This window comes from Pelobates fuscus, chromosome 10 (assembly GCF_036172605.1).
Source record: "Pelobates fuscus isolate aPelFus1 chromosome 10, aPelFus1.pri, whole genome shotgun sequence".
NCBI classification, from domain to species: Eukaryota; Metazoa; Chordata; class Amphibia; order Anura; family Pelobatidae; genus Pelobates; species Pelobates fuscus.
Genome location: NC_086326.1, coordinates 87,043,162 through 87,115,250, shown reverse-complemented (window position 1 = coordinate 87,115,250; position 72,089 = coordinate 87,043,162). Strand labels below are relative to the sequence as shown.

Genomic DNA, 72,089 nt, shown 5'->3' with positions numbered 1-72,089 from the left:
CTAAATTCTGAGAATCTGCTGCTTTGAGCAAAAATAATGCAGAAATTTACTGAAATGCTGTAGACATTGACTTTTTAAGGGAAGTTATTATGTTTATTTTATTTTTTTATTTGATTGAGTTTAGACGCAGTCAGAGCAGAAAAGTTATTAAAATCTTATCATTTGCTTTGGTAGACAGAGCCTGGAATTTCAGGCACATTTCTATTGAATTCTGCCAGACTGAACACAATTTTAATAGAATATATTATAAGACGCTCTATGGCCCTTGGGTTGTCATGGGGACTGTAAAGATATTAGAATTACTATGCTATGTTTCATTGCACCATCTACTGTAGGCTCTCTGAACTAGCACTCCTCAATGGAGAAAAGGTTCCCAAAACAGATCTTTGGCTTTTAAGTCTGTGCATGAGGTAAAGGAAATATAGCCAAATAATGTAGTCTATATCGTATTGTATGCATCATATTAAAGGGACACTGTAGTCACCTGAACTACAGCTTAATGTAGTTGTTCTGGTGAGTATAGTCACTCTTTGCGGGCTTTTTAGTGTAAACACTGCCTTTTCAGATGGCCACAAGAGGTGCTTCCTGGGTCTGCATTGAGATGCTGAACTTTTGATTCAATGCATCTCTGTTGAGGAGATGATGAGTGGCCAGGGTGGCATTTGGCTGAGATCATCAAAATTGACAATCTTATCAATTCTGATGATGTCAGCCAAGGAGGAGGACCACTGCCGGCAGACTCGCGTTACACTGGAATAAAGGTGAGTTTTATTACCTTTTAAGGGGGATGGAGGGGGAGAAGCAGCAACCTAAATTGTGGTTTTAACACTATAGGGTCAGGAATGCAAATTTGTGTTCCTGACCCTATTGTGTCTATAGTGTTCCTTTAATTAAATATGGAAATACTGAAGATGCTATGCGCCTTCACATCGTCAATTAAAGGAACAACTTTTTTTTTTTTTTTGCAATTCAAATGAAAACCTTCAAAACAGCAGACTATGTCAGACTCCACAATTGGTGAAATAACTTGTCAGGTGTCTCTGCACTATTGGAGCTCTGCTAATCCCCAGGCAGGAGGTATATACATGTGGCTATCCTGTAATTGTTTAAATACAATACGGATACAATTAATTGAGGTAGTTTTACCTGTGACTGAAATACACACTTTATTCCACCTTTTCCTACCGTTATTCTTTTACAATTTTGAGTGTTTTAAGAGAAACTAAGTTTACATTTTAGACTTCCCTAATAACTATTTCTTATGGCAACCTTTCAACTAACTCACCCCCTCCCACCAAATAAGTAACGGTTGAAATGAAACTACTGAATAGAATTTTGAATAATCACCTATAACTTTTGTCATGAGATGCTCTGTTTTTTAAAAAATCTATACTATAATATATAATAATATTACATCACAGTTCTGTCCAGAGAAGACAGCTAGGACAAACATACACATGAAATAGAAATATTCTTTGTTACCCTATTCCCCCTTACCCTTTTGTTTTTTTTGCTTGACAAAGACCCAATTCTGGGTCAAAACGTTGCAGTGTTCTTTGAGTTCTAATAAATGTGCCGAAAAGCTATTGGAGTGCCTGGACTTTTCTCTTTTATTGGCATTACATCTGTAATAATAACTGGTCTCTGAATAACCATTGCAGTTATCTTTCATTAGGTCAAATCGCACATCCATATTTTTGAGGGGGATATTGTAAGTATATTGGCCAAGTGGAGAGGGCATGACCCAAGTGTGAGAAAATGGATATGCAGAGTGGAATGTTACCAGCTTAATGTTGTCATAAATAATTCAATCACTTGTGCAAGGAATTTCTATTAAGTAATGATCAATAAACATAAAAAAAAATATCCATTGGTTCAATGAAACAAGAAATGTCTACCAGGAAGCGTATAATAATTGCATTATTCATATAGTTATATGCTTGCAGTATATGCAGTGTAATACATTGAATTGAATGTATTAATCTACTTTCAGGACTGCATTACTGAACAATAGCTTCAGGGGAAGTCAGAGGTCAATAGAATCTGATGTAATAAATACCCAAACAAATTAAAATCTGAATTATTAATGATCAATCATTTTCATGATTTCGTTTTTCTTTAAGTAAGTTTCTTATGCTGAGAGTGTACATTGGGCTAATAACTAGTACGATAGATCTTGCTCAATTGCATTGGACGACTAACAAATGATATCAAGGCAATGCTGTCTTCAATTTTATCTAGCATGTTCTGGTGAATCTAGATTATATGATAGCCTTCCTGAGCTTTAGAGCTTTGCATGTTTGCGGGGGTGTACTAAAACGGTTGACTGCTAACCACAGGGTGGTGCCAGGGCACTCCCAGCACCATAACTACTATAGCTGTCTGTAATAGTTATCTTATTAAGGTATTTTTCCAATAATAAGTATTGTCCCTCAAAAAGCAGGGCACTTTGGGTGTCTACTTCAAAAATGTGCTAGCTCTGGTTTTAGAAGAACTGATAGAATTGTACTTTAGCAGAACTTAATCCATGCAAGTATCATTATTGTAGATTGAATTTAGTTTTTAAAATGCATGGGTATATAAGAAATATCTGAACTGTAAATGGAAAATTCAGTAGAGCTATTTATAAGTCTTGTGCCTCACAGCTTCTTACTTTGTTGCTATAAGGTCTATTTTTCTTCTTATACTTGCAGCAGTCAGTCGAGTGAAAGCATTTAGTGAGACATTAATATTGCTTTAATGGATATTTTGAAATTGTGTCCCGGAGTCCTACAGAATAGTTTGCCCCAAAGCTCATCCTCTAATCAATCATTTCCAAGACCCGCTTATGGTCCAGATTTAAAGAGGAAAAGAGAAAAGCTTGAGATTTTGAGTGCAATTTGCAAGTTTGGCGAAGGAGGGAGAATAAAAAGAACAGAGATTACCGGGAGGGTGGGTGAAGACAAGGATGTAAGACAGATCAATATGAAAGAACAAATTGTAATCTTTGAAGAGCTGACAGCACAATACTGAAGATTCTGTCTCTCTGCAACGACTTTTAATCTTGCCACTGACAAAACGAATTAAATAAAAAATACATTGCTTAACCCTTTTATTTCTCATATTAAAACAGAGGTTTTAGTTGACACTCTATAGCAGATGTAGGCAACCTTTTAGCAGCACTATGCCAAAATAGGATTGTGATGTCCCGTAGCGTGCCGGTATTATTTTTGTAAATTGAGGTGTGTATGTTGCCGTATTCTGCTTGTGTTATTTATACTGCAGTTGCTTTGTATCGTTGTATTTGTGCGTATATGAGCTATTATGTTTTATATGTTCATGAGTAGTGGTATCATGTATAATACCTATGAATGTGGGCTGTGTATGGGAGCTGCTTGTGGAATTGTGTGTCTGGATGGATATGTTACATTGTGTGTTTGGTAGTATGTGTATGTGTGGGACTGTTTGGAGTATTGTATGTGAAAGGCCTCATGTGGGGTTGTGTGCATGTATGTGAATTGTTAGTGGAGTTAAGTTTGTGGGGATTGTGTGTGTATGTGTATGTTTCTTTGTGGGCTGTTCGTATTATTTGTATGAGGGGAAGGTTATTCTGCATTTCTGTGTATATCTAGTAGTGTGGGTGGCTTCCCTGGTTCCACTGGGGACCAGGCTGGCCAGGTACAGGTCAAGAACAGGCGCTGCAACAGCAGCTGTAGGCTGCTCTACTACCGTGTGGATCCCCATTCACAAGTGCTGGGAGGAAGTGATCTGAGATCACTTTCTCTACGTTCTGCAATGCATACATTGAGGATTGTCCTTCACCACCTTTTTCTATTGGCAGATATCTGAAATTTCACTGGGACTCCTGATAGGCCAGAGCCTGTTTGGCTCTAGCAGCCTTGAGTGCGGTGCAAAAACACCTTGAGTGCCGTGCATGGCACATGTGCCATAGGTTGCCTAACCCTGCTCTATAGTAATAAGGTGATTTTGTTAATGCAGGTATCTCCAACACTCCTGCTCATCTCAGTGGGAATTCTTGGAAGAGATTGTCGCATAGTGTCAGTATATAAAGCCTTACAGAACGTCAGGAGAAATTGGTGAAATTATGGATTAGTGATTTCTTTGACAATTAGTACGACCTCAAGATATTAGCAACCAAGCCAGCTATTTGATAACACCATTGCAAGCTGTAGTTGTTCGTCGCTTCTAGTTTAATGTGGTCAACTTTTAACAGTTTCAAAGACCTTAAATGGTGGGGAGGGGGTCATCTCACTGTACACGAATCAGGATAACCAATATATTTAAGGAAAATTAGCCTCTTAATGAGAACTCTTAAATCTAACGCTACACAAAGAGATGAATGCACACGATACATTCTAAGATTATATATCTAATCTATTTGACTGACTATATACTACTCTGTCTATCTACCTATTGTTTCTGGTTAGCAGGCATTAAATGAATGTATTTAGTTTTTTTATTTTATTTTCAGTAATCATATACATTTGAAGTGTTTCCTATCCCCTTGATCAGGCATAGACAACCTTCGGCACTCCAGATATTTTGGTCTACACCTCCTATGATGCTTTGCCAGCATTATGGGTGTAAGAGCATTACGGGAGTGCCGAAGGTTGCCTACCCCTGCCCTAGATCATTATGTACCTTGTAAAAAAAAAAATAGAATGAAGGTCATTTTAAGGACATCTGATAAAGTACACATCCATTACAAATATCCTGTAAAATGTCATTGATGTCTTTCTTCCTATCTACTGAAGCCAACTAAGATATGCTGTTGCATTATTATGAGGTTGTCTGAGGATTATCTCTGTAGAACTAGGAATTCTCTTTTCCAGAGGCAAGATGAATGGGAATGTGCAAATTGAATGTTACATGCTTTTGTTTCTTCGCAAGAAATGCTTGTACATATATATAACTGCATAACCCAAAGACAAATGTCTCTTATTTTTATGTATTTCAGTATTATATTGTGATTGTTCTTCCTCTGATATCATTTGTTACTACTACCACAAAGCCTTTTTCAAAAGACCAGTCAGTGCAAGTGGTTTCATACATTTGTTGTAATTGCATAGCAGCACATCATGCAAGTTACAGTATGTATGCTCATGCTAAATAGGACGATTTTATGCTTGTATGATATATTTGTAATGGAAGTTAAATGATGTGTTTTAGAAAAGTGCCATCAACAATAAATGACGACAAGCTATTGGAAATGTAATAGGGGATAGAAGATATTAATCATTCCAACATCTATGTTTTGCTAGCAGAATGTCTTGCAGGAATGACTGCAAATGTTGAACACAAATGGTCTACTTCACGTGGGAGCCCATATCTAGCATTATCTCTAGTGGACATGTTGTACTCTGAACATAAAATGAAACATATGTATATAAAGGAACATTATAGTCACCAAAACAACTTTTGCGTAAATAAGCAATTTTGGTATATAGGTCATACCCCTGCAGTCTCACTGCTTAATTCTCTGCCATTTAGGATCTAAATCACTTTGTTTAGGCACACCTGCATTGTGTTCCTATAACTCCTAAAAGGCAGTAAACTGAGCAGTGAGACTTCAAAGGTATGGTCTATACACCAAAACTGTTTCATTAAGCTAAAGTTGTTTTGGTGATTGTAGTGCATGCTTAAAACAATGAATAAAATAATAATGATAATAATAATAATAATAATATGGCATATAATATTAAATGTGCATTGTTTTCAACAGAACATATTGATCACTTTGTCACTTGTTCCATGATATCATTTACATTTTTATGCATATATGAAAACATAACTACGGTGCTTGTGTCAAATAACCATCCCCCTTGCTCACAAGTGACCAATAACCAGCCTCTTCAGAATTATATAAAATTGTTAAGGATATTGTGCTACACACTGCTCACATGCACAGAATGTACATTTGGGTACCTTCTTTCAGCACTCTAACCAAATATGTTAACTTTTTCCATGAGTCCAGCTAAGATAGATAATCCAAGTGATCCTCAGACATAAGGTTCCATATAGAATATCTTGTACTCCAATATAATGTATAAAGGGCTTAAATTCCATGCTACTAGGTAAGATTTAAAGATACTTGCCAATACAAGTGTGTAGAATCCATGGCACACTCACCAGGCTTACATTTATACTTACAGTGATGCATTTTCACTTGCCAATGGCTAGTGTCAAGTGGTAATTTTGAGCTCTGAACATTATTATTATTATTGACCTTTATATAGTGAAAACTTATTCCGCAGCACTACAATAAAATGTTCTATATCAAAGTAATATGAAAGTAATAAAGTCAAAAAACTGTTGTAAAATACAATTATTATCAAAAAGAGTCCTGAAGTTATATCAAAGTAATATACTTACTGTTGAAGTGAGACGCAGTGCAGATGACAGCAATTTTATTATACCAAATATAAAATGGACGAGCGATCGACAAAGAGAAGTACACAGAGAAAGAAAGGGAATAAAATTAGAATTGTGAATCCAATTTAACAGAAAATCCAAATAATTTGTAAAAAGAAAAGAAATAGCTGTTGGAGATCAGTGATTCTGAAAATTAGCTTATTTTTATCCTCAGGAATTGGTTATGAGAGAAGGAATTTTACTAAGTCACATAGATAAATTAGTCTGCAGGGTTTAAAGGCAAAGCTAAATGCATTTGCATTATTTAAAGAAGATTTTCTCTGGAGATGTCAGTTTTCGTTTAGCTTCCATGGTTTAAGTCAAATAATTACCATATCCATTTTATTTAACTTAGAAGCAACTGTTATCTTTCACCAATTGTGCCCTCATTTATTTTTTTTATTGATATTAGTGGTAAAAATATGCTTTGATTAAAAAGATAGAAACATTTAATTTGCTTTTTGTTACAAAAATGCAAAACCTACACCCCTGGCGGCCATTTTAAGGTTAAGCAAGTGTAATATGGAAAACTAGATACATCAGTAGATAAGTCATTTCAAGGATAACAGTAACAGGAACCATAAAGTATCCTAACACAAGAATAGGATTTTGGGTTCCAGTGTCAAAGAAGGATCATGGAACTCTAAAAGAAAATATGGAAAAGCATATAAAAAATAAAAAGGGGAATGGAAGATTTTACTTACAAAGAAGGCTATAAAAACATTTAGATTTGCATTACTGGGAAAAATATGCAATGCTAGATTAAACCAAGATATTTATAAGGAATAATAATTAACTTTAGTCACTAGTGTATTATATATACATATTTATCTGTACAGGATAATTTAACCCCTTAAGAACAGAGGCGATTGTCCAATATCTGATCCACAACAAAACCTAGAATTTGCGCTGTGTTTCATCTGCCATAATCTAATGGGTTCTCTTTGAGGGCCAAAAACATATTATATATTGTTTTTAAAGGACAGATTTTCTGCTAATATCCTATATGTATACCTAACATAACATTAAGTATTAATAAAATGTTAAAAATGTGGAAAAGATAAAAAAATAAATCATATTTCTTTACATTTTGCTTATAATCATTGTTATTCATCAAGCGGAACTAAAGAAAAGATTAATGTATCAGTTCTGATTGTTTAATAGCTAGTATCAAAATGAATTTTTGGTAGTCAATGTTAACCATAAACAACCCACTCCAACTCTATACTAACCCTATGCTTACAGTAACTCTAACCATATACCTATCTTAACCCTACACTATCCCCAACCCTAAACCAACATTAACCCTTACCCAGGATTCATACTTACCCTAACACTATGCCTAATGCCAAACCTAGCCCTAACACTACGCTAAAAGAGTGGTCTCTGACTGCAATCTAGTGGTCGTCTTCAGCATGACAGGGAGATTGCCCTGTAATGCTGCTGCCCAACATGCTGTGATCGGTGTTGGGCAGCTGGCAAAACCCAGCACCAATCATAATTGGCAGAGGGGCATGCAAGCAGACCATGTCATGGTCTTTTCTGACCCTAGGGATCTCCTGTATATTGTCAAGCCTGGAATTACTGCGACTGAGTAAGATCACACTCAACCACAATGATTTAAAAGGATTTAAAGGGCTGTATACAGAGCAAATTTTGAGCTCCCCATACAGCCTATCAATTAGTCAGGTGAGTCTCAGATATTGATTGATATCTTGGTCTTCCTTGTGCGAGCACAGATATAACCCTGCTCACATCATGTTGCAGCCGTGGGAATTAAAATCCCCATTTAAAGAGCTGTGATACCACAGACATATATACACACACACACACACACACTCAATTGCCACTGCTACACACAAACACTACAACACGCACACACAAACTCTACTACACACAGGTGCACACACATACATTATGGTTTAAAACACACCCATTTACATACACATACATTGGTATACACACACAAACACATACATTTTAACTGATGTTATGAGAACTCACAGATATCTTTCACAAATTAACACTTAAGTTAAACTTATCTCACATTAGCTAATCAATACATTTTTAATAGGATGTGTGTGATATAGGAAACTATTGGACATCTCTCACTTTCTAAGCTATCCTTCAAAACACTAAAGGAAAATAGGGAACGTTTGTTGTGTACAAGGAAGCCCTGAAGACTTTCAAACTGCTTGTTTAGCAATGTTTCGTTTCTGGTACACAGGTAGAATATAAAAGATAGATTCATGTCTGAAAACTAAAATGACTTCCTTTCGCAGAACTAGGCAAGAAAATATAAAACAATGGAAACCTAATAAATGTGGTTGCTATTTCCATAAATATAGCATTTTACCATTCTAGTCTAGAGAGAGAGAGAGAGAGAGTGTGTGTGTGCGTGCGCGCACACATACCAAAAGAGTTCTGGTGGAGAAAAAAGTGTGGAGAAAAACACCTTCCACCAGAATCCCTTGCAGTAGTAAGGGCACTGTTAAAGTGAGATTTCTGTGGGAAAAGCAAGTCTTGTATGTACGTAGTGGGGAATCGCGATGCAGCCTAGAACAAAATCTAACCCCATTAACCCCCCAGTAACGACAGACCACTTAGTATGGATGAAACAGGCCACAGCATTTATTATCACAACAAATTACTGCATAACACATCCATAACTTTGTTTATTAAATCTCTTCTTTTCTGTAACCAAAACATTAGACATAAATAAGCATAAATTAACATATATACATATATAACTCCACCCATAGTGTTATACAGTGACCCAACCGTCCTTGCCAATAAAAACATGGAGTGGTTCCTAATCACCACTCCCTCTCACCTCCCCCCTCGTCATAAAAAATCCTTCCAATGCCTGCCATCAGCCGACCTTATCCACGCTCGATGGGCACGAGACCTCAGGCAACCTAAAGTTTAACCTTTGGAGCAGGGGAGGTTTGAGACCTTAAAAACTTGTTCATCTCATTCCATATACTTAAACGTAACCTCAAACTCAATTGGCAAGGACATACCCCCGGCTAGCTGCGACAAAATATACTATAGGGTGGACGGGAGGGAAGCTGTTTGCTGGCCCGAATCCCAAGTGGCACTGAGGTAAGACCTCCCCCACACTGTCTTACACAGAACATAATCACACCCACAGACTCTTCCCAACCAATCCCATGCATCTATCCCCACACTCCTACATGTGCCCTTGTCCGCTTAGCTGCGCTATCTCCCCAGGGCCTTATGGCTTGACTGGTGTGTGTATTTGTTTTTACCAATGTATTAACTATATATATGTATATATATTTAACAGTGAATTTGTGTACCTAGGCCAGGGCCGCCATCAGGGGGTGACAACCATAACAGTTGTCACGGGCCCGGCGGCCCTGGGGGGCCCGGGCCCCACGTGTGGGGGCCATCGGGTGGCCCACACACTTAGGGCCACCCGATGAGCCCCCTCCTTCAGGGGCCCGGTCAGCGCTGTGGCCGTTGTATAGCGCGACCGGGCCCCTTTAAAAAAAAAAAGAGCAGCCGCAGCAAGTGCTGCTGGGAGGAAGTAGTCACTTCCTCCCAGCTCACTCCGCGCGGGAGGAGCGCGCGCGCGGCAATGAGGGAGAGCCAGCCGACTACTCCCATCAGCCCCAGCCACCCTCCTGCAAAGAAAAGGTAAGAGACAGGAGGGTGGCTGGAAAATGAGCTGTGTGTGTGCATGTGTGTCTGTATGTATGTGTGTGTCTGTATGCATGCCTGTCTGTCTGTGTATGTATGCATGTATGTCTATGTATGTATGTCTGTATGCATGTATGTCTATGTATGTATGTATGTATGTCTGTCTGTATGCATGTATGTGTATGTCTGTCTGTCTGTATGCATGTATGTCTGTATGTGTATGTCTGTATGCATGTATGTCTATGTATGTCTGTCTGGATGCATGCATGTCTGTCTGTCTGTCTATCTGGATGCATGCATGTCTGTCTGTATGTATATGTCTGTCTGTCTGGATGCATGCATGTCTGTCTGTATGTATATGTCTGTCTGTCTGGATGCATGCATGTCTGTATGTCTATGTCTGTCTGTATGCATGTATGTCTGTGTGTCTGGATGCATGCATGTGTATGTATGTCTGTCTGTGTATGTATGTCTGTCTGCATGCATGTATGTCTGTCCGTATGTCTATGTATGTATGTATGTATGTATGCATGCATGTTTGTGTGTATGTCTATATATGTATGTCTGTATACATGTATGTCTGTATGTATGTGTATGTATGTATGTATGTATGTCTGGATGCATGTCTGTGTGTATGTCTATGTCTGTCTGACTGCATGCATGTCTGTCTGTCTATGTATGTTTGTGTATGTCTGTCTGTATGTATGTATATGTATGTATATATGTATGTCTGTATGTATGTCTGCATATCATTATGAACGTAGGTCTGTGTGTATGTGTGTATGGATGTCTGTATGCATGTATGTCTGTCAGTATATATGCATGTATGTCAGTCTGTATGTATGTATGTATGTCTGTATGCCATTATGAATGTATGTCTGTGTATGTCTGTATGCCATTATGAATGTATGTGTGTATGGATGTCAGTGTCTGTATGTATGAATATGTGTGTGTGTGTGTATGTATGTTGGTGTCTGTATGTATGTATGTGTCTTTATGTCCTCTTGCATGTGTGTCTGTATGTATGTTAGTATGTGTCTGTCTGTCACTATGTATGCCTGTGTGTATGTCTCAGTATGTGTGTGTCAGTATGTATGCCTGTATGCGTGTATGTCTGTTTCAGTATGTGTGTCTGTTAGTATGTATCTGTGTCCTTTTGTATCAGTGTGTGCGTTTGTGTCTGTGTGTGGACTCAGTGGGCGGTATTTGGAGGCGGGCCCCAGGGGGCCCAGACCCTGAACTGAGTTAGGGGCCCCAACATTTCTGGTGGTGGCCCTGACCTAGGCGTACTAATGCATGGCCTAACGCAAATCTTTTCTGTTTGGAATGTAACTATATGGTTAAATATATAAACCAACAATTTTCTACTTATGTGTTTAGCAGGTTATCACAAAAGAAAAAAAAAATTACGGAGCGAGAAAGAAAGTTGATCCACTGATTTTTTTTCTTTTCTTTCCCACTCAGTTATTTTGGGATAGATATTGCAGTTTTCGTCTGATTTCACCACAATAGGTTCTTTAGTAAATACACCCTTCACCTAGAGCCCTGTGCAGCCGTACAGTGTAAATCCCTAAGAGTTTGTGCAAATCCCTTCCCTTCCAAATAGTACCATTGTTTACTCAAGGTCGGTGATAGATGCACAATAAAATGTTTCCTCTGGAGACAGCAGAACTTTAAAATTGCTCTGGTGAATGGATGTAATGCACTGCAAAGCGTGTTTTCTTTATTTTTCCCTCGCAATCTCTTACATCTACTGTAGCCAACACTGAACAAACATAATAAATCCCAGAATCCCTAGAGGCAACAATACTTTTGTTCCTGAACAATGCATCAGGCCTCCTTCTCTAGGCCATTAACATATTTGTGCCTTTATTTCTCGCAAAAAGGACAATATGTATGGCTAATTTACTGTCCTCTGCTGTCAAAATTTTCCTTGTGGCATTTTCCATTTTATATATTTTGTGTATTTTTTCTCCTTCACCCCTGCGATATCCACTTGCATACATTTTGCTGTCTGAAATATTTGCTTAGCTGTTCAAAGAAATACTACTTTATGAACTGCTGTCAATGACATATGGCAGTAAGATATGAGGCAAATAAAAAAATTAATTGTATAATTCTAATTTTATTGAGTGAAACTCGATTAGTTTCTTTGTATCCTTCAGTGCATGACATGAATGTATCAGCCCGCCTGCCACTGAGAGGAATTAGGGCCGATGTCTGATACATGGCTTGAATGCATGTATTTAACATTAAGGATTCATTCTTTTTTTTGTTAATTACTTACTGCTTGTGTACTATGTTCAGGATTTGATTCATAAAAATTAGGATGTCTGTGAAACTTCAGCAAAAACATAGCCGATTTGTTTTTTTGCAGAAATTATTTTTAAAAGTTCCTTCACTGTAGACTGCCAAGCCCTTCCAATAGTCCGAATTTTAATCGGACAGTCCCTACTTTATATTCCTGCTCGATTTTGTTTCCTGGTGTCCTGCATACTGTCCTAGCACAGCACCAGCCTATTATTAGTGTGTCCTTCAATTATGGGCTCCACCGGTGACACAAGTTATGCCACTGGCAATTAACCCCGCCCCCCAGGCCTCCCACACTGTCCCAATCACATATCTCCCAACGTTGGATGATATTAACAAATTTTTGTAAAAAAATAAATGAATATTATTTTTTTTTTTTTTAAACCTACCTCCCAAACCTATATTTATCCTAACCTCCTCCCAATCGTTGTCGTTAATGATGCTGCTTAAAAAAAAAACTGCACGTACTCTGTAGCTATAAGAGATGGAGACACCGAAACAACTCTCAATGGAGGTGTTTTAAATGTTTTCTTAGATATTTTAGCTGCAGGAAATACCTATTTTTCTAAACCAGTTACTTATCACGTGCACTTTCTCAAATTAGTTTATGGAAGAAAAAAACAAATTCTGCATGAAATGTAGTTATATCTCACAACCATATCATGTGCATGTTTCTTACCAATCTGCATCTTATTAGCATAATTTGCAGCAGGCTAATCATTTTAGTATAACAAGTTTTATATAGCCCTGTTTTGTATTTCATAATGATAATGTTTAGCAATTTTGTAGATATGCTTTCAACAAGTTTGAAATCACAAAATATTACATTACTTAAAAGTTGATTATAGAGTTGTTAAAAACGTAGTTTTGTAAAGCATTGCATAACACATACAACAAAACGAAACTTTAGCTTAATGTAGCAGTTTTAGTGTATAGTTCATGTCCCTGCAGTCTCACTGTTTAATTCTCTACCTCTATATGTTTGCCTAGCATGATTGTTACTGCTTAACATACTTACCTTCTAAAAAAATAAAAAAAAAAGCCTGCAGTTCCTCTTGATATGTTGTGCTCTAACCCTAAACCTGTATAAACCGGTATTCCATCATTTTGCCATGCAACATATATGTCACTGTCATATGGTGTATATTTCACTGCACTACAAACAAAAGAATGAAAGTACACTCCCCTGCCCAATACAAATTAAGTAGAAATCATGGTTTATTAGATATACCCCAAATGAAAACGTGCATGCATTTAATTATGCATTTTAAAAACAAATTATCTTGGTAAATCTAAAAACAGCTAGTAAAACCCACAGTTCTCTTGTCCTGCTGCCTTTGTAAACCCTCCCCTTCTAACCCTGCCCTGACCTTCTGTGGCCATTCAATCACAGACTTCCCAATGCAGCTCAATGAGAAGTCTTTGCAAGGCAGTTGCTCTGAGCTATTGCTGCCTCTTGAGTTTAGCTCCACTGAGCTAACCAAACCAGGAAGTAACAGGTTGTGTTGTCGGATTGAAAGCCAAGGGAGTGTAACTAGGTTAATTGATCAGAATGTGTCAGTTTCTATTGAAATCTGCACTTTTTGCAAAATGAGAATTTGAGAATGAGAATGAGAATTCTTCACAAACGGAGATTTTCAGCAAGCTAAAGTGCCTTAGGGATCTGGGGGGTGTCCCTTTAAATCAATTCTGTTTTTGTTTATGCAGCCCTAGCCACACCTTACCTGGCGGTAACTCCATACCCTCACACCATGTCAGTTACCCAGACCTTTCTCCGTTCGCTATCCTTTCACTCCTCCAAAATGTATTCATTGCCAGCAAAAAGATTCCAGATATAAATCTTCCCTCCATACTGGTTTCCCATATTTACTTCCATCTCTGTTTCCCCTTCTCCCAAGATTTATATCACCCCACTTTTTTCACCTCAGTTGCCTGTGCTCCAATCCTCCATCTTACACTTGAATGGTCCCCCAACCCATATCACAGTTTATGATACTGGCAGATTTAATGTCCGCTTTGTGTATTTTACTGGCCCAGATGTCCAACTCTCTTCATTGCATTTACTATGCCCTACTAAATAAAACATTTTACATTATAAAACTGTACACCTGTCTTGCGTCTGCCATATGTGGTACCATTTTATATATAAAAAAAAAAGGTGGTAACTGTCAGTTTCTTTATGCTGTATGCAGTATTAAACATTATCCCATAAGAGTCTCTGCATGAGCCCAATTTTCCCTGAATTACCTGCGCCCAGGGCCGGATTAACATAGGGGCTGATGGAGCTGCAGCTCCAGGCCCAGGCCCATGGAATAGGCCCATTTAAAAAAAAAAAAAAAAAAATTTTTTTTTTTTTTTACTTTTTTTTTTTTTTCTTACACACTACTCTTAGGTTTGCCACCTGGCTGGTATTTTAATGGCACAGTCGGTATTTGAGGCTGCCTGGCACAGCCGGTATTGCAGTAATACCGGCAATACAAATGCAGGTCATTTTCTTAGTATAAATGGACATTACTCTGCAATACCAGCACCGGCCAGTAGGGGTCACTGTGTGTGGAGAGAGGCAGGGATAGGAAGTTACAGCATATCCCTGCCTCTCTCTACTACTCACTGATCCGTGGGGGAGCAGCTACACAGCACAGAGAGTCCAGACAGCAGCTGTACAGCTCAGGTAAGTGAGGGATAGGGTGAAAGGCTGCAGGGAGACATGGGGACACTAAGACACTAGAGGACACATGGGGACACATACACTAGGGTACACTGGGGACACTGAGATACTTGGGGACACTGGAAAACATGGTGACACTGAGACACTAGGGGGCACTGTGAGACATGGGGACGCTGAGACACATGGGGACAATGAGACATAGGGACATTGGGAGAAGCTGAGACATTGGGACGCGGAGATTCTAGGGACACAGTGTCCCCATGTCCCCCAGCCAGTGTCCCCATGGCTCTCAGTTTCCCCTAGTCTCCCAGTCTCTGTGTCCCCATATCTCTGTGTCCCTATTGACTCAGTGTCCCCATGTCTCCCAGTGTCCACAAGTCTCCCAGTGTCTGTGTCCACATGTCTTCCAGTGTCCCCATGTCTCCCATGTCTATGTCCACAAGTGTCCCCATGTCTCCTAGTGTCCCCAAGTGTCTGTCTCCCAGTCATAGTGTCCATAGTGTCCCAGTATCCCCTAGTCTCCCAGTGTCCCCTAGTCTCCCACTGTCTGTGTTCCCATGTCTCTCAGTGTCCCTAGTGTCTTAATTTCCCCAAATGTTTCAGTGTCCCCATGTCTCTGTGTCCCCATGTCTCTGCCCCCATGTCTGTATTCACATGTGTCCCCAGGTCTCTGTGTCCCCAGGTGACTGTGTCCCCATGTCTCACTGTGTCCCCTAGTATCCTAGTGACACACTGAGACATGGGGACAATGGGAGAAATGGGGACACAGACACTGGGAGACTAGGGGACTGGGCTACATGGGGACACTGACACTGTGATACATAGGGACACTGAGACACTGGGTGACTTGCGAGACTGGGAGACAGGGAGACACTGGGAGCAATTCCTCTATACAGCAGAATCAAACTGTGAGTAGTTTGTTGGTGATTTTACAGAATTTTCTCTTATGTCACTCCTTGTGATTTACATCATGTGATGTCACGCATAACTAATTAATTATACAAATGATTAAGGCTGGTATTTTTTTTCCAAGAAAGGTGGAAACCCTAACTACTCTTCACATACTCTTGCTTAAAGGAACACTATAGGGTCAGGAACACAATCATGTATTTCTGACCCTATAATGTAAAAACCACCATCTAGCCCCCCTGGCCCCTTCTTGCCTCCCTAAATATAGTAAAATCTTACTTGTATTCTGTAGTCTGCAGCTGCTGGCTCTGCCTCTGAACTGACTCTGTCTGCTGACAACATCAGAAGTGGTGGTCTGAGCAAATTGCAATGCTTCCCTGTAGGATTGGCTGAGACTGTCAACTAGGCAGATCAGGGGCAGAGCCAGCACAAGTCAAACATAGCCCTGGCCAATCAGCATCTCCTCATAAAGATAAATTGAATCAATGCATCTCTATGAGGAAAGTTCAGTGTCTGAATGCAGAGGGTGGAGACACTGAATGGCAGTGCTGCACACTAGGCAGTACTGCCCCAGGAAGCACCTCTACCCGCCATCTAAGGAGTGGCCAGTGGAGTTATTTTCTCTGAAAAGACATTGTTTACTGCAAAAAGCCTAAAGGGAATGATTCTACTTACCAGAACAAATACAATAATCTGTAGTTGTTCTGGTGACTATAGTGTCCCTTTAAGTTTGTTTAAGAGGGATGTATGGCAACAAAACTTGTATGGACTGGCTGACAATAAAATTAGGTAATTAGGTAATGCAGACTTTGGTTTCTCTAGCACTGTGACATATCCTCTTTCTTCTACACTCACTACACTCACCTTTACTCTGTCCCAGACTATATACCAGGAACGTCTGCCTGCTAATAAGATGATAAGGAGACAAGTGCACATGTGAGTGCTAGGGGACAGTCCTTAGAAAGCGTGGGGTAGGCGCATCATTTGATGCATTTATGTCAAGCTCTGGGTGCTGCCTGCCTAGTATGCCCTTAGTTGGACAGCATTCATGCCAGGCTGGCCTTCCAATTCTTTGGACAGACATGCCCCCTTTTTGGGCATGTTCACCCCTTTTGGCAGGTCTGGTCACGTGATTTGCGTCAGTGGCACACCCTTTTACCCTTCCCTTTGACTTCCTGCTTCACTGGACACTGCTGTTAGGGGTTCTGGATTTACTTGAAAGATGAAAGCATAAATTAGAGAGATATTGGCATAGAGTATGTGTTTTCATATAGCTGCATCCTTTGAGTTTCCCTCCAACGCCATCTCCATCAGATACATGACGCTTGGGAGGTATGTTTTAGTGTTTTTGGTCGATAAGATTCTGTAATTAGGCCCATCATAATTGTCAGCTCCAGGCCCTTTGGGCTCTTAATCTGGCCCTGCCTGCGCCGCAAGTTTTTAATTACCTCTGATTGTCAAGTGCAGGCTCTCTCGGTGAAGTGCCAGGCCTCTCTTTCATATTGTGGCACCTTCCTTACTGCGGTAGAAACATTGCTGTGATGTGCTCTGATGCATAATGACCAGACACAATCTGGGAAAGGCCGATAAGGACCTAATACACAAACATGAATAACCACAGGGATTTTCTATGCAGAACAGTTGCATGTGAAGCCAAGAGACTGGTCACAATTTGCAGTTGTGGAAAAATATGAGAAGTCGATGTCGAATTCATTTAGTTTATCCAATTCCTCAAGGAGAGTTATTACTAGTGGAGGAATAAATATTAAGTTTGATGAATACCAACAACACAATAGACGACGAGGAGTCGAGATATTTTTATTTTTTTGTTCTACCTTCGTGAGACTATGTTTTTCTTATTGATTTGAAGCATTACCAACCTATATCTCACAGACTAGAAGTTACAATGTAACTGTATCCTACAACACTTGCAGAATTATATTATCTTTTTTATCTCCATAAATATTTAGTACTTCTATGTTCCCTGTGCTGATATATGTGTTAATTTAGACACGGTCACATTTTATTTCTATTGCTTTGTGACTATTTCAGAGCTTGTTCAACAGGTTCGTTTATCAGTCTCTATTCTTTGCCCAAACTGGTTCTTTTCTACTCTCGAATCTGTCCATTCTGGATGCAAGAATTGCTCATCTAATGAATGAAGATTTATTGGGGTGGGATGAGAGGTTATAGCTTCCCCCCAGTCATTATTGTCTTTTCTGCATTATTTAAGGTATTTTCCTCCGTCATTGGGAGTAAGTTTGCTGTGTAGGATATTTTACTTGTGTATCAATAGAGGTTCACTCTCTGCATCATCATGAATAAGAGATGAGTGAATTGAACCATTTATCTAATTTCCTAAGCAATATATGCCAACTCCAGCAATTTGTTCATTCTGGGTTGGGTTAACTGTGCATAATGCATGTTAATGAAGTGAAGAGTTCAGAGATTCATAATAGATTTAGTGGTGCAGCTCTTGTAATGCTATTTGTAATCTTCACAGTGATTGTGTACAGTGGGGTTTGATGTATTGTCTCAATAAAGAGTCATCATATTTTCTTAGTAGAAATCTGCACTGCATTTCTACAATGATGTTGACATTTTAGTGATTAACGTAAAGGATACCGCACGCTCTTGGTTCCCAGCGTGCAACCAGGCATGAGATTGGCCAATCCTCACAATGTAATTTGCAGAAAATAAATGATTGTACAGGCACTCAAGGTAAATCCAAAGTGAGCAGGTTTATTGGAACAGATTAAAGCAGCGTTTTGGCCCACAACAGGGCCATTGTCTGCTTGACAAAGGCCCTGTTGTGGGCCGAAACAATGCTTTCATTTGCTCAAATAAGCCTGCTCACTTTAAATTTACCTTGAGACACTTGAGTTATGACGCTTTTGTTCACTGGATTCTGGAATCACTAAGTGTGGATTATTTATTTTAGACATATAGTAGTTATTAAACTGAATGTATAGAAAAACAGAAAATAAATCACAATTGATTTGATGACAACATTCAGAAGTCAATTATTTAATATTTAAAATGCATTTGATCTTAACACTTGCTCTTCAATTTATCTAACACAGTGTGGTGAAAGGTTCAACAAAGTGTTCTGTTCTCAAAAAGTGGTCTAATGTACTAGAAGTGATGCAGTCACCATGGAACCAGCAGGCACATTCTGTTGGTGACTCCCCCACCACCCTTTAAATTTTTGTCCCTGTTTTTGAAACAGAACACTTAGATAAATCTGTCCCAATGTAAACTTGGTTACAGGATTATTGGATAATATATTACTGGACGAGCCATCAGTGTTTGAGCAGGCATTTCTATGACATGGCAAATGCACCACTTGGGAGGGTCCAAAAAATCTGAGCAAAATAAAATACGATCATAATAATACGACCGTAATAATCATGCAAGTGTTTATGTTTGTGTAAAATGTAAATACCTTTTATTATAATGTAAATTACTTATTTTTCACGTAACTAACATGTTTATTTTTATTTTTCTTCTCTTTTACATGCTTCGTTACTGTCTGGTCAAAGGAAGTCGAGGTTAGTACTTGTTTTTTCCCTCTTCTATTTAATTTTTTTTCTGCAGCTTTATCCTTTTTTCAGAGCAGACTGGATTAGACCGCAATTATATTTTTGACATGCACTTAAATCAAAACTCCAAAGCGTTCAGTACATCGTTAAATTCCGACAGCAAGTGATCTTTAGCATCATGTCCTTCAGTTTTCCATTTCCTAAATATCAACCGGTAACGAGAGAGCGAGTGTTAGGAGGTTTAACACATATGAAATTTTCCAAAAAAGTATGGAAAAGAAACATTTCAAGAAAAAAAAAAGAAAAGAAAAAAAAAAACACAATATGTTAGTGTGCTTTAAACAGCAATGATGGTCTCTCCATGAATGAGGTTTTTGCCTAGATCAATAATAATCGCCCCACGAATAGGCTTACGGCAATAGTGCATAATTGTCCTGCTTCTTATGAGTAGGCCTGGTCCCCATGGGACGATTTTACTGCGTAACTCTGTGATCTATGGGCTCTTTTATATGTGCTATTGATTCTTTAGTGGTGGATTTCTTCTTCTTCTTTTTTTATGGTTTGGTCCTCGTGTTTTTCTAATAATTTCTTTTATATCAGATAAACGAGTGCTGCACTCTCTGCCTTATGTCTATGTATTTTGCTTTGTACTGGTACTTAAAGAAAAAAAAAATAAGAAAAAAAATTTGAGGCCCCACCATGGTGAAGCCTACAGTTCTTAAGATTAAATTAGTTCATTTATAGAGAAATATTTTTTATTTTATAAGCGATAGGACTGTCAGTAGATACATGGTCATCGGAAAAGGGAGCAAGAGAAACACTTAACACACCCACGCTTTCAATCAGCTTAGCTGGTATCAACCTCAGTACTGTTCATAGTTATGTTGACAAGACAATTTGAAGTAACTGAAGGAGGTAAATGCTTCTCTCTTAATCTAACATTTCTCAATGCATCATTCATGAGTGTTACAGACCTGAATGAAAGCTGACTTTGAATAGTGCATTGCAACATCAAGTTTTTTCAGGATGGAGTAGGTATATGTGAAAAAAGACAAAATATGAAATTCAGTGGTATTGTATATACAAACAATTGGTATTGATGGAGGAAAATATCCTACTTACGTCACCCAGAGTCCTGCTCTGGTATGAAGAACTTGAGGTGGAACAATCCCCACCTAGGGATAGATGCTGGAACAGGAAGGATGATGAGGGCTGTATGAAGGATGTATTCCACAGGTGATTATGTATAAAATAGTAAGTTTATTAAATAAAAAGCTGGAAACAACAGCTATATAATTAAAAACAAATAAACAAACTATGGACAAAATAAGTCCTCACTTTTTTCAAAAGTGACTTGCGCTTTTGCCCATTTGTACTCCCTTCACAAACATATACTGTACTGCACCATAATCTGTTTCTTGTGTTGTACTTATAGACTCATATACTAAGAATATAATCTGTATCGTATGTATATATAACCTTAAGCGCTGATCACCTCCTGTCTGTTATCATCACTATGCACTTCACAAGGGTGGAGAGAACCCCTTGTTGGTGATTTGCTGCTAATTATAGATATTGAGCACTTATACTCACCAGTTTTTCCAAGTTAAACATATGTGTATGTGCCTGTGTGTGTGTGTATGTGTACCTGTGTCAGTGTGTGTATCTGCCAATGTGTGTGAATATGTGTGTATGTGCCAGTTGGCGTATCTGTGTATCAAGGTGTGTATGTGTCACTATGTGTGTATATATGTGTGTCAGTGTCTGTGTGTCTGTCAATGTGTGTATGTGTATGTGTGTGTGGGTGTCAAGGTGTGTATCTGTCAGTATGTATATCTGTGTGTATGAGTGTATCTGTGTGCCACTATGTGCCAGTGTGTGTATCTGTGTGTCAGTGAGATACATACATACATACATACACACACTGACACACAGATACACACACTGGCACATACAAACACAGATACACACACCGGCACATACAAACACAGAAACACACACTTTTACACACAGATACACACACCTTGACACACAGATACATACACACACACACTGGCACATACAAACACAGAAACACACACTTTTACACACAGATACACACACCTTGACACACAGATACATACACACACACACCGGCACATACAAACACAGAAACACACACTTTTACACACAGATACACACACCTTGACACACAGATACATACACACACACACTGGCACATACAAACACACATACACATACCTTGACACACAGATACATACACACACACACAGATACACACTGTGGGTCAAGGTGTGTGAATCTGTGTCAAGGTGTGTATATTGATGTGCCACTATGTGCCAGTGTGTGTGTATCTGTGTGTCTGATGCATACACACTGACACATAGATACACACACCTTGACACACAGACACACACCGGCACATACTAACACAGATACACACTGTGTGCCAAGGTGTGTGTCTCTGTGTGCCACTATGTGCCAGTGTGTGTATCTGTGTGTCAGATACATACACACACAGACACACACTGAAACACAGATAAACACACTGGCACATATAAACACAGATACACACACCTTGATACAGACACACATCAGCACATACAAAAAAAGGTTTATGCAACGAGGAGGTTGATTATGATGTTAGTATGCCTCTGGCTCTGAACCCTGGATCTATGTCAAACCATTTTCGAGCAGTTAGACACAAAATTTGTGTTTACCACGCTCTACAAGTCCAGCCCCTGTCTTACCATATTGGTGAGAGCATCAGCTGACATGCTCATCCAATCGGTTCTATCCAACTTTAGACAAAATGGACACTTCTAATACGGAAGGGTATTTTTAGGGGTATGGGTAGCAGACTGGATTGGTTATGGTGTTTAAATTGTCCTTTCAATGGAGTGGTAAGTATAACTTTAGAGCTGAGTTTCTCAACCCAGTCCTCAAGTACAGACATGGTGCACATATTTCGGTATTCCCATTGGAATAGAATTAAAAATCCCTCAATACTGGACTAATGGTGTGTCTTCGGAACTGGGGTTGGAACCTCTGAGTTAAGAGTATCACTTCTCCAGTGCTTAATGCTTGGTATCAATCTACCATCAATGTCACAATGTAAAGATTAAGGCACATTGGCTACAGGGTCATTCATATTTTTTGTTACATGTCATTGGCTATAGGGCCATTCATATTTTGTTACATGGCATTGGCTATAGGGCCATTCATATTTTGTTACATGGCATTGGCTATAGGGCCATTCATATTTTGTTACATGGCATTGGCTATAGGGCCATTCATATTTTTGTTACATGTCATTGGCTATAGGGCCATTCATATTTTTGTTACATGCCATTGGCCATAGGGCATTCATATTTTTGTTACATGGCATTGGCTATAGGGCATTCATATTTTTGTTACATGCCATTGGCCATAGGGCATTCATATTTTTGTTACATGCCATTGGCTATAGGGCCATTCATATTTTTGTTACATGTCATTGGCTATAGGGCCATTCATATTTTTGTTACATGCCATTGGCCATAGGGCATTCATATTTTTGTTACATGGCATTGGCTATAGGGCATTCATATTTTTGTTACATGCCATTGGCTATAGGGCCATTCATATTTTTGTTACATGGCATTGGCTATAGGACCATTCATATTTTTGTTACATGCCATTGGCCATAGGGCATTCATATTTTTGTTACATGCCATTGGCTATAGGACCATTCATATTTTTGTTACATGTACTTGATACACAGAAGCACTATGCACTATATAAACCAATGGGTAATTGATCAATCTCAACAAGCAAGGGCTAAACAGTTACTGTAGTCAGGAACCAACAGGAACAATACAATGTAAATATATATTTTCTTATTGAAAAAGGGGTTAAATAATTGAATTTGAAACCTGTATTCAGATATATGAAACACACCATTGGATGCCATAACCAAGTTTTAATTGATTAGCAAAGCCAGTAATACTTTTAAATTAAAGGTATGCATTTTTGCGAGCGCTGCATGAGTACATCTTTTATGAGCGGTTATACTGACACCGTCTGGAGCTAGACAGGTCATTTAAAGACACACTTACTCTGTGACTACAAATAAAAAGTGCCCGGTTTAAAGTTATTGCTTACATAGTCCAGTAAAAAAAAAAATTTAAAAAAAAAATGGACAAAACTGGATAAAAAGTGTGTCTTGTAAATAACGTCCACACACAGTAACAAAATCAGTGCCATATGAAGAATAATAAGATTATATCAAAATTATTTCCAACACCTGCCAAGCTCCCCACCACCTACAATTTTGGTTTTATATCAGAGATAAAATTGAACTGTTTTTTTTTTATGGGTCCCTAGAGGGAACGAGAACAATATTTTTATGGATGGATGGGCTAACGCTATAACAGCTGTACTGTAGCGAATCAATAATTTATCGTACTCGAGAAGCTATGATCTTTCTGGTGTTTAAGTATGTTGTTACTGTAACAACAGACAAGTAAATATTAAACATTGCGTCATGTTATGGCATAACGGCAAGGAGCAGAGCTCTGGTGGAAAACAGTAATATTTTTTATATAAAGAAAAGTGTCTATTAATTTATAGCCACTCATAATTAATGTACATTTTTTGTATTGCACTAATATATATATATATTTTTTATTAAATAGACAGCAGTCATTATATGTCATAATTAAGTATGTTCACAAAATAAAATTATATTTTTTGCTTTGTAGATACTGTTATTATGGCTGAAGTTACCTCTCTGTATTTTACTCAAAAATAACCTTATAAGTTACATATCTGTGATACAATAACAGGGGAGGGGTGGCAGTGAATTCAAGGGGGGTCTCGTGCTCCCCTCCCCAGGTCATATACGGTACTTGGATTGTGGGTTGCAGCCTCACATGATTTTTCTAAGGATAAAATTAGAGGGAGGTGTGTTGGGCTTTCTTTGAGCACAGTACTGCAGAAGTGCAACAACATACATGCCCCCAGCTAGCAATGCATAGTATGGCTTTGTGCATGGGTTAATGACATACAATCTCAGCCTTGGAGTGATCTACTGTGATTTTTTCCCCAGTGGACTGCAGTGTCTTAGGTCACATTGCTAGACCATGATGAGTATATGTTTTTGTTGGAGGTGTTGTAGGGGTTTACAATTGACAGAAGGGTGCAATGAAACATTGTTTTTTGGCATTCACAACATATACAGACTGTCATTGGTGGCAAAGCAATCAAGGTAAACCAAGTCTGTGTTTCATAGGCATTTGCAGATCTCTGTAATTGCTACGTAGACTATACTAATGGAGGTTAGTTGAGGTCACACTGGAAATCCCTGCAACTTACAGCTATCTAACTTATATATTACATGTTTCATGTCAGTAGGACTGTCCACAGTGAAATCTGTGAGTTTAACATGCAAAAGGGCCATTCTTTTGGGCCAAAGTTTTTAGCCTTCTGAAATTCAGGATCTCTATACCAATATTTATAAGGTTAAAAAAGTTAGAAGGATCATGCTATAATGGCAATTTTTGCCTGTAGTGTTATGGCATAGCAAATGTCTTGCCTTTGTTCAGGAGTTATGGTAGAGGGTTTACCAATCACTGTTGTCTACAGGTTAAGCCTTTTGACTTTGGCTTTGCTTTGGTAGAACTTTGTTGAAGGCCAAGATTGAATAAGAGGCAGGAACTAGATGGCTTGCTGTAGGAATGGAGCACAGTCTGATGGACAGGGTCAGCAACTGGATACTCAAAACATACATCATGCTGGCAGGAATGAAACTGTTGTGGTAAGGAACATTTTTGTCAGCTACAGCCAGTGGTAGTCAACCTTTTTCTACCTACCGCCCACTAATGCATCTTTTTGGTTGAAAAAATTTCCTTACCGCCCACTAGTTTTCGCGCAAATGCAGAATATTTTTTAGAAAGGAGGGTGTTTTAAAAAAAATAAATGTACGTACATTTATCTTTTTATTTCTACTTAATGCAGGTTTATAAGGTTTTTAACTTTATAAAGTTTAATGAGAAAACAAAGTAAATTGAAATTACCTTTACTAGTGATTAATGAGCTCCTTGAGGTTGATGCTGCGAGACTAAATATTTGATATCTGGTTCGATTTTCGTAAGGAACAAACAAAGGTCTCTTTCAGTGATATTCAGACGACTTCTCTGTTTGCGCATAATATGATTTCTCATTTGTGCGTCAGCTCATCTCCTCTCCCTCCTCAATTCCCCACCCCACCCCACCTTTTTTTTCACCTTTTTTCTATTTTGTAACCTTCCTTGTAGCAATGCCCAGTAGGAAGGCTGAGCTAGCTAGCCCACTTACTATAGTCCACTATAACAGACAGGCACACATACAGACACACGACACACATACACAAATACAGACACATACAGACACACACACAAGACACACATACAGACACACATACAAAGACACATACAGACACACGACACACATATAGACACACATACATACACACACGACACATACATACACACACGACACATACATACACACACACACGACATACATACACACACACGACACACATACAGACACACACAAAGACACATACAGGAACACAGACAGACACACATACACATACCAACAGACAGTCACACATACATACAGACACACACAGACATGCACACACACATACAGACACACATACACACACAAGACATACATACAAAGACACACACACATTATATTTAAGTCACCCTCCTGTTTCCTACCTTTTAGATGCAGGAGGGTGACTTTCCCTGGGGTCCAATGGTGGCTCAGGTGGATGGGAGTCAGAGTTCCTACTCTGACTCCCTGGTCTTCCTCCCGCGCAGCTCTCAGTGTTAGCTGGGAGGAGTGACGTGCAGTCACTTCCTCCCAGCTCTGTGATGTCATCACAGGGGGCCCGGTTGCGCTGTTAAAGCGCCCAGCGCTGACCAGGCCCCCTCACAATCCACATCCATCGGGTGGCCCTGACAGCATGGGCCACCCGATGGACCCCTCCATATGCGGCCCGGGGCTGCAAATGGTCACGGCGGTACCCAGTCGCAGGGGTACCGCCGGCTCACACCCGCCCGCCCGGTCGTCAAAACCTGGAAATCCCTACCGCCCATCCGGAATCCTAAAACGCCCACTAGTGGGCGGTAGGGACCAGGTTGACGACCCATGAGCTACACAAACACTTCATGCTGACGGAGGTCAGATAGATAGTGAAAAATGAGCAACATTAGTAACTGGATCATTTGTATTTTTGTTACAGGCTCTTGATACATGGAGGCAGGGGCTTATTCATGCACTTTATAAATCCTAAATTACTGTAGTTGGGAGTAAGACAAATCAGCAACAGGAACAGGGAGCCTAAAAGGACAATGGACACATGATTTAAAATCCAACTTATCTGGAGAAGTGCCATCTAATTTATATGGACAGTGTTGGATGTCACACCCCGCTACTTATTGCCAATATGTATATCATAACCATCTACAATGTTTTTGCATGCAATGATATTGTAAGGTTCCTCAAACTTTGCAGCCAGCCATGCATGCCAGAATTGAGGTAGCGTAATGTGGATACATGCTGCCAGGGTGGCAAAGGAATAAGCTAAGAGCCAGGGAGCAGGAGACTTGAACAGTGGGACTAATGTTTCTTCTGTAATGCTCTTGAAAAACAGTACCTTTCTTAAGAGTCCACACTGGCTGCGTATGAGCTGATTTCCTATGTTGGAAGAAGTGGAGAGCACAAACAAGTGCAAAGATACATGCACCTGTGGGCTATGGTATCAATATATTTAACAAATGGAGCATGTATTCTAGGGCTGTAAAGCCTTTAAAGAACCACATTGTTTTGGTAGCATTGAGGGACAGTAGTTTAAAATTTGAAGATGCTAAAAAAAAAAGACGATAAACTACTTGAATATTTGGACAGATGTCCCTTACGAAAAGGTTTATATCTGTCTTTGGTTGGAGACATGTTATATTAAAATATTACAAGGCCTTTTCCAATGAACGTAACTTGGAGCAATATTGTGACATTAGTTGTGTATATTTATGCTGATCTATTTTCACCTCTTGTCTCCATTCCTGATCTCATTTTTGCTGTTCTAGTAATTCCACAAGCTGTTGAACATATTTTATTGAGCATCTGACATTTATTAAAAGTCATGTCTGCAGTGAGGAACATAAACTAGCCAAGGTTTGAATGTATGCTCAATCAAATTCAGCTTATGAGATTAAAAAGCAAACTGTTAAGTTAAAAAAATAGAATAAAAAAAACACACTCTAAAAGACAATGTTGAATAAAATACTCGCATCACTATTGTATACACACTATTATAAGACATATAGAATTTGGCCCTTGCAGAGATTAGATTTTGATTAAATGTTTTTCTTTTGAAGGTTGTGATTGTAGAATATGAAGAGTTTGCTATGTAAGTGCTTTTTAGTATTTACGCAGGTTTAAAGCTTTTCATAACCTGCCAGAACTTTTTTTTTATTCCTTGTAGATTTGTTCACTAGGCTGGGGTAATTAATTTGTCTTTGCCCTCAATTCATGTTATATTTTACACACAAGGCTCCTGCTGCTGAATTGAGATTCAACAATGAAATGGTACAATTTCGGATATATATTATGTTTTTATAATGCAGATTTGCACCAGTGGCAAAGTCATTTATGCAGTTATTCCTGGACTCTCTTCTTAGCAGAACAGGACAGACATGTCCTATTCTACCAAAGATTATTAATAGTTAAGCTACAGCTGAAATGAAATTAAACAGACTGTGAAATAAAGGAAGTTTAAACATTAGATCTCTATTTACAGGAATTGTGAAGGACAGTGTAGATCGCATGCACGAAGGTGCGATTAGGGCTGCATAAACAAACTGATTTGAATCCTAAATGACGGCGATTTTAGTAGACTGCAGGGGCATGATCTATACATCAAAACCACTCCATTAAGCTAAAGTTGTTTTAATGCTTATAGGATTCCTTTAATGCTTACACTACACTAGACTTCACTTGATTTGTGCATTATTACCCATTCATTATGGGTAATAAATATGTTTATAACATTATCATCCATGTAGTACACAATGCATAGATATATAAAGTAATATATATCTAGAATTGAAAATATTATTTACTTTATGTAAACTGCTTGCAAATACCCAATTTTTTGGAAGTCCTAGATTCCTAAAGGGACACTGTAGGCACCCAGACATCTTCAGCTAATTAAAGTGGTCTGGGTGCTCTGTCCCTCTTGCACTTAGTGCTGCAATGTAAAACATTGCTGTTAAAGAGAACTACAATGTTTACATTGCAGCTCTAAGTCTGCCCTCAGTGACTGTGTTTGAGACAGCCACTAGAAGGCTTCCGGAATCCAAACAGACTTTTGGTCCATTATCTGATGCTGTATGTCCTCACGGACCTCCAGCGTCAGATTTTCCCTATAGGAAAGCATTGAATAATGCTTTCCTATGAGGAGTTCTATTGCTCATGTGGCCATTGCCGCGAATGCGCATTAGGTCTCCCCCTGCGTGGGCGGAGTTTGACCCAGCGACGAGGGACATTGGTGCTTGATTCAGGTAAGTGGCTGAAGGTGTTTTACCTCTTTAGCCTTGCGGGAAGGAGGGGGTGGGACCTATTAAACCTATAGTGCCAGGAAACTGGTTTGTTTCAGAGTCCATCCACTTTGTAGGATATATGTTTCCTGGAATTTTTAGCAATTCAAGATTTAACGAGACACATGTAGCAATGAGGGTGCCGTAGGTAAAGTATCAAATTTTTAGATACTTGTGTGTTTCACGACTACTACGTAAGAACAACTTGCATTTTTGTTTTGCTTGAAGTAAATTGTGATACTTATTTGTGTTCATATAATGCTTGCAATTCAAGGTATTATAAAAAAAAAAATATCTGACAGACTGTGTTCCTTCATGTTATTCACACTTATTTTCATCTTTTACATATTTTCCATGTTTGTATTTGTGTGAATTGGATTGCTTTTTTTTTTTTTACACTCCTGGAATTACATTTTGGTGAAAATAAAAAATTACCATAATTTGAAAACTTTGCTTCTATTAGATGATCTATGCTGTTTTTGATAGTGGGGCATTATTGAATCTTGCGAGGAGACTGAGAATTGATTAGAATCATTTTATTACTATTTGATAAAGATAACGGAATTATTGATTCGTTGCCAGAGATCCTTCCACATGCATTTATTATAAGGATTTGAAGCCGAAGCCTGTGGAGCCCAGGTGAAATAAGGTGTAATCCAGGGCATATGGACAAGTTATAATGCATCAGTGTTTGGGAATATGAACAGGCTAATTGATTACTGGCACAAGACAGGGATTATATCGAAGACTTCCACCATTACCCACTGCAAGGAGAATCGATTGCTCTGCTAGAGGCTCATCAACAATCTATCATATTAGGTCAAGAGTTTCTACTGCAAATGTCAACAGTTACCACATACAAATTTAAAGAAGAGAGCTTTTACTGATGGTCTTATGGTATTTTACAGAGAAGTTTATTTCACTGGACTGAAAAAATACTAATTTATTATCCCTTAATACAAATCCCTCCATCTTCAGTTTGATGAAAAAAAGTCACTACAGTTGAGTACAGTCAAAAATAACCCAAAAATTCCCAAATGTATCCAACTAAGATGACTGATATTATTGTGATTAAGATTTTGCTAGTCAGTTGTCCACTATCGACACATCTATGTATAGTAGCTAAACCACATACAGCCCCTAATCTTATAATTATCTTTCTGTAAATCCCTTGTCTGGCAGTACAAGAAAATGCCAATGATTTAGTCGATGATAAGTAATGTCTGATTTTTGTTTTAGGATGACTATATCAAGAGTTGGGAGGATAACCAGCCAGGAGATGAAGGTGGGTCAGAGAATGTTCAGTCCAACGCAAGTTGTCCCCTTTGCATGGTTTGATGTTTCTTCATACAGAGTTCATTTCATAGTGAAGGCATTGTATATATAAAGTTATGTACCATGCAGAATACATTGACATTTATTATTTTTAAAGCATGTTAATTTAAATGTAAAATAAATGTAGGAAATAATTATTTACCAGCAGGAGTTTCTAGCCAACAAGGGAATGGAAATGAACGTGCACTACATGTTTGTTTTAACATGGGATTAAGTGATGATCTAATAAAAATGTTCAAAACATTTCACTGTCTAGCTGCGGTGAAATGCAACCACACAGACATTCACAATAAAAGTAACATTTATTAGCAATTTTATTATATTTGTCCTTGCAAAATAAACACAAATAGTGCAGATGAGTCAATATCCGAGAGGGCTACCATACAATAACTAGAAAAAGTATGAATGTAACAAAGGACGGTGAGATCAGAATCACTTACTAAGAAAGCCAGATAGTTCTTCTGGCTGGTGTCTGCAGTCTTTAGCCATGATACCAAAAAAAAAAAAAGTTGTTAATTCACAATCAAAAGGACTCAGTGACTTTGGTCGATTTCAAGAGATAGGGTGGAATTGCTGCCAGGATAAATTAATAGTCACCTCTAACATCTGTGATAGGATTGTAATAGAAATGAACCATCAAATGTGTTAAAAAAGGATCCGGAAAGTGCTCAATGGCCGTCTTAACTCCTTACTTCTATTGGAAAAATTACTTTTTCAATTCAATAATTTTTTTTTATTCTTCAACATATCCTCTAACCTTAATTGACTCAGCAGTTACTTTATCCATGACCTTCTCTCTCTGAAGCAAACTATCTATTGTCTGTATGAGTCTCTGATTCTGTACCTCACTATGCTTCCTTTATGACTCTCTGTACTATTCACTCACCTACATCTTATGGTAACTGCCAAATTCTCAGCTAGCTCTGAACACACTGTCTGAGAATTAATATAAATGTAATATTAATATAAATGAAATAACCATCTATTAAACCTGGCTATGAAATATTCATTTTGGTTTTCTTTCCGTCTAACTGCTACACATTAGTCTTCTATCTCTCTGTAAATCTGAAATGAATAATCACATTCTATTCTCTACTTCCCTAAGGAAGGAATGAACTTAAAAGGGACAAACATTTAGTGGTGGAAAAAAGGAAAAATTAAAGTAGACAGAAAAACTTTATTGAAATGAAATGTAATGCCTCGTTTCCACTGAGCAGATCGGTTCAGTTCGGTTCGGTACGGTTCGCTATTTTGGGTGTTTCCATTATGAAAGTAGTCCATACAAGCGAACCGTACCGTTCCATTCAGGCACCTGCTTCAGATGTAGGGCCATAGGAAATGGATCGGTTCGGTTAGGGCGGAGCTACTATACAATCCATTGATTGGTGGACAGGAAGAGCATTTTTTCTAAACCCCGCATGGCCCTGAAGGTCTGACTTGCAGTGGAAACACTCACCAGAATGGGCTGGTCTATTCTAAACCTTCCAAACTGTACCGACCCGAACCGATCCGCTCAGTGGAAACGAGGCATAAGTGTTCAAGTGTTTTGTGCAATTTGCGAACCTCAGACCGCACTCCCTATTAATATCTAGAGGTAAATATACCACAATACAGCATTGCATTCTTATGGCATCACAAAATGGAAAGCCTATTCCAAAACAAGATCACGTAGGTGCTGTTATCGTTGTGCCTGACTGGATAGATTCAGTTGGCTACATGCACTCAAAATCATTTTCAATGTAGATGTTTAAATGCACTAGTGACATCTAATAGTTAGTCCTGCATTATATTGTAGACTCCAGTTAGTTACTATGTGACGCTAGTGACATCCTAAAGTGTAATTATACAGTGTAACATGGAAAAAAGATGGCTCCATTTTCTGCAGATATGAACCACATATTCAATGCTGGAACAGGTTTAAAGTTAATTAGTTCAGCTAGCAGGGGTAGCTAAGAGTACCAGTGAGCATAAAGCCCAGCAGCTTAACCCACTTAAGGACCAAACTTCTGGAATAAAAGGGAATCATGACGTGTCACACATGTCATGTGTCCTTAAGGGGTTAATGTGTCTCATTTTATACTACGCACAGTTTCAGGAATACCCAATCCAAATTAGACATCAACACTTGGGAGCAACAAGCCTACAACAACTCCAATCTACAGCTAAAACAGTTTAACTGAAAGTCAGCCTTTAACCAAGGCTACTAGTTTATGACAAACACCAGGATCTGTTATCACGGGAGTGGTACCTATCAACCTCCTAACACATATTAAGCTTCTTGGTCTAAACAAATAAATCTCCACCCACACACAACTCTCTTAGTGTCATATTAAAAAGAAAAAACAACGGTCCAACGCGCATTTCAGTGTTTCAACTACTCCTCGTCAGGAACAGATTATAAAAGACCCACCCGTCCTTCGACATTTAAATACACCTGTTAACCAATTAATATCATCTCAATAATGTTTTTCTGTACATAGTTTTTTACTTTTATTTTTTTACTAATGGGTCAAGAACCCATTAGAAAGGCCCCGTCTGTCCCTCTGCATTTAAATACACCTGTTAACCAATTATTATTATCTCAATAAAGTATTCATTTGTTTGGCTTAAGCACAGATTCCCAAATTAAGGAGGGTGCAGTGTCAGTTATCCTAACGGATATATTTTTCTACGTTAACAACTATATTCAATTTGAAATGGACCAACCCAACCTAAATCCATTCATTTAGAATGTTATGACTTACTCCTTGCTAAATATAATAGAACAATGCTGCTTCGTATTTGTAGCTCTTTCACAAAGTTCAATGGGGTGGCTTTTATTACCTTTTTTTCATATGTTGTTTTTTTCTGGCAGACACTGTTTTTGTATTATGACAGACTTGTAATACCTTAATGCTTATCAGGGTTGCGATGGGAATGAACCCAAAATCTCAATGTATTCCCTATAATGAATGCCAGATGAAACGCATATCAAATTCTAATATGGCGGGGGTGTTGTTTTTTTTTCATTATTATGATCTCTTTTATGAATAGTGGTAAAAACAAAACCCTTTTCATGAAATGTTATCCATTCTAAAAAACAAAAATTTTTTTTTAAAAAGACTGACGTGGATGTCGCAATTATTATTGCGTTTATCCCAATGTTTATTTTTCGAAACCTAGTCACCAATTACCTGCAGAAATAAACACTTTTGTTGCCGTTTGAACATTAAGTGCACTTCTCAACTTGTAAATAAAATAGTAGGGCTCTCATTCTTGGTTGATTAATAGAGGCAGTTTTCGAGTGCCCCCCTCCCACCTCCCCTTTTAACCCTTTGCAGTAAATGTAATTGCTAGCCCTCAGAGCATAGGAGGAATTGCATGGCTTCAAGTTCAATCAGCTGAAGAAGAGTGGGAGAACACTAGCGGAATGTAAAGGCACTAATTAGTGACTCACAGTGTGAAGGTTTGAGGTGTTTTTAGAAGAAGAGTTGAAAGGGAAAGCTTGCTGAGACTGTAAATAAAATAAATTAAGCAAATTCACTGTTAAACGAACCCCATGGAAGCTTTCTACATGTAATGTCCTTTGTTAGGTTAATTATCTAAAAATGAAGGAAGAGATTATGTGTACAGCCAACAAATGGATGATATTGAAACTCAGCACGCAAGTGGTGTCCTGAAATGCCCAAGGTCTAATCATGGCCCACTTTTATCGTTGGCACTGAGCCTACTGTACGTTTAGGAGAGAAACACCATCAGAAATGACATAATTTGTGACAGTACCACATTACGGCTTCATAATTAAGGCTGATCACATAGTACGGTGTGGGGGGATTGTTGTGGGTGCCGGGTTAAGGCTGCAAGTTTGGGCTTAATTTTGTGACATGTAGTAACATGCTGGGTTTTGTAGCTGAATCAGTCAAACAGAACCAACGTTATATTAGGGAGTACCATCATGTTTGTGCTCTTCCTTTTATGAAAGAAACATGTCTCCTGATACATCAATGCTATTGGTATCCACCAAATTATTATTTATTGAACTGGTACCCACACATGTTTTAAGAGAATACTGCAACAACAACAAAACACGTGACTGTAGGATCAGAGTTTGTTTACAAAAAAAATGCATTATGCAGAAGATTCGTCAAAGCAAAATCAGGTACTCTATTGGGATAAACGGATAAACAAGGACCAATCACCATGGAAACCAATAGAATGTATCTCAACATTTAGCACTTTGTATCTAAAATAGCAGCACTTGTCTTGCTTTGATAAGTTTACTCCTAAAAAAGATAGATATTCCATGGATGGCTAGCAACATAACCAGTTATGTAAATGTTAAATTGTATGGCTTTCCAATTGTTCCACATTGCATAAAAGGCATACAAATATTCTGTTATTACAATATCTAAATGTTACATTTTCCTCAAGCTCTAGACACCACTAAGGACCCCTGCCAAAAAGTGAAATGTAGTCGACACAAGGTTTGCGTTGCCCACGGCTACCAAAAAGCCATGTGTATCAGTCGTAAGAAGCTGGAGCACAGGTGAGATTTAACATCCATTTAAGCATCACTTTCAAGGAAAATAAAGAGAGGCTAGTATTTATCCTAAATTAGTAGATGGTGGCTCTGTGAAGAAACAAAAGTATTATGGCTTGGGTAAATTCTGAACTATGCTCTGTGTTCTTAGTATGCAATTTTACTATAAGTGATTAACTTGTTCTTCAGTGCCACCAAATGACACAGGACTGAATATAATACCATTACTGGGCAAGTAGAAATTTGTAACCTTGTACATATGCGTACATTTGGATTTCAGTACTTAAAATGAGAGATGTTACCTAATAAGTGACAGACTTCACCACATATTATTTGGGCAGAATTTGCAGCACTGTGGGATTGAACATATGCATCAAAGGAGATGGTGAGGTCAAAAAAGTGATAGATATTGGGAAGTGGTAAGTTGAAGAGGATAGAGGACTCATTCAGTTCTAGAGCGTTAGAAATGTTGGGGCATCCATTAGAATATACATCAAGAAACCATTTTTAATGTGCTACATGAATGAGGGCATAATCTAGATGAGAGGTAGAGCTGGTTATCGTTGGCACATGAGCCTTATTGGATAGTACATTTTGGGTTGAAGAGAAGATGTGTGGCGGATGAAGGACCTTTCTTGCAGAACACAAATAGAAAATGAGAAGGAAAATGCCAAGTTGCCAGAAAAGAACAATTACGTTGTAATGGAGAGAACTCAATATGAGCTTTCTCACAAGTTAAATACCCATCGCACAGAGAATATTTAGAAGCCTTCGGTGTTTAATATTTTTAAAGGCACTGCAAAGGTACAGTAGAATCAGAGGAGTTCAGGGGTCAAAAATAAGGCGTCCAATGATGAGATAGTCATGAGAGAAGTGGAAGTTAATGAAGTATTCATACACAATTATTTTCAGTAAATTAGAGGCAAACAGGAGAAGTGAAATAACATGAAAAGGTGTACGTTAATAACATATTTCCATATTTTTTTATTTAGTAAATGAATCATCTACAGTATTCACAATAGCAATGTCAATTTTAACATTAACTGGGAGTGTTTGTGGAGATAAATGGAGGAGATATAATCTTTTCATGTTTAAAAGCAGAGTCCACCTCTTGAGCAGGGCTTTTTCAGTCATAATCTGAAAAGATAAGTGTTTGGTTGAATATTGGCTTGAACTGAACAGTGACATACACTCTATGACTGACTTTATAAGTTATTTTAAACATCAGGCTTACGATTCGTTTTGTCAAAGTTCAGAAGAAAGTACATGCATAACTGCTACACTCAGTGCTATTAAAACAACTAAACTCAATGTTTACAAAAATTAAATTTTGCATCATAAGATATTTCCCCTTGGATGACTCTTCAAGTTGTGAAAATTTGAAAATGATTTACAATCAAACAATCCAGTTTCATTGTAAAATTAGCTTGGGGATCCTTACTTCAATTTAATTTAATATGTACTTATATAATTCTGTAAAACAACTTAATTTTATTTTCTGCACACCATCAAAGGTGTCTGCTTTGCAGTGCATTAGGGTGGCAATGCTTCTACAGTAAACTGTCCGTTATGGACAATTGCCTGAATCTTGCCAAAAATAAATTCTTATGCCAACCATTGTTGGACAATTTAAAAAAATTTCGGGACCCAATATTGGGCATTAACCCCAAAAGTTAAAAACCTAAATTTTAGTTTCCTAAAATGACCCCAAGAGACAATATGATTGGCAGGAAGTTCTAAAAATAAAAACAATTTTTTTTGCTGTGGTCAGAAACATATTTGTGATGTAATGAAGCATTGGGGCTCTACATATAATTCTGTATATGTATGTATGTATATAGGAGTAGATACATATATTTATACATATCTGTATCCTATCACTCTTTTGGAAATTGCCCCTTTTTAATAAATTATTATAAGCTGTTTTTATCTCCGTACTTTTTGTATATACAAAATAAATAGATAAATGAATGTAATATGGAAGAAGATATTTACATGTGGCAAATACATCATTTAAGATTAAGATCTTAATAAATTCTTATATATATATATTCAAGACATGTCTTGTTCTGTATTTTTTTTTTATAGATGTTAAAAATATTGAAACACAGTTTTGTCTACATGCCTTTCTTTTTTTCCCCCATTCTCTTGAACAGAATTAAGCAACCTAATCTGAAATTACATGGAAGCAAAGATAACCTATGCAAGCCATGCGTGGTGACACAGTCTGCGTCAGTCTGTGGCTCTGATGGACACACATACAGTTCTGAGGTGAGCAATCAATAAAGACCGTATATCAGAAGAGTAGCAATTGGATCTAGGGGTCAAATAGTGGGCAGCTGTTTATCACATAAAGTGTACATATGTAATGAGATTATCATGGTATATTTTTACAGCTAACAACTGTGTTGTTTATGGCTGCAATTAGAATGTTTGAACACTCTAAACCTTAGAAGCTTCATACTCTGAACACTTGGTAACCATTTTTGTAGCTATGCCATTCTAGAATTTCTTTGGACTTTGGAAACCTTTGCTTCCAAAACCCATTGTGGCAAGGATTGTGCTGGGACATTCATTGGAGATTGTGGCACACAATAGAATCAAAAGCATCACTTATAGATTGTGTTTTATTCATGATGCAAAGTACCCTTTCTAGTTATTCCCAAAATATTTTAGTGGATCTAAGTCTGTAGAGGCTCTTGTACTTAAACTGAAGTCTCTGTAATGTTCTTTGAATCACACACACACACAAAATAAAAATCACCACCATATTTAACCCCTAGCAGCAGCCTGCACATTAGCACAACGCAGGGTGAATACAGAGATTCTCACCCTCCCACCTGTTGCAGGAGAACAGATATTTGTGACACCACATAAAATGTATACAAATCTTAATTTTTTGTGATTATATGCCCACAGTAGTATTTCCTTTGCGCCAAGCTAGCAAGAACAGAACCCAGCTGCTACTGTCTATCTTCTTCAAGGCTCTATGTGCACCATTGCAAGAGTGGTTCCGAATCGTTGACCACTGTTGGCCTGAACCAATGTGATTACTCTACTTTGACCTCTCTTAATAATACTTTGTCTACTGGATTCCTGCCAGTATTGTTGTGCCTTTCTGTATCAACTAGAGGCTGTAGTAAAAGAAAATCCCAGGAGGTCTGTAGTTTCTGAGATACTAGACTCGCCTATCAACTATTAAACCATACAGTTATAGTTGGTCTAGCAAGAAATAACACTTTTTTTTTTTTTGACAATCTTTATTTAGTATCTTTTTTTCATGTGTAATATAAGTAACAGTGAGAAGCTGTACAATGTGTCCTTTTCAACAACAGCATCTGTATTAAAGGAAAACTGTGCCGCTAAACTGTGCACTTCTAACAGTCGGTTTTACCCAATGTACCAGCCTGGATTCAGGCCTGCGACTGCGGCCTTGTCAGGTTGTTAGGCTATTCGTAAAGTGACCACTTCTGTTTTATTGTTTGTGGTCGCCTCCCCACCACATGTTCCCGTCTGCCTCTCAGCCCTCTGTGTTTGGCGTTAGTACGCCAGTTCTCCTTCTGTATGTTCAGCTGTGTCTCTCTATCTGCTGAGTATGCGGGGGTCCGGTGTTATCTCTCCCATTCTGGTACGCTTTCCCTGTTTTGGTGTAGATGGCTTAAGTTTCGTGTGTCTGTCTGGGTTTAACCAACTGTTGTGTGCTTCCCGTCCTATCCAGGACAGATCGTGTCCCTAATGTGGGCCTGTCCGCGTGAATAAATGGTCCTTCTACTGTCTGCGTTAGTCGTTGGGGGAACGGTTCAGGGTCCAGTCATGAGGCGGGGGGTGGGTGTTGTCGACATTGGGGGAGGGGGTAGGTGGGGAGGTTAGGTATGTGTGTTCCGGGCTTCTAAAGGGGCCCTGGGGTATCGCACTTGTGGTCGCTAATCTGTTGGCTAGGTATGTTGCCCATGCACACTGCTCATGCACACTGCTCCTGTCTTCCATGGAGGTCTGCCGTTAGAGTTTCCATTGAGTGTATTTCTTCCACCTTTGTCACCCATTGCTGGAGGGTGGGCGCCCCCTTCTGTTTCCACATCGCCGGAATGAGGGACTTGGCTGCATTGAGCAGTGGTAGCGTTAGGGACTTCTTATATGCCTTTATGGGAGTGGGGGTGTGGTGTAGTAATATCGTTAGGGGGTTTAGAGGTATCCCTGAGCCTGTGATTTTGTGTATCTCCCCCCCCCCCCCCCCCCCGATCTTCTCCCAGTATGGGAAATAGCACTTTTAACCATATTGACATGCTTTAATATTTCTCATTGCAACCCACGATTTACCGTTTGGCTATGTGTAAACTTAATAAACTGCCCGCTCTATGTTTGCTAGTGTTGATACAGATTCCCTGATTGGGGTCAAGGCTAGCATTTAGCTGTAGGTCACAGAGTTAAAATTGCATACTAATATTTCAAGTAAAAATATTTCTGTAGAAACACACTTATAATAACATTTGGACTTACAAAAAAGCTTATTTTTCTTTTCAACAAGTGTAAACTGGAACAACAAGCATGTCTCAGCAGCAAACAGCTAACCGTAAGGTGTCAAGGATCATGTCCATGCCCAACAGAACAGACTTCCACCACAACTGCTACAGACAGCGCCAAACAAGGTGAGAATGCACAGAACGTGACATAACATTTTCCATTGCAAATAGGCTCATGCTTCATTGGATCCAGCTGATACATATCATATACACCAACAGAGTTGAATTATTTATTTTCTGTGATTAGTTATATAATAAATATATGACATTGTAATATTTCTGATGGCCCTTCATAGGATTTATGGACAACCTATCATATTCCGCTGTCTTCTGTTAAGACTCCCCTTGACTTTATAGTATATCGTCTAGATTTATTGCTTCTAGCAATGTAAGTGTAAACACAGCTCGGCATTCTAGAAGAAGAAATAAAAACAGTAGAAAGATCACAATCTCAAGCTCTGTGGAGAAACAACTTTGTCTCACGATGACCCTGTGCAAAATCGTAAAATGTAGCCCACAGCTATCTATTTTTAGACAAAAAAAAATATCAATGTAAGGTATCAATGACCAAATATGGTAGTAAATAAAAATTTAAAAAAAAATCACAAAGTGCATAAAAGTTTCTCTTCATTGTAATTCAAATGATTTCGCCCTCAGCAACAGACTTTTCACTATTGGAGCCACTTTTTTAGGGTAAGCCCCAGGTAACTGATCGCTTTGCACTTTTGATAGATATGCTCTACCATGATGTCCTAGCTCATAAAGAGGTCTATTTAGGATAGCGTAGCAAGAACATGTCCCGAAGATTAGATCTTGTGCTGCTTAGCCATAGAATCTGGATCTAGTGGTAAGAAGGCAAAAATCTGGTTCTGACGACCCAGCTCAGGTAGCCAGCAAGCAAGGGTAATTGGTAGTCTTGGATTCAAGGTCCATGCCAGCAGGAGAGGTTCACCTGAGAAACTAGAGCACAGGTTAGGGCAAGCTGTGTGTAAAGTAAGGCCACAACTACCTTGAAAAACTGTTCTCCATAAACAAAACCCGCTTTCCCCCTTTCTTTTAGACACTTTAATACTAATAATAGATCACGTCTGTTCATTTAATAATTTTCTTTTTTCTTTTTTGTGCAAAATAATATTCCAATTAGCGATGGCAGAGAACTTAAAGAACTGGGAACCAATTAAACTACTTGATTATTCTCAGATTTTCCACTGAAAAAAACCCCAATGTAACCTTAAAAGAAAACCTTTTGTTTAATTACCCAAATATCAAAGATAGAAGCACTTGCAGGATGAGCTTATGAACATAGGCTGGCCTTACCCTCTTCAGCTTCAATACAGTGTGTTCTGCACAAATTCTAAATTCCTCATTAACCTAACAAATGACTGCAAGCTGCGGGAAAAGTAAACTACAAAGCAATAATAAATGGTTGCACTTTTCCTTTGTAGAAGATAATAAATAAAATAATGCCACGAATAGAGACATCAATTAACATCAGTTTATTTGTATAAGAGTAAAGTTTCTTAGAATGTGTGGAACACGTCTACTGTTTGTACCACGGAGTGGACCTCGTTGGATGTAACACTAGCAGAGCAAGTATTTTCTGTAGATCCTTTATTTCCTCATGGTATGATGTTAGAGGAAACCTCTTTTTTTTATATACAAAGCAAATTGAACCACTCTGTCATATACACAGTTACATAAATTATAACAATATCACTGCTATCCACTTATCATCAAACATAAAAGAAACTAAGAGAGCTGTCACTGTCCTGCATGAGATTCACTAAATGAACCTCATGTGCCTGTCTAGGTGGTGTAAGTTTGTCCTTAAAATATTTATGGATAGCAAAACAATTGAGGGATCCACACTTTCATCACCTGTAGACCTCGGTGCACTGTACCCAAGGCTGGCAAACCCCTAATTCCTCTCTTCAAGACCTTAAACACCTTGAGTGCTTGGACTACTTTGTGACATTTTCTTATAATAAATTATATTAAAAAATATACAAATGGACAAAGCAAACATAGAATATCAGTTTTGTATATACTTTTCTACTAAAATTTTATTTTTTCTCATTCCACAGTTTCATATTTTGCAAGTGAATTTTTGTTTAGAATATTTTTCTTTACTCTAATCTCTCTCACACACACACACACACACACGCACGCACACAAACTGACCTATACAGACACAGACAGATCCATACAGTCACACAATGACCCATACAGAGACAAACCTTTCCAATCAGACACACACTGTCCCATACCAACATGGACAGATCCATACCAACACAGACTGATCCATTTAAAATTCTGGTTCTTGCTTTCAAATCTCTACATAATGCTGCTCCCACCCATCAATCCTCCCTAATACACAAGTATGTCCCGTCTAGGCCCTTATGCTCTGCTGAAGACTTACGTCTATCTTCTGTCCGTACTCCCACCTCTGATGCTTGCTCTTCAAGACTTCTCGAGGGCTGCACTCGCTTCCCTCCTCCGGTAGATGCTCACCCAGTCTCCACTCCTTCAAAAAAATTATTTAATTAAAAACCCACTTCTTCATAAAAGCGTATTAATTAAACTGTTAATAGCTCCCGACTCTTGCAACTCATTAGTCTTATACTATGCTTACCTTTTGTGTCACTTTACCCCACTCTCTCTAGCATGTAAGCTCATTGAGCAGGGCCCTAAACCCCTCTGTTCCTGTGTGTCCAACTTGTCTGGTTACAACTACATGTTTGTTCATCCACCCACTGTAAAGCACTGTAAATTAGTTGGCGCTGTATAAATAACATATTAATAATACTGACACACACTGACCCATACAGACAGATCCATACAGACACACACACTGACCCATACAGACACACACAATTATCCAGACAGACACACACTGACCCAGACAGACACATACAGATCTATACAGACACACACTGAGCCATACAGACACACACTGACCCAGACAGACAGACACTGACCTTTTACCTTAATTTCACATATCAGTGCTGTTCATGTGTTTCAGGCATCTTCAGTGCGCCCAGTTACCTGGCGGTGGATCATTCTTCCTGTCTTAGCCCCACTGCTATGCTCCCATCCATTTCTCCTCACTTACAGGGCAAGGGGCGGGAGCGAGCTAATAATGCACCCTTGTGCTGCCAATAGATGTCTGATAGGAGGCCAGGCATTGCGAGCTGAGGTGAACCATGGATGCCGCCGGACCAGTGTTCTACCAGGCACTAGTCAGCAGGCATGTAAGTGCTCACTAGTGCCCGGTAACATGGCCGGCGGCCGCTCTAAATAATTAATTACAGCACGATAAGGGGGCGGCCAAACGAGCAGTGAAGCCACTACTGGAGCCCTAGGCGGCCGCCTAATTGGCCTATAGGCAGCACCGGTCCTGCTGGTGTCTGATTTGGGTGAGTGGAACATTCTATGATCATTCTGAAATTCTCCACAATAAGGAGAGGAGCAAACTTGTGGCAACTTGAGCATTAAAAGTTCCAATATTTGTAAGCTTCAACTGGTGTTTCTGAATATGATCTGAGCAGTATCCAAATCCGGCATTACATCGTACTTCTCTAAGCTTACTTTCTGTGTAATCATCTAACACATTTGTGGTTAAGATACCTCGAAAAAATTAGGTCAATTTAGTTTTTTATTGTTTGGAAATTGACATTTTTAATTTGAGCATTTGATGGTACCTACAAACCCAAGATATGTGCTCAAACAATCTACTAGAAATCACATTGTTGCAGTACACAGCGTGACAATTCATTATATTTGTTTGCCATAATTTTTTTCAGGAGAGGTCTGCACTGGTCAAGATTTGGCTGATCTTGGTGACCGTTTACGAGACTGGTTCCAGCTCCTTCATGAGAACTCCAAGCAAAACAATACAGCAAATGCTGGCTCCAAGGCAACAAATGGTATTATACATTTAATTCACAAATTATTATTACAGGCGTTTATATAGAGCAAAGTTATTCTGCAGTTCTTTACTAATTATTAAGGGGAAGTTTAAAAACAAATAAGACAAACTATTACAAGTTGTTACAGGAACAAACAAGTTTACATTCTACAGGAGCTGGGGTATAAAACACAATAGGTGTTATACCCCAAACACAAGGTGGGAATAAAGTGGTGTATAGACCCAATAATACAGTTAAAAGTATAGTATATAGTTTTAAGGAATAACAGTTAACCTGGGAACGCGTAGTCTGTTCTAAAGAGGTGGGTTTTAGGGACTTCTTAGAGGATCGAAATCTGGGGGATACTCTGATGGGGAGAGATGGGTTGTTCCATAGAAAAGGAGCCAGCAAGAAATCCTGTAATTGCCAGTTAGCAGTATGAATAAGTGAAGACATTTAGTGGGGATTAGAGTTGTTGAGAGCGGTGTAGGTAAGAATTAATAATGTGAATTGAATGCTATACCGTATAGGAAGCCAATGTAACAATTGACAGAGGTGACATAAGAGGAACTTCGGGAGAGAAAAATAAGCCTGGCAGCAACATTAATTATGCACTGTAGAGAGACAGTATGGTTCCTGGAAAGATGAATTAGGAGAGAATTACAGCGTTCGGCTTGAACCAACATCTTAGTAGCATCTTGTGTAAGAAAGGTGCAAATGCAGGCAATGTTTTTTTGGGGAATTGGCAGAATTTAGCACCAGACGGTTATGAGGTATAAAGGTAAGACCGGAATCAAAGATTTCACCAAGGCAGCGAGCTTGCGATGGGCTAATGCCATACCATTAACTTGCAGGGAGATTAAAAGTTATTCAGTTAATATAAAAAATTATATTCATTGAATATTTATTTACAGTGTGTGTATATAATGAATGCAGTGTGTGTGTGTATGAATGCAGTGTGTGTGTATGAGTGCAGTGTGTGTGTATGAGTGCAGTGTGTGTGTATGAGTGCAGTGTGTGTATGAATGCAGTGTGTGTGTATGAGTGCAGTGTGTGTATGAATGCAGTGTGTGTGTATGAATGCAGTGTGTGTGTATGAGTGCAGTGTGTGTGTATGAGTGCAGTGTGTGTGTATGAGTGCAGTGTGTGTGTATGAATGCAGTGTGTGTGTATGAATGCAGTGTGTGTGTGTTTTGCAGAACCTTGGTGGGGGGTGGGCATTTTTTTTTTATTATTATTTTAATAATTTTTTTGTTAAATTATTATTATTTTTTTATTATTATTATTATTTATATTTGTATTATTTTTTTTGTCCCCCCTCCCTGCTTGATACATGGCAGGTAGGGGGGCTCTCACTCCCTGGTGGGTGGTCCAGTGGCATTGGCAGTTCAGTGGAGGGGGCTGGCAGGAAGCACTTACCTCTCCTGCAGCTCCTGTCAGCTCCCTCCTCCTCCGCGCCGGTCCAGTCAGCTCCCCTGTCAGCTCACAGTGTAAGTCTCGCGAGAGCCGCACTATGACCCCGCGGCTCTCGCGAGACTTACACTGGGAGCTGACAGAGGTGCTGACCGGACCTGCGCAGAGGAGAAGAGAGCTGACAGGAGCTGCAGGAGAGGTAAGTAAACGCACACAGCCCCCCAAAAATTGTGCTGAAAAACTCGACTTATACTCGAGTATATACGGTACATCTAAATGAATACAAAAGAGAGGCAACTGGAGACTCGTTCTAGGGCAGTGGAAGAGAGATAAGGGGAGGTGACGTGTATGGGTGTATATATAGGCGATAGTGGAATCCAAAATAATTAATAGGTTTGCCAAGAAAGGCAGTATTATTATTATTGCCATTTATTTAGCCCAGCTTATTCCACAGCACTTTACAATATTATAAAGAGCGAAATCTAACGATAAACAAGACAATTACAAAATGTTACAGGAACAATAGGTTGATGAGGAAACTGCTCAAATGAGCTTACAATCTAGAGAATGAAGTGAAAATAGAATGGGTCCAAGGACAGAGCCTTTTTTATTCCATCTGAGACAGGGGGAGGGGAGGAGATACTGAAGGATAAGTGGGAGAGAGAGGACGAGAACCATGAAAGGCCAAGGGTGTAAAGCAGGACAGCGGTGGGAGTGGTGAAAGGGGGAAAGCCAGTGATTCAACTAGTATCACTGTCTTTGCCCAAAGTGGAGAACCCACACAGAAAGGGGGCTGGTCCACCGGTAGAATGGACAGGTCAGCCTGGTGTTAATGTAGCCAGGCTTCCTGACACTCAAGAAGGCTGGCCCAACAAAGTAGCACCATGCAGGAAGCATCCAATGATGCGTGTTTGAGACAGTTCCCTGATGTCCCCAAAAGCAGGGTGAAAAAATAAAGTTGGGAAATTTTTTACATTTTTTGGAAAACTTGAAGAACAGTGTTGTTCTGCACAATAATTTTAGTTCTTTGGTTATACCTAAAAAAAAATGAATTTGAAAAAAATGGGACATGCCTATTTTGTTTGTATATTGCATTTTACAGCAGACTGGTGGCTACGTTATCCTAGTCTAACTGCTTCCTGGTTTTTGACCATTATTTGAATGCTAGCTGTATGAGAAGTAAAGTGCTGAACACTCACTTGAGTATGAGAGCATGTTATGACCGTAATATAGATTCACAGTCTATAAATAGCAGATATACAGAAACATGTGGCAGCATACCCCCAACCGAGAGAGCATTTAATTTTGAGTCAACACTATGTATGTCAAGTCACAAAGTGAGAGGCAGCAAACGCCGGCTAACAGACACTACGAGATAATTTCTTTCTGCTGCTCAATTCAATTAAAATATGACAATGTGTATTTATATCAAAACAATTAAAAAGGCACTGTGATACACCAATCAGAAAAAGGAAAAACATATTTATATGCAAAATACCTCAACACATTTTGTGCATAATGCATTTGTTCACAGATCTGAAAAGTACATGTATTAATAGCATATGATATTGACTAAGAAAAAGATTGAAAACATAGCAAGTTACAAAAAACAAAGTACAAAGAAACACAGTATTTACAATGAATATTATGTATAAAGATCTTTTAAGTTGGACACAAAGTAACTCACATATAGTTTGTCAATTTATTGATTCTAATAATGCTAACACTGGGAAGCATGAAGTTTAGAATAGACAAAGAAGACTTATAGGAAAACTCCACATACCATAACAACTACAGCTCACTGGTAGTCCCCCATTGTAAGGTGTCAGATCATATTTTGAATGATTTGATATCTTACCTGGAGTACGCCAGGTACTGTTGCTCACCTCCGCTATCATTTCCGGAGAGCTGGATGTCCCTCGGCAGGAACATTCATTAGCTCTCCTGAGCTTGGCTCTCTAGTGGCTCTCTGGAGATGATAGTGGAGGTGCTCGCGACATCCTTTGGACTGCAGGTCAGAAGTCAACCATTGGAAAATGATTTGGCTGCTTACAGTGGGGAGTGGTGGGGCCCTAGGTTTCCTATGGCACAAAATCCACTACAGCAAGCCTTTAAACCTGGAAGAAGTGAGAACTAGGGACAAGATTTGACTGTGAAGAGGTGAAATGGAAATGTGTAAACTAGAAAAACAGTCTTTACTAGATCTGTGAGCACTTTAAATGGTTAAGGTGCGTCCAGCTTGATGGAGCGTTGTACATAATAATAATTGTAAATAATGTATGGTCTTTTTTGACTGTTTTGTGTTTTAGTATTTTGCTTAGACACTTTTACATGCTATTAACATGATCCACAGTAGGATTTTTTGAGCTTCCTTGTTGATTATCTCATCTCTCTGTGAGAGTGTTTGATAAATACTAGTGGTTGTCTGGTATGTGTTTTAAATTTATGATTAACCTGTGTCCTACTTACTAAGAAGTTTGATACGGGATGCAGCTCCTTTTTGCAATGTCTTTAGTGTTTTTCTGCTTGAGATCTCAAGCCTTCTAGTGGAAACGTTGTCACCTATAGTATTGCCACACAGAAGGAACAGCCATTCATTGGAAGGTGCACCAGACCAATTTGCTCTGTATCAACTGTATTCTGAAAAATCAGAATAGAGCATTAATTTATACGATCAGTTAGATTTAATTTCGTCCTTTATTTCTTCTCTAAAATGAGGAGCAATATCGGTGGTAATATCTTGCATAAACAGCCAAAACATTTACATCGGAATTTAAACTTGTCACCCTTTCATTTGAAAACCAGACCAATGTATGTAGACAATGTATGTAGACTAGAACAGAAGGGTTTTTCGAATTCAATTTGAACGACCAAAATACATAAATGATAATTAGTTTGCTTTAAGACCAGTCAGAAATAACGTCCTTGTGTTCCTGTCTTACTAAACATGGTGTAGACATATGTATAATGAGCTGTGGCTGTCAATACAAAGATTTAGATGAAGCATCTGGTCTGAAAGCTAGAAGCAGCTTTACTGGAATGAAGTCCAATAATTTATTGGAATCTCTAACATGCTCCCCTCAAAAAAACGTTGTTACTTAATTAGCACCTCGTTAGCAAAGCAAAACATTTTAGAAGTTAATTATCACATTTTCCTGGCATGTCATTGGTACAATGCTGCAGCCTGGTGCGTTTAATACATAGAAAGACATGGGTCTGGCCATGAAATTATCATGCAGAGCGTAAACCTCTGATCTTTACAATATAGTATTTTACAGATGCTGGGATGCTGTGAGAAAACAGGCACTAATCTCTGGGAAAAATTATAATCTTTTGCAAATTCAGGGCAGAAATGACTACAACAGTTGCTTTATTTGTCATGTTTATTATTTTTTTTTTCCTGTTTTTCAATGCAATCTGTGTACTTGGTTGACCTGATTTAACTCAGTCACAAGGTTAAATGATCTATTCAGTTAATGAGAAATGCTCTTAAAGCGAGAGGTATGTTCATAAGTAGCTTTAGCCACTAATGACTAATGCCTAACAACCTTATATTGAACAGTAAGGTTATAAAATAACCTTGAATCAACTGTGTCTGTATGAATCATTGAAGACTTGTCTATATCCTCAAGCAGCTATGTAACAAAGATAAGGTGCAGTTAAGGAAGCAGGGTTGGATGACCACTTTTGTATAAAGTAGTCCACAATAGAAAAGGAAGCCACACTCATAAAACCGTAAAAGAATCTCTTGAGCATGGGCTGGCAAACCCTCAATGTCTTATGGTCAGAAGAAAAAGGTGGTCAGGCACTGCATCAATTCAAGCAGCTTTATTGGACATGACAGACATCGAAACATTTCAGCCCAAACAGGGCCTTTGTCAAGCTTGACAAAGCTCTGTTGCGGGCTGAAACATTGCAGTGATGCAAAAAATATTAAGCTATAGATTTCATACATATGGCTATATACCGTATTAATTAAGTAACACAAGGGATTTAGCCATAGCCTACATAAGGTCTAGATCAGGGGAAGGGAACATTCGGCATTCCAGAGGATGTGGACTATATCTCCCACAGACATAATGATGGTAAAGCATGATGTAGATGTAGTTCACAACATCTGGAGTGCGGTAGTTTCCTACCCTTGACCTAGACCTTATATGGGCTATAGCTAATAATTATTATGGTACATAGATGTATGTCTGAAAATTTGTTAACCCTTTTTCTTCATAACTAAAATGTTTCATAACTTTTATTAATTTTGTGTGCATGTCTCTGCACCTTTTCTAGTGCCATAATATCCCTTTTTAGAACAGGTTCTCAAATTTGTAAAGCATATTCAAGGTGTGGTCTCACCAGTGATTTATAAAGAGGCTACATTATATTCTCATTCCAAGAATTAATGCCCCTTTTTATATATGACAATACTTTACTGGCCTTAGCCACTGCTGATTGACATTGCACATTGTTGACTGGTTTGTTGTCTATCACAATTCCCAAATCATTCTCGTGTTTTTATTCTCCTTAACTCACTAACATTTACGGTGTAAGTTGCTTGTGCATTTGTAGTGAACCGCTTGGTATCCTGCCTGGGTACCTCCGCCAAACACGCTCCCTAGCTATCGCCAGGACACTATTAACACTTCAGCCTCTAGCCGCTGCAGTTTTGCCCGGGTCTCACCGTCGCTTCCCACCCTGAAACAGGGTCCTGGATCCGGCTTCTAGTGAATAAAGCTCTCCTGCAGAGAGTATAGCTGTATAATTGGTACACCCAGTCGAGACGGAGTGAAGGGTGTAAAGGAATTGGTTTATTATGGCTAAGTTGCCTGCTTTTATACACAGCCCCCAGCATGGGGTCTCAAATTCAATGCAAGCCAAGCCCCTCCCATAAATCTCTGTGCCTGGGAGACAATTGCTTTAAAGGCCAGTAAGCTAAGGCAAGCAAACATAAAAATATCCCAAAACATCATAAAAACATACAATAACCCCACAAATACATATTTATATAGCCCTGATATGAGCGCCCAAGTTCTCCTAATAGCGCTCAGATCCATGCAGTGTAGGGGCAACGCCACCGTGTTAAAGTTCTGACTGGCCGCACACGTGGTCCTCTGCTCAAAACAGTTCCAGGGCGTTTGGTGCTTTGGCCGATAAACTTTTGGGAGCTTTTGGGGTACTCCGCTGGCTCTTAGGTAGTATTTGTGCCCCTTGGTCTCAGGCACCTTCCCTCTAAAAATCGCTCTGCTAGCAGGGAATACTTTAAATGCCAGACCAAGTAGTCTGGGAGCTACACTGTCACCTCATGCCAAATTTAGTTCCATGACGATCGCGGCTAAGTACTGCTGAGGATAATGCGTGGGTTTCTTCATGCGATCGGACACCAGGGAGATCGTGTTCGGTTCCATTCAAATTAAGAAAAAGTGCCAAACCAGGGGCACCCAGGGAAAGCTGCTAATGCTGACTGGGGAGTTTTAACTCCCAAACAGGGTCTTTGGATACGCCCTATAGTCCTCGGGCAGGAGGATAGCTAGCAGGCTCCTCCAGGAGCTCGTGGCATAGGTACGTTTGCCAAAGCATTTTTTACCCTGAAGTGCATAACTTTGCATTTTTCTACATTAAATGTCATCTGCCATTTGAGTGCCCAGTCTCTCAGTCTATCTAAATCCCTTTGCAGCAAAGTAATATCCTGCTCACATTGTATTATTTTAGAATTTACACAGAGTTGTGTGTCATCTGCAAATACTGAAACATGACTTTCAATGCGTATTTCAAGATAATTTATAAACATGTTAAATAAAAGCAGTTCCAGAACAGAACCCTGAGGGACACTACTTACCACTTTTGTCCAGTTTGAAAATTTACCATTAATGATAACTCTCTGTACTCCTTTTTTCTATTTTATGCCAATGTTCTACCCAAGAACAAGAATTTTCATCTAGACCAATTTCTTTGAGTTTGAACACTAACCTATTGTATGGAACCATATCAAATGCCTTTGCAAAATCCAAGTAGATCACATCCACTGCAACACCCTGATCTATACTTCTGCTTACTTCTTCGTAGAATGCAAATAAATTTGTTTGACATGACTCATGTTTCATAAAACCATGCAGATTTTTGCTAATAATGTTCTTCTTAATGAAATCCTGAATGTTATCCCGTAATAACCCTTCAAATACTTTAACAGCCACAGAGGTTAAGCTCACAGTTCTGTTATTTCCAGCCAAATATTTTGAACCTTGTTTGAATATAGGAACCACATCTGCCTTCCTCCAATCCTCCAGTATGATTCCTCAAAGCTTAATGATTTTGGCATCATGTATGGCATCAAATTACTAATATATACTAATAATGAATTCTGTAGTGGTTCCAGCTTGTTCCAAACAAAGAATGTCCACCAAAATAACATGGGAAACCTAATTTTGGGTTCAGACTCAATACCAAGAGTTTATGAACCATTGCACAAGTTTAATCAATATAGTATTTTGAGACAATATTTAATTAATTGCCTTTAGACTACCAAATCAGGTATGATATCGTACCAATGAGAATTTAATTATTTAATTCATCTTTTTTGCACAGTGTTGGACAAGACTCTTGTGGCCAGCTGCAAAGACTCCATTGGGTGGATGTTTTCTAAACTGGACTCCAACGCCGACCTCTTTCTGGACCAAGCCGAATTGGCAGCTATTAATCTGGATAAATATGAGATTTGTATCCGGCCTTTCTTCAACTCCTGTGACACCTATAGGGATGGAAGAGTATCCACTGCTGAGTGGTGCTTCTGTTTTTGGAGAGAGAGTAAGTGAACAACCTAACGACCATTAAAAATAAACCTTTATGCCTAGCCCTAAAATTAATCTATTATCATGAAGATTGTCTACACTTTGTTTCTCACTTGTAATGGTAAAATGAAAGGTATAAGACATAGCGTAACATAATGGGGGAGATGTGTATATATAATTGTGGTATTTCTGGCACTTGGGACTCATTTTGTCTTATTTTTGTATTTGTGTCTGAATTTGCTTACTAGTCATTGGAGGAACTACTGCAGTCGCATCTGCGACCGGGCCCATCACTCCAGGGGGCCCGGACCCACGCAAACTGGGTGTCCGACGACTATGTTACGTGGCCCTGGTCCGCGAGATATAACCGCCAGGGCCGAAAGTTCAGGGGCCCATCGGGTAGCCCATGATTTTAGGGCCACTGGATGGCAATGAAGTTCCAGGGGGCCCTGTCAGCGCTTTAACAGCGTGACCGGGCCCCCTGTGATGAGATCAGACGCAGGGAGGAAGTGACAGCCCTGGCCACTTCCTCCCAGCAATCACTGTGCTGCAAGGGAGGAGAGGAGGGAGTCAGAGTGAGAACTCTGACTCCAATCAGCATGAGCCACTGGACCCAAGGGAAAGTCACCCTCCTGCATCTAAAAGGTGGGAAACAGGACGGTGACTAAAACATTTTGCATGTATGTGTGTTAGTGTATGTGTGTCTGTATGTAAATGTGTGTATGTTTGTATGTATGTGTATGTGTGTTTGTATGTCTCTGTGTGTATCTGTATATATGTGTGCCTGTATCGTATGTGTGTGTCTGCATGTTTGTCTTCGTGTGTGTGTGTGTGTGTGTGGAGGGGGACATATGGGAAGGGGGGGTACGTGTATGTATGTGTGTGTACATGTGTGTCTGTATGTATGTGTGAATGTGTTTGTATGTGTGTGTCTCTGTATGTGTGTGTCTGCATGTGTATCTGTTTGTCTGCATGTGTGTGGGGGGGTGTCGTATGGGAGGGGGGTTTGACATATGGGGGTGGGGGGTAGATATATGGGGGTGAGGGCCCAGGGCAATTTTCGTACCAGGGCCACGTGGTTTCTTGTTACGCCTCTGTTACTAGTATATAAAATGACCTGTCACATTGCTGAAACCTATGTTCACCAAAGAATCACACACATATTTGCACAAAATATCTATGAAGAAATGTTACTTAGAGGTGTGAAACACATTTGGTGTTTTGTGGTCCTGTACCCTTCTAACTGTACCCAGTTTTCTGTATTTAAAGATTCCAGAAATACCAGCATGATTCTGTGTAGCAATTTATATAGTTACATAGTAATCTAGGTTGAAAAAAGATTAAAGTTCAACCTCTAAAAAGCATCTTTTATGCTGTTGAGTTAAATAAAGACCAAAAAAAAATAAGAATGTTAAAGCGATGGCTAGTTTTTTCACAAAAAAAGGTTTTGTCTTGGATATTCAACCTGTTCACATACATGTTGATTATTCTATTTTGCAATAAAACATCCAGGCCTTCCCCCCCCACAAAATAGCTACAGAATTTGATAAGACATCATTTTTCTTACGATAAAGAACCTTTGCCTCTCCTTTAAGTGAAAATGCCTTTGTTCCTGTTTCAATAATTATTCTCTGTTTTTTTTTGAATAATTATTCTCTGTTTTATTCCTGCTAAAAAACAGGTTAGCACCTAGCGATTTGTAGTGACCCTGTATAAATTTGTATAGTGCTATCATATCCCCTCTGAGATGCATTTTTTCTAAAGAAAACAAACGCGTTTTTTTCTCACCTTTTTTCAATAACCAATATTTATAATCATATTTATTAATTATGTAATACCTTAGTTCTGCAATATCTTTCTTTAAAACAGATGCCGAAATTTGTAATACACATTCAAGATGGGGTCTTTCCATTGATTTATAAAGATTGAATCAATGTGATCAATACCCTTTTCATACAATGCCGCACCTTACTAGCTTTTGCAATGGCAGACCGACATTGCACACGGCTGCCTAGTTTGTTATCCTTCCTTAATTGTTCCCAAAGTCCTTTTCATTTAATTTTATCCCTAACACAACCCCATTTACAGTTATCTGTATTAAATCTCACCTGCTACTTGGCTGCCCTGTCCCACAATTGATCCAAATCCTTGTAGAGAGGTTATATCATGTTTAGACTGTATTATCTTACCTACCTAGTCTGGGGTCATATGGAAACACCGACAAATGACTTTCAATGCCCACTTCGATATCATTTATAATCAGTATAAAGAGAAATGGACAAAGGGCAGAACCCTGAGGCACTCCACTTACTACTTTTGTCCAGTTTGAAAATGTTCCACTTTTTGTTTTAACTTTATAAGGGCTGTCTCGTACTCCTAATTACTACTACAGCTATACAGCTAATGCTAGTGGTTAGGGTGCCATGGACACCATTCTGCTCAGCATCTTATCCTGCCACATTCTCTGCTGTTCAGATTATGGAAAATGTATATTTCTGCATTAACAGGTGCAGTAACATCCAACCTGGGGGTAATAATAGCCTAAGAGGACACGGCCGACCTGCCCCTCCTGTGCTCTCAGCCTATAATTGCTTTCCACCTTGGATGGAATGATAAAGCAGAAGTGTAGTTTGTAATGTGACCTCTCCCGTGGAAGGAAAGAATTGCTCTTTATACATAACATCTACACAGAGAATGGAGAAAAAATGGTTCAGCCTGAAGAGGGTTTGTGTTTCAAAACTGACAAACAATGGATTTACGAACCTGGACATACTTTCCAACAAGTCAGTTATGTTTCCTGCTCAGATATTTACCCAAATATTTTCAATTCCCAACAATATACAATTAAATGAATTTAATGGAATGGCAGAGACTTGAAAACAGATTTGAAAAGTTAGACAAAATGAGCCAAGCTGTGACTATAACAGAGTTGGGGAATTTTTCCAAATTTGGACATTTTTGCTTACATTTTGCACTTCAGTTTTCAATTCACTGTAACTCTGTGCTTAGTGAATGACCCCCTTCATGCCCTTGAAATTGCGCTATTGATGTTTTGATCTTTCACTTTCATTTGCTTACCCTCTGAATCTTCCTATGCGAGACCTTGTTTTGCAGAACAGCAGCACACCAGCAAAAGCCTAATTAGATTATGAACTGTATAAGCTCAATGCTCATGGGGCTATCGAATGCATGAATGTATAGATGTGCGTTCAGGGGGATGGTCTCTCCCCCAGCTACTCCGCTGTATGTGTCAGAAAATTATCTGTAGAGGATAGTGATCTACAGAAAGAACCTTAGGGCTGTGTGCTCATAAGAGAAAGCCAACATCATGCCTTTAGAAAAAATACATGTATGCACTGCTATTAGTATAGTAATATGAAAGTATCACACTTTGAATGACAAATACAAATTGGATTGGATTTCAAAAGGACAGCCTAATGATGGCAAACATGTATTAAATAAATACAAATATTTCTTCATTGCCCATTTAACCCTTTCATAAAAAGTATAACTAATATTTTATGCACTTTATTTTTTTTAAATTCTTTTTATTGGATAAATGGTACAGAATTATCATTATAAAACATTTCACATAGGAAACAAGTTGTAAAAGGAGAAACTAAAAAGAGAGTAGATTAATCGTAGAAAAGCAATTTGTGGGCCAACAGGTAGGGGGGCAAGCTAGAGGGTTGAAAAGGAACGCAAGAGTGCAGGCTGAGCACATGTGTCTTATACAGGTTTACATACCAGTGACATTTTGGGTAGCAGACACTGTTTTAAGAGATAAGGTTGGAATATTGGCCTGTTTCATGACTGATGACTTACTGTTTACGGTTCTTCTTTAGAGCCCCCATGCCTTGCAGAGCTTGAGAAGGTTCAGATTCAAGAAGCTGCTAAGAAGAAACCAGGTGAGTTTATTCAATGTATTTTCAGATGCTTTTCTCGCTCCTTGCACAGTGCAGAGTAACCTCAGGGCATCCAGTCCATGCTCAGAGAGCTTCAGGAGTATAGCACTGGCTATACTAAGTGGGGCTGACCAGTTAGGCTGCAGACATCCCAACTTGGAAAAATGCATTTGAGGGAGGTGGTTCTTCACCATCTACAGTGCCGCCCACCTCGTGCATGCACACGCACGCACGCACCCCCCACACCACAGACACAATCAGCCCGCAAACATGTATGAACACCTTGACACTCAGATACTCGCACACACACACTCAGATACACATACTGACACACACTCAGATATACATGGACATACAGATACACACTGACACACACACTCAGATACACACTGGCACATACACACACTGACACAAACACTCTGATACACACTGACACACAGACACAAACTGACACAGATACAAACACCAACACACCCTGCACATACACTCAGATACACACACTGACACTGACACACAGATAAACACACTGGCACATACACTCAGATACACATTGACACACAGATACACACACTGACACAAACTCTTAGATATACACACTAACAGAAACACTCCGATAAACACTGACACACATATATTTTATATATATTTTCAGCTACCCTCATGTTACCTTACTTTCTGACTGAGGCTGATGGGAATGAGCATGCAGTAGCAGTATATTCCAGCCTCTCCTCTGCCCCCATGCTGCCTGTACAGCTGCTGACTCCATGCTGCCTCCTTTCTCCATTCCTCCTGTGCGGCTCTCTCTGCAGCAGGGAGGAAGTGACAGGCTGTCATCACTTCCTCCCTGCCGGCTGATTCTGTGGTCGGCTCTTAAAGTGTCGGCACCCACCGGATCTGCTTAGTGAATTTTAGGAAGGGTTGCACAAATAATCTATAATATCCTGAAACACCAACACACACAATCTGATATATATATTGTATGTTAGATTGTGTGTGTAATTTCCGGGTTATTAAACATGTTCTGCAGGTGTCAGGGAGCTGCATGAAAAATGAGGGAGTTGGGATGTCTGAGGCTGATACGCCCACTAATGGGGCAAGCCATCTTCATCGTAGCTGCCCCCTTTATAGTCCCTTCACCCTCAGTCTCAGATCCCATACTTGCTTTGAAATACATGTTTTGCAGTTATGTTTTTAAGACTCCATAAACAAGGATTAAATATGCCGGCTTTATCTCAATAAACTGGTTATAGTGTTTGGAGTCATCTGGTATCGTCATTTCATTCAGCATTAAACAGTTTTTAATGATTTCATGTTTTAATGCTAAACGAGAGTCCCCGGCAGCTTATCCTTCTGTGCTGCTTTGGCTAATGAGGCAGTATGAGTTCAAGCTGCAGCTTTGACAGGCTGAGTGTCAGCTGACTGCTTTTAGCCTATCGAAGCTCCAGCTGGCGGTATGAATGTATATGACAACAAGGAAATGTGTAATCTCATTAACCACACCTACAGTAGAGGCTGGACTGTGGGTGGACAGGGACCCTTATTTAGTGTTAACCTGCTCTAAAGTGGTTTAACACTAAATGGAGGGACAGTGCCAGGGGATTCCAGGCACTATAACTAATTCACAGAGTTGAAATGGTCATAGGGAGAACAGTGTCCCTTTAAGCTCCTGGTCAGCCAAACTACTTACAGTTTTGTTTTTCTTTTACTTTGGATAGGTTGTTTTTGTATATTTTTTTAAAGGGATACGCCAAGCATTTTAACTCCAGTGATTTGAAGTGGTCATGGTGCCTGGAGTCTGTATGTTGAGCATTTCATAGTAAAACACCGCACATACAGAGTTCAACCCCTGTGCTGTTGAAAGTGTAACACCACCTCTGGTGGCGTCATTAGTGTGTGTGTGGCAGCAGGCATCAATTTTCTCACAAAGGTCATGGATCTGTTTACTGCCTTAGATAAAAATGTGTGTTAATCAAGTAAAACGCTAAACTACTAGTCTGTATCGATACACACTTGCATTTTACCACTATTCTTTTTCAATAGTTGTAGAACATACACATTCTTGCTGGTTTGACAGCATATTTGTGTTGCAGGTGTGTTTATCCCCAGCTGTGATGAAGATGGATATTACAGAAAGATGCAGTGCGATCAGGCCAGTAAAGAATGCTGGTGTGTGGATCAGCATGGTGTAGAGTTAACTGGAACACGGATACATGGAAATCCAGACTGCGGTAAGATGTAGACAGTGAATTTTATAAAGATAACTCGTTTATAAAGGATTCCAAACAATCCACTTTTGAATCAGGGTGCTTTCTCCTCTACTGCATAGCGGATCAGATCTTATTTGTCTAGGGTCTCACAAAAACCTGTTTGCAAACTGTAAACTAGAGCATTAATCAGTTAGTACAATAGTCCACTGCTTCCCTGTAAAAAAAAATATATTTAGAAAACTGTATGCACAGAAAATAACAGGAGGTATTTGGGTTTCTTGAGGTTGCACTTTAGAATTAACCCCAGAAAAGCGAAAATAAAACAATATCCTACAATAAGGCACTCCATCAAAAAGGAACAATAAACTGGAGTAAATCAATTCATTGACTAGGGATAGAGAGATACACAAGGATGGTGAGGATAGAGAGACACCAAGGAGATGAGGTAATATAGAGAGCCAAGTTGATTGATGGGAGATAAGGAAAAGAGACTGGAATTAAGATAAGGCTTAGAATAGTGAAAGGGTTAAAGGGTGGCATTGAGAATGTGTTAATAGTGAGCTCAGGGTTGGTGTAATACTATTTTGTGCCCTAGGAAAGAACATCTACTTGCACCACCCCAACAACAAAAATTTTAAAGTCAACTTTATGTGTCTCTTTCTCCACCAACTACTTTGTGTCTCTTTTCCCATTTTCCAGCCCCTCTGTGTGTCTTCCCCCCCATGCTTTCATGGTCTCTCCCCTACTGTGCCTACTAAACTCTCTCCATGTAGCTTAGCCAAGTGGATCTTGTGGAGAATCTTCTGTTTCCTATACCTAGTCTGACAGGAAGTTGTTCATTCCTCGCAGTTAGCACTTCCTGTCAATCTGGGTAGAACAGTGTTCCCCAACCCAGTCCTCGGGGACCACCAACAGTCCAGGATTTATGTATTTCCCTGTTTTATTCCAATAGAGATACTGACAAAACCTGGACTGCGTAGGGGAACACTGGGGTAGAGGATACAGAAGATCCTCGACTGCAGTACGCTCGGCCACGCTACATGGAGTGAGGGCAGGAAGGGAGTGCTGTGTGCTCCCTGCCTGCTGGTCACCCGGAGACTGCACCCCACCGGCCGGTGCACCCTAGTTGGCTGCCTAATTTCCCTAATGGGTGTACCTGCCCTAGGTAAAGCCCTTAGGAAGTGGTCAGATGTTTGCTTTGGGCTGCAGTCCTAGGATGTTTTGTAAATTAGCAATGTCTTTCCTGCCAGTAACCTATACCAGTAACCTATTGAAATAAATATTAAAGAATTTTGTCATTTTAACACATTATGTGTTGAAATGAAATATTTCTAGTATATTGTACTAAGACAAATGGGACATAATATTTACCGTATATACTCGAGTATAAGCCGACCCGAATATAAGCCGAGGCCCCTAATTTTATCCCAAAAAACTGGGAAAACTTATTGACTCGAGTATAAGACTAGGGTGGGAAATGCAGCAGCTACTGGTAAATTTCTAAATAAAATTAGATCCTAAAAAAAATATATTAATTGAATATTTATTTACAGTGTGTGTATAATGAATGCAGTGTGTGCGTGTGTGTGTGTATGAGTGCAGTGTGTGTGTGCATGAATGCAGTGTGTGTGTGTATGAATGCAGTGTGTGAATGCAGTGTGTGCAGGGCCGGTGCAAGGATATTTGCCGCCGTAGGCAAAACATTTTTTGCCGCCCCCTCCTCCTCCCTCAGTGGTCCTTACCTCCCCACCCCCGTGTTCCTTCACCCCCCCCCAGTGGTCCTGACTCACCCCTCCCCTAGTGGTCCTTACCCTCCCCTCCCCTAGTGGTCCTTACTTCCCCCTCCCCTCCCATAGTGGTCCTTATCCCACCCCCTCCCTCCCATAGTGGTCCTTATCCCCCTTCTCCCTCCCATAGTGTTCCTTATCCCCCCCATGCCTCCCATAGTGGTCCATATACCCCCCCTCCCTCCCATAGTGGTCCTTATCCCACCCCCTCCCATCCATAGTGGTCCTTATCCCCCCCCTCCCTCCCATAGTGGTCCTTATCCCCCCCCTCCCTCCCATAGTGGTCCTTATCCCCCCCTCCCTCCCATAGTGGTCCTTATCCCCCCCTCCCTCCCATAGTGGTCCTTATCCCCCCCCTCCCTCCCATAGTGGTCCTTATCCCCCCCTCCCTCCCATAGTGGTCCTTATCCCCCCCTCCCTCCCATAGTGGTCCTTATCCCCCCCCCTCCCTCCCATAGTGGTCCTTATCCCCCCCTCCCTCCCATAGTGGTCCTTATCCCCCCCCTCCCTCCCATAGTGGTCCTTATCCCCCCCTCCCTCCCATAGTGGTCCTTAACCCACCCCCACCCTCCCATAGTGGTCCTTATACCCCCCCCTCCCATAATGGTCCTTATATCCCCCCCCTCCCATAGTGGTCCTTATACCCCCCCCCCCCTCCCATTATGGTCCTTATACCCCCCCTCCCATTATGGTCCTTATACCCCTTTTTTTTTTATTACTATTTTTTTTATTATTATTTATTTCTTCTTATTTTATTTATATTTTTTTTTTTTCGTCCCCCCTCCCTGCTTGATACATGGCAGGGAGAGGGGCTCTCCTTCCCTGGTGGTCCAGTGGCAGTTCAGTGGGGGGGAGAGGGGGGCTGGCAGAGCTGTAACTTACCTGTTCTGCAGCTCCTGTCAGCTCTCTCCTCCTCTGCGCCGTCCGTTCTGCTCTTCTGTCAGCTCACATTGTAAGTCTCGCGAGAGCCGCGGCTCTCGCGAGACTTACACTGGGAGCTGACCGAGGTGCTGACCGGACGGCGCAGAGGAGGAGAGAGCTGACAGGAGCTGCAGGAGAGGTAAGTTACAGCTCTGCCAGCCCCCCTCTCCCCCCAGTCTGTATTATGGCAATGTAAATTGCCATAATACAGACTCTGACTCGAGTATAAGCCGAGTTGGGGTTTTTCAGCCCAAAAAATGGGCTGAAAAACTCGGCTTATACTCGAGTATATACGGTAATTTCACATTAATTTGATACTTTGATTTGTCACTATAAAAACATAAATGTATATGTAGGTTTTTCTACTTGCAAACAGTACAAGCTGAGAGATGTCAAGAGATGTAAATCTGCTCTATTTGTTACTTAGAACAACATGTTCCCTTTGGATATTTAATGGTCCAGTGATCATGGTTTATTATTCCACATATTTCCCAGCTTTCTAAATAGCCAGCCATGGGCAATGTTTGCTGAAAACCTGCAGAGATACCAGTACACCGCAAAAAACATGCTGACCTTAATGAGACACACTGCAGCAATATTCAACTCTCAAACTGTTTTACATTTAGGAACACGATCAAGATTTATGGAGCATTTTTTTTCTTGTAATTCCCCTGTTTCCTTTATGTTACTTTGTGTACTACTCCAAAAATAATTTGCAAAGAAAAGTATCACGTCAATATAAATATACATTACGGGTACAATCCTAAAAGAGATAATCCCCTCCCAGTACTAAAATGTAAAGTGTATAAATCACAAATGGATGCACATCAATGCTATTCACTTAGCAAAAACATAATCGCCTCACTTTTAATACACATAATTATCATAAGAAAATACAAAAGTTCTTTAGCCTGTTAACTTTTGTCTTTTTTTGTGATAATTATGTGTTTGTTTGTTTGTTTTTTGAGGCAATACAATTTTACATGAATAGCACTAGTGTGCATCCTTTTGTAATTGATGTACTTCAATAAGCTTAGTCATGTCTACAAATGCTTGCAGTTTAGGTAATAAGATCCATGAACTTGTGGCAATAATGGCAACTGATAATGTAGATTTAGTGGTTGTTACTGAGACATGGTATAATGAGAACAATGACTGGGACGTAGCAATACCAGTTCACTTTTCATATAGAAAAGACGGAGAATGCAAAGAAGGGTTGCCCTGCATTTGAATGATAGCATAAAATCTAATAAAAGTTAGTGAGGCGAATATAGATTTTGTTTGGGTTACGTTAGAATTTGGAAATCTCAAAGGAACTCGTGTAGGTGTGATTTACAGGCATCCTGGACAAAAAAGAAGAGTTAGATAATCTACTAGTTGAGGAAATAGCTAAAATGACTATGAAGGGGGAAGTTATCATGGGTGACTTTAATCTTCCTGATGTGAATTGGAAAACCAAAACAGCTGCTTATGCCAGGAGCACACATATTCTAAACTCCCTCCTGGAATTGTCTCTAAAACAAGTCATTGAGAAACCAACTCGTAAGGAGGCCATACTAGATTTATTGTTAACAAATGGAGATTTAGGATCTTACTAGGATATTACTGTAGGTAAAAGTTTAGGATCCAGTGATCACCAGTCAGTGTGGTTTAATATAAGAACAGTGACTGAGTCACATCACACAAAAACAAAAGTTTTAGACTTTAGAAAAACTTACTTTTTTTAAATTAGAATATGCGTAAAGGAGTCAGACTGGAACAGTTTAAATGGAGTCCAGGAGTAAAGGGATTATTTAAAAGTTGCACTACTGAAAGCAACAGAAAATTAAATTAGGCTTGTCCGGAAGAGCAGAAAAATTAAGAAACCACTGTGGTAATCCGCAGAAGTGGCCAAAATAGTAAAAAACAAGAAGTTAGCATTTAGTAATTATTTAAAAAAAAAAAACAGAGTGAGGAAGACAGACAGATCTATAAGATTAGGCCGAAAGAGGCTAAGAAAGTTATAAGAGCCTCCAAAACACACACAGAAGAGAAAATAACATAATCAGTAAATAAAGGGGGACAAAACATTTTTAGATACATAAGTAAGAAAAGGAAAGTAAAACAAGGATTAGGTAGATTAAAAACAAAAGAAGGACGGTATGTAGATACAGATGAAAATGAAGGAGAGGGACTTCAGTTAAGAAAAAGGAAAAAGGAAAAATTTGTCATTTGTTACATGTGAGTTTACAGAGGAAGAGGTTCTATTTCAACTGTCAAAAGTAAAGACAAATAAGTCAATGGACCTGATGCAATAAACCCAAAGTTATTAAAAGAGCTTAGTGGTGTACTAGCAAAACCATTAATGGATTTATTTAACCAATCATTGTTAACTGGAGGAGTTCCATTGGAAATTAGCAAATGTTGTACCCATTCAGAAGAAAGGTAGTAGTGAGGAGTCGGGCAACTACAGGCCAGTAAACCTTACTTCAGTAGTGTGGAAAGTGATGGAAACCATGTTAAAGTATAGGATTGTTGAACATCTAAAATCACATGGATTTCAAGATCAGAGACAACATGGGTTTACTTCAGGGAGATCATGCGAAACTAATCTTATTGATTTTTTTGATTGGGTAACTAAAATAATAGAACAGGGTGGTGCAGTAAATATTGCTTACCTAGATTTCAGTAAGGCTTTTGACACTGTTCAACATAGAAGGCTCATCAGCATTCCTTAAGTATGGATTCCAATATTGTTGAATTGGTTAGGCAGTGGCTAAATGACAGGCAACAAAAGGTTGTAGTCAACAGAGTATATTCTAAGAAAAGTCTAATTACCAGTGGGGTACCTCAGGGATCTGCACTTGGACCTATTCTCTTTAATATTTTTATTATATATATTGCAGAAGGTCTTGATGGTATGTCTTTTTGCTGATAATACTAAAATTTGCAACAGGGTTAATGTTCCAGGAGGGAAAAGCCAAATGGCAAATGATTTAGATAAATTAGACAAATGGTCAGAGCTGTGGCAACTGACCTTTAATGTGGATAAGTGCAAGGTAATGCATCTTGGGCAGAGTATAGAATATTTGATACCCTACTAACCTCAACATCTGAGGAAAGGGATTTAGGAGTAATTATTTTAGATTACTTAAAGGTAGGCAGACAATGTAATAGAGCAGCAGGAAATGCTAGCAGAATGCTTGGTTGTATAGGGAGAGATATTAGCAGTAGAAAAAAGGAAGTGCTTATGCCATTGTACAGAACACTGGTGATACCTCACTACGCAGTGCTGGAGACCAGTGGCGTACATACCGGGGTCGCGGCTGCAACCGGGCCCGGCCTCCCTGCAACTCGGTATGTATGCCAATGTGGCCAGCCTCTTCTTTTGGGGGGCCCAGGAGCCGGCCACCTCAGGGCCCCCCCGAGGCTGGCCCTGCTGTCACCGGGCAGGCGTGCGCGCGAGGGAGCACTCTCCCCTGAGTGCTCTCTTCCCAGCTCCCTCGCACACCGCACTGATACCGGAGCCGGAATATGACGTCATCTTCCGGCATCAGTACGCGGCGCATGAGGGAGCTGTGCAGGAAGCACTCAGGGGACAGTGCTCCCTCGCGCACCCGCCAGCCAGCCCGCCCACCCAGGAGCACCACTGAACCCCAGGGAATCCCTCAGCTCTCCCAAAGGTAAGGAGGCTGGGGGATTAATTTTTTTTTAAAAAACGTGTTAGAGAGTGTGTTAGTGTGTGTGTTAGAGTGTGTGTGTGTGTTAGAGTGTGTGTGTGTGTTAGTATTAGAGTGTGTGTGAGTGTTAGAGTGTGTGTGTGTGTCAGTGAGTGTGTTAGTGTTAAAGTGTGTCAGTGAGTGTGTTAGTTTGTGTGCGTCTGTTAGTGAGTGTGTGTTTTGTGAGTGTCTGTCAGTGAGTGTGTATGTATGTCTATCACTGAGTGTGTGTCTGTCAGTAAATGTGTGTCTGTTAGCTAGTGTGTATGTGTCTGTTCGTGAGAGTGTGTGTGTGTCTTAAGCACTTACCTTTCTCCAGCGCCGGACTCCCTTGGCACTGGGGATCTCTCCGCCCCGACCCGCCTCTCAGCTCCGAATGTGCATGCGTGGCAAGATCCGCGCGCACATTCAAACCGCCCATAGGAAAGCATTACTCAATGCTTTCCTATGGACGTTCAGCGTCTTCTCACTGTGATTTTCACAGTGAGAATCGCGGAAGCTCCTCTAGCGGCTGTCAATGAGACAGCCACTAGAGGCTGGATTAACCCTCAGTGAAACATAGCAGTTTTCTCTGAAACTGCTATGTTTTCAGCTGCAGGGTTAAAACTAGAGGGACCCGGCACCCAGACCACTTTATTGAGCTGATGTGATCTGGGCGTCTGTAGTGGTCCTTTAAGTGTATGTGTATTTGCTTGCACTGGCGTACATACCGCGACCAGGTGCCCACCGCCATGTGTTGCTGCCCCAGCCCACCCAGAGTAAGCGCGTGGGGGGGGGGGCACGGATCAGTTTTCGTACCGGGGCCCCATGGGTTGTGTGTACGCCACTGCTGGAGACCATATCTTCAGAAGGAAATTGATACTTTAGAAAGAGTTTAGAGAAGGACTACTAAGCTGGTTCATGGATTGCAGGAAAAAACTTACCAGGAAAGGTTACAAGATCTTAACATGTATAGCTTAGAGGAAAGACGAGACGGGGGATATGATAAAAACATTTAAATACATAAAGGGAATCAGCACAGTAAAGGAGGAGACTATATTTAAAAGAAGAAAAACTACCACAACAAGAAGACATAGTCTTAAATTAGAGAGGCAAATGTTTAAAAATAATATCAGCAAGTATTACTTAACCGAGAGGGTAGTGGATGCATGGAATAGCCTTCCAGCTGAAGGGGTAGAGGTTAACACAGTAAAGGAGTTTAAGCATGCGTGGGATAGGTATAAGGCTATCCTAACTATAAGATAAGGCTAGGGACTAATGAAAGTGTTTAGAAAATTGGGCAGACCAGATGGGCAGAATGGTTCTTATCTGCCGTCACATTCCATGTGACTTCTACCACATAAAGGGTTACTCTAACCCTTTTCCTATCATTGCCTAATTTTCTTCATAGTGACCTATTGGGAATTAGTTAATAGGTCACCCACCCCCTTATTACTTGCTAAAATCACTGTAAAATAAAATCTGACCTCAAATCCAAAGCCAGACGAGGGTATTATTTTTGTCTAACATCTAATAAAATTTCTGCTTCTAATGCTAATATTTTAGTAATTGTCTTATTTTTGAAAAAAAATCATGTTTTTCTAAGCTAGCTATGGATATCATTTGGATATCATTTGTTTTTTTAAATTAAATATATAAATTAAAATAATGTGTCAGTTTAGGATTTAATAGGAATTCATGCCACCTGTTCATCTCTATGAGTTATTATTTATAAAGCGCCAACAAATTCTATAGCACTGTACAATGGGTGGACTAACAGACACAGAATCGTAACCAGACAAGTTGGACCCAGGAACAGAGTGGTTGAGGGCCCTGCTCAATGAGCTTACATGCTAGAGGGAGTGGGATTTAGTAACACAAAAGGTAAGATAAGGGTACAGAGCAGTGGTTCCCAACCTTTTTTGGACCAATGCACACTTTAAACGAGCTAAAAATGTATAAAGCACACCAAATTTTATTTTTACCATCACAAGCAGCCATGGCACCCTGGTTGAAAACCACTGTTCTAGAGTAATAGCATGATTAACTACAGATGTAGTGAATACAAAGTGTCTTCAACACGTACACACTCTTACAGTGTCTAACACCTGATTGTGTCAGTACTACTCAAACTTCATATAACACTTACTGCTACACAGTGCTTGAGAGATTGACATCAATGTATTGATTAAAAGTTTATAATTTACTTGAAGAGGACCATGCCACCCATACATTTTATGGTTGAGAGATCCTCTTAACAACTTTGTCACTATAATGAGAGTTATAGTGATGGTGTATCTCACCATAAAATGTAACTAGCAATAAAACTCACACATGTGAATAGTTCTAAAATTAAATGAACTATATCAATCTTCTTTCCTTTCTTTTGCTTTTGCCAGATGACATGGTTGGATTTTCTGGGGATTTCGGAAGTGGCGTTGGCTGGGAAGACGAAGAGGAAAAAGAGACAGAGGATGCCGGTGAAGAGGCAGAGGAAGAAGAAGGAGAGACAGGAGACGATGGTGGCTATATCTGGTAGAAACGAAGTAGCACAGTCCTGCCTGGGTCTCGCAGCTCATATGGAAGACTGCAGTTAATAGTAATCAGACACCACAGTGATCAGGAAACACAGCTGAATGTACATTATATTTCGAAAGAATTTATGTGTGTGTGTGAGCATGCAAGTATGTCTGTCGATTGACTGCTTTGAGATCACAGCCCATTTCCCTTCATAATAAACTAATTGCGATGTTCTACAGCAGAAAGACAAAACATGTTTATTACTTTCATCACAAGATATGAAGATGTTGGCATTTAACTTTAGAACATAATACTTTTCGACTCTGGAATTAAGCACACAAGACACTTCTGACCTGGGGAAGAAATAGAGGAGTATAAAATAAACATATGCTAGTTTAAAAATAAAATGCCAGTACAAGAAAATCAGTGTTAATGAAGCAAACCGGGAGGGGAAGAAATGTATTGCTATGTAAATATTCAGAAAGTTAATGATACATCAGCGGCAGATGGTGCTCTTTAATATGCTATGAAAAGCATATAGCAAGTTGCTAAGAATATTTAGTCCCATTTATTTGAATGGAACTAACCTTTCCACCAGTTTAAGAAATGCTTGGCACTGCATAGTGAAGAACAAAGGAATTTTTATAGGAAGCGTTTATTTGACATCTGTGCATCTTGTGAATGACTGTGGGTATCAGCAAAAAATGCTTTGTTATCTGTTTTAATATTGCCGTTGATGTCCTTGACTCCTGGGCACCTAATTAAAGTTTATGGCTTCCCCCTTCTTTCTGGCAAAGTGTGCAGCTTTGTAATACAAATCTCATTAAGTCGTAGGTGTGCATTATTATGCATGGAATCGAAACATTGCAAACAATTATTACTAAGGGATTTCCGTGCGACTTCCAGCTTTAAAACTGCTGACTGCAGCCGTCAATCAATATATCAATGCTAAATATCTTTGATAGAGAACTAGCTAGCCTACTGTTTTACATTCATTAATAACTGTCGCATTGCTCTGGTTAAGTGTATTGAGAGTTGTAGTTTGACACTTTGGGACTTCCAGATTGGTATTATTGCTTTACAATCTCTCTGCTTGCTCTGTCGTAAAAATATATGTTTTTGCTTCCATGATTAGCCATTTATATGTCTAGTATGTGGACATGCTGCTGTATAACTACATCTCCCATACTGCCAAAAAAGAAGCATCATGGGAGTTGTAGTTTTGCAATAGTTGGGTAGTTACTGGACACCGCTGGATTATGACTTTTTAAGTAGTGACCCAAAGTGGATTTATTTACTGTATGTGTGGATGACAAGGTCCCTTGAATTGAAGTATTGCAATCTGACCTTTATATTGTGCTAGGAAAATCAGCAGGAAATTTACAAATTAAATGCTATATTTCTATAGTCGTCGTCACCCACCCAACATCTCATATGTGCAGTGAGACTTATTTTATGATTTTGAGTACAGTCCAGTGTTTTTTTTAGTTAGGACCACATATCAACTACAAACAACGGAAGACTACTTACTGAGCAATTCATGTGAGATAAGAGGTGCAACCAGGTCAGAGTCCTCATTGCTCATAGTTTAAATAAAGCAGTACCAAGTACACTGTGTGTGAGATTGTTCTGCCATACACATTTTGTGAATGAGCCTTTTCCTAAATGTTTTGTGATTTTGCCTTGGTGCCCTAGAAGCCCACTGGATACTGACCTGCTGGATGGTATGTTGACAGTACACTAGCACGTAATGGGCTGTATAGGGCATAGCCAAGTAATTTTTAATAATATATCTACATATGTTTTTATTGCCAGAAGCTCCAAGTAATATCCTAAAGATAATGCACGCAAATCTTTACTGTTATCGTTTTTGTTTTAGTAAACAATCCACTCTTTTGGATTGTATCATTTGTGCATCAATATTGTTTTAATTATCCAACACCAGCTAGCTTCTGCACTTGTTGGGCTTTATTTACTAAAGAGCATGTTGTGGTGCGTTGAGAACAGAAGGGCAAGATAGGTCAACATGGTGAAGTTGAGTTGGAGATTTTAGCCATCATGGTCGATCTCACGGTCATTGTATGGCAAATAAGCCCTTATCTGTTTTGGACGCTGCCCCCATGTAGCTCAGTCACCAATAAATAAATAACATGTCAAGAATCATTAAAAGTTGGAAGATTATTCAAACTATTCCAAGTTAAGGCAAAGAGAGTTCTTAATCAAAGGTTCATATTCGCGCACTACTGAAAAAAATCTTAATTGATTTCTGTGGGAATTTCCTTTTCTTTTAAATATATTTGGCCAGCTGTGTCTGCAATATATTAACGAGATAATCAGCCCACTATAGTATGACTTGCATATCTGTTGCCACCATTGATGCATTAGTTAGCCTAAAGCAAAGCCTCGTGGGAGATTTACCTTGTATTTTTTTTGTATAATATTTATTGATCATTTTCACAGTACATGACAATAAAAAGAAACAAAACAATACCCAGAACTATACATATGGATAAAATAAAAAATAAAAAAACGACTCGAGACGTGCAAACAGCTTAAACGAGTGAATGTGGAGTTTAGAAAATTAAATTAGCAGCCCATCACTTAAATAACACACAGATAAACCAGAATAAAGGTACATACAAGAAAGACGAGGTACAGTTTGCACTGTTATGAAAAATGGGTGCGGATATGATATAAGCTGTATTATATTTACCATTGTGGAGATGTGTTTCCATTTTTCTTCTTTCATATATCCAGTTTATATCAGATCTTGGCCATGGCCAGTTTGAGCCAATCACATGCATTTGTGACATTACGGGGAGCAAGCCAATGATCTCTATTATGTCAAGTAAACTGCATGTGATTTCGAAGAGCTTGACTACTGCACTGTGTCACTGTGTATCAAGCCTATATATATTTTTTGTAATTATCATGGGTCACCACATATTAAACATATCCCTAAATTTTAAATTACTTACCACCCCGGGAGATAGTTGCAATGTCTGAGCTTTGAGGATTACTTTGTGATTACAAAAGGAAAATCTAATTGTTTAATGGAATAAGGTACAGTACAAGAAATAGAGTTGTTACAATTGAACAATACATGTAATGGTAACGATCCTCTCTAATGAATAAAAATCTGCATCATTAGTACACTGATACATTAAATCAGTGTACTAATATATATATATATATATATATATATATATATATTTATTCCATCACAAATGAAAAAGGTCAACGACGTTTCAGTTCCAATATGGAAATTTCTTCAGGACAATAAAATACTGAGAAGGTGATACTGTTTAAATTTACTTAAACAAAAAAAAAAAAAAAAAAACTTACAAATGGAGAATATAAACAGAAAATGAAGCATGTTTATGGAACAATTTACAATTGCTACAAGGCCATTCATTTTCTGATAAAAAGAAAGAAATGCACTAATACCATAATACCATAGTAGGTTATTTGCCATATAAATGTGTCTAAATCTAAACATTAAATGCCACATAGAGTATCTAAGATTCAGTTACAGAGCAAAAGTGTGAGAATGTACAATGAGAATGAGATAATTCCCTCACTGTAGTGCGCTAGAATATGTTGTTGCAAGTACAAGTTGACCATTATCTTCTTTTTATCAGGACATACAAGTCTTTAAACGCTCTACTACCACTTCATACTCAGTTGTATTGTTTTTTGCTCAACAGTAGTGCACATACCACAACTACCCATCAAAAATGGACATCATGTTTCAGTAAAATGCTTTTTAACCCCTTAAGGACACATGACATGTGTGACATGTCATGACTCCCTTTTATTCCAGAAGTTTGGTCCTTAAGGGGTTTAAACATACATGGAGATAAGATGTTATGTAATAAAGACATGTGGATGTTTATGTTATGTACGTATGGTTGCTTGAGTCTTTACAATACACCCTTCAGTTCCTACTAATTAAACATTGTTGTATTGGTTTTTCCCCCCCATCAATATTGTGTTATAGAATGAGAATCAAGAATATTTTGTTAAAGACGTTTTCTGAAAATCTTCATAAATCTTTGATTGCAGAGACTTTTATTATGTGGCGCTAGTTCTTCTGGCCAAGAATGAACAAGATTATACTGAACTAGAAGGCTGAACACAGAACACATTGTTTTATGGTCTAAAATGAATATCTTAACTATTATGTCTGTCTGACCTACATTTTAAAGTGTATTGACCTGTTGACATATAAAGGTATGTCCCTAATGGTTGCTGAACAATTGCATGCATGTATTCATATATGCCTTTGATATACTTATGTATTTTGAAGGTCGTGAACTCATTTCTTGAATTCTGTGCTTAAAACTAACTCAAGTCCATAATTGAACAAACTGCTTAGTCTGAAATATAATGTCTTATCCTGTGCAATAACTTTGAATTTAGATTACAAACCATGTGCAAGTGCTAGGACTTAAGTTTGTATATTTATTAAGTGCTAACATTGTATCAATCAGTAATTTTAGATGTTTAAAAATATTTTAAAAAAAGTGTTAGAATGTATACGTACAAATAGGGCGCCACATTGAAATTTGAACGACTCCTGCTCGCCAATGTAGATCACAACAGTTCTGGCGACCCTCACTGTGTCTTTAACTGCCTATTACTTATGATCCAGTGAAATAAACACGCAAAAGGTGAAATACATATTTTTAAGAAAAGGAAATAAAACATCCTAAAAAAATAAAGTTCAGAGTGTTGTGATTGACTTGGGGCGGGGGGAATAAAATCTTGCTTTTTTTACTCGGTCATTATCAAAAAGTTAGTAAAGAAAGTTCATAGTAAGAGATCAAATATTAAAAATTTTATGAAAAAAGTATATTCACTGCATGATTAGAAACAGTATGGTTGATTTGATATGTACCTTGGTTTTTACAGAAGATAACTAACCACTTTCAGTCCTATTTGTTAAATTGTGTATTGTGAAGAATTTAAAGTTTTAGGCCGAGACTAGACTTGGAGATTTGTTTCATTATGTTGCGTCAATTTGGGCAGACTGGGTAATTTTTGGAATTCCTGAACTGTGAGCTGAAATTTAACTGGATCATAAAGTAAACAGAATGTGCAATAGTGAATTTTTGATCCTAAATTTTACCCATGGTGCTTTATGGCAAATAAGATGATTGATGGATAGTGGACAGCCGCTAAAAACTTTGCCAAACATCACTGAGATCCCTTTGGTGGTTCTGGAACGCCATTCAAATGAAGTTTTGACTGGTCGGCCATGAGGTGTCCCAAAACAGTTCCAGAGAAAACAAGGCAACGACCGGTCATCTTTCGGGGGTTCTCGGACAAACATTGACGAATGCTCCCCCTGGCTGGTAGGGTACAAATGCTACTTCTGTTCGGTAGTTTATGCCTCCCGAACGCCATTCTCCTAATGGTTCGGGAAGTTGGATGGGCAGCGGTACCAGTTTCCCA

The 72,089-nt window shown here is 39.2% G+C and overlaps 1 protein-coding gene across 1 annotated transcript; it reads left to right on the top strand.

The window, feature by feature from the left end:
* Window positions 1–25,207: 25,207 nt before the first annotated feature.
* Window positions 25,208–67,416, top strand: SPOCK2 (SPARC (osteonectin), cwcv and kazal like domains proteoglycan 2). The gene is made up of 10 exons (XM_063433853.1): window positions 25,208–25,303; window positions 30,378–30,423; window positions 34,884–34,998; window positions 37,149–37,263; window positions 39,518–39,638; window positions 43,316–43,438; window positions 51,413–51,631; window positions 55,461–55,523; window positions 57,611–57,748; window positions 66,512–67,416. Exons 1-10 carry the CDS (start codon window positions 25,208–25,210, stop codon window positions 66,649–66,651), a joined length of 1,176 nt encoding a protein of 391 aa, XP_063289923.1. The 3' UTR covers window positions 66,652–67,416.
* The last annotated feature ends 4,673 nt before the right edge of the window (window positions 67,417–72,089 follow it).

Bases quoted from the DNA above. Each gene is read 5' to 3' on its own strand.
- SPOCK2 (XM_063433853.1), top strand. From the start codon at position 25,208: ATGGCTTGCTGTAGGAATGGAGCACAGTCTGATGGACAGGGTCAGCAA. The intron at 30,424-34,883 runs GTGGGTCAGAGA...ATTTTCCTCAAG, and splicing joins TAACCAGCCAGGAGATGAAG to CTCTAGACACCACTAAGGAC. The intron at 57,749-66,511 runs GTAAGATGTAGA...TGCTTTTGCCAG, and splicing joins ACATGGAAATCCAGACTGCG to ATGACATGGTTGGATTTTCT.